This window comes from Littorina saxatilis, linkage group LG11 (genome assembly GCF_037325665.1).
Source record: "Littorina saxatilis isolate snail1 linkage group LG11, US_GU_Lsax_2.0, whole genome shotgun sequence".
In the NCBI taxonomy this organism is placed as follows: Eukaryota; Metazoa; Mollusca; class Gastropoda; order Littorinimorpha; family Littorinidae; genus Littorina; species Littorina saxatilis.
Genome location: NC_090255.1, coordinates 7,509,516 through 7,569,157, shown reverse-complemented (window position 1 = coordinate 7,569,157; position 59,642 = coordinate 7,509,516). Strand labels below are relative to the sequence as shown.

The 59,642-nt window shown below is 41.6% G+C and overlaps 1 protein-coding gene and 3 long non-coding RNA genes across 6 annotated transcripts; 3 read left to right on the top strand and 1 right to left on the bottom strand.

Annotated features, from left to right (window-relative positions):
* The first annotated feature begins 24,642 nt into the window (after positions 1 to 24,642).
* LOC138979660 (uncharacterized) lies at positions 24,643 to 38,039 on the top strand. Of its 2 annotated transcripts, none has more exons than XR_011460080.1 (2): positions 24,643 to 24,678; positions 37,369 to 38,039. It is a non-coding gene; the product is annotated as an uncharacterized lncRNA (long non-coding RNA). The 2 variants fall into 2 exon arrangements; XR_011460079.1 differs by lacking the exon at positions 24,643 to 24,678 and adding an exon at positions 35,400 to 36,553.
* LOC138980682 (uncharacterized) lies at positions 25,982 to 33,872 on the bottom strand. Of its 2 annotated transcripts, XR_011460424.1 has the most exons (6): positions 33,490 to 33,872; positions 32,909 to 33,003; positions 32,161 to 32,223; positions 31,727 to 31,820; positions 29,805 to 29,883; positions 25,982 to 26,207 (listed from the first exon to the last, which is right to left on the bottom strand). It is a non-coding gene; the product is annotated as an uncharacterized lncRNA (long non-coding RNA). The 2 variants fall into 2 exon arrangements; XR_011460423.1 differs by lacking the exon at positions 29,805 to 29,883 and having other exon boundaries at positions 25,990 to 26,207.
* A 209-nt stretch (positions 38,040 to 38,248) lies between the features above and the next one.
* LOC138980654 (GRB10-interacting GYF protein 2-like) lies at positions 38,249 to 43,103 on the top strand. The gene is made up of 2 exons (XM_070353563.1): positions 38,249 to 38,605; positions 39,780 to 43,103. The coding sequence occupies exon 2, from the start codon at positions 41,376 to 41,378 to the stop codon at positions 43,101 to 43,103; it is 1,728 nt and encodes a 575-aa protein (XP_070209664.1). The 5' UTR covers positions 38,249 to 38,605; positions 39,780 to 41,375.
* Positions 43,104 to 49,228: 6,125 nt separating this feature from the next.
* On the top strand, positions 49,229 to 55,035 carry LOC138979659 (uncharacterized). Its single transcript, XR_011460078.1, has 3 exons — positions 49,229 to 49,596; positions 50,514 to 50,678; positions 51,989 to 55,035. It is a non-coding gene; the product is annotated as an uncharacterized lncRNA (long non-coding RNA).
* The last annotated feature ends 4,607 nt before the right edge of the window (positions 55,036 to 59,642 follow it).

Genomic DNA, 59,642 nt, shown 5'->3' with positions numbered 1-59,642 from the left:
CCCCCCCCCCCCCACTCAACCGCCTCTTTCGCTCCGCACCTACAGAGAAACGTCATCATCAACTCACACTCTTTCACGTTGTACGCAGCAGTCTCCGCAGAAGCCTTCGCAGAATCCGCTGAGCTGGCCCGCGTACGGTATACAGTATCGATAGATCATGTACGCAAGGGCTGCCAAAAACACCGTTCCAAGCAGCGCAGCCACCACAATCCACCCTAGGTTCTCCTGCAAGCTATCCGCAGTGTTCGCTTCGGTGGTGCTGACAGTAGCACCTGCTGCTGCTGCTGCTGTTGCTGCTGCTGCTGCTGCTCTTGCTGCTGCAGCTGCGGCTGCTGCTGCTGTTGCTGCTGCTGCTGCCTCCGCTAGCGCTGTTGCGTTGACGGTGGTTGTGGCTGCTGTCGTTGTGGTCGTTGGACAGGACTGGTGATGTTTGAGGAAGGATGAAGGTTACTGAATACTGTTACCGAATGAAGGTTACATGCCGAAATATGGACACAAAACAAGTGCCCAACGTGGTAACTGGTGTGTTTTCTCTGTATTTATACATTTGTTGAGTATGTTTTTAGCTCTCAAGCTCCTAAAAAAACCGCACACACGATTGGTTTCAGCGATACAGTCGAACCTGTATGTAACGACTACCCAAACGGCCGATCAAAAGCAGTCGTTATAGATTAGTGGGTAGCAGGCTAATTTCCCCCTGGACAATTGCCCCCCGGACAATTGCCCCCCGACAACTGCCCCCCGGACAAAGTTTGATGGTATAAGAAATAAACTCCTTAGAACCCTTTCGGATGGTCGTTGTATTTAGCTGGTCGTTATGGACAGGCTTTACTGTAGTTTGTTGTCTAAGTCCCTTCAGCCTATTTGGCTATGTCGTACTTTTTGGCGATGAAGGAAATTGACAGTTATTTTTCTTGTGGGCGAGTGAGGAAATTAACCGTTGATTAGATAGAGACACAATGAAAGCATTACCACATCTTAGAAAAAACAAACACCACTATCAACAATTACAACGATAACCTTTATAAAAGCATTAGCACTACTGGTAGCACTCGTCGTTGTCGACGTCGTCGTTTTTGTCGTGATCATCATCCGCAGCAATGTTATATTCGTGATCGACGTCTTTGTCATTATCATAATTATTACCATGAGCAACTTTGCAAAAACACTTCCACGACGATCACCACCACCACCACGACGACAACCACCGACAACAACAACGAAAACAACAATGACAAAAAACACCACCACCACAACAACAACAACAACAACAACAACAACAACAACACTGATAACAACACCCCCCTCACCCCAAACACCAACAACAACATCAACGACAACAAAAACAACACCAACACAAACACTCCCATAATCTCCATCTCCTCCAACAACAACACTGATAACAACACCCCCAACACCAACAACAACAGCAACGACAACAGAAACAACACCAACACAACACTCCCAAAATCTCCATCTCCTCCAACAACAACACTGATAACAACACCCCAAACACCAACAACAACAGCAACGACAACAGAAACAACACCAACACAACACTCCCATATAATCTCTATCTCCTACAACAACAACAACAACAACAACAACAACAACAACAACAACAACACATCCATCACCACCAACACAAACAACAACACAAACAACAACAACAACAACAACAACAACAACAACAACAACAACAACAACAACAACAACAACAGCCGACTCACCGTGACACTGACTGTGACGGTGGCAGGAGTACGCGAAGACAAAGCTTGAGGAAACTCCCCAGCATCTGTAGCGGTGACTTGCACGCTGTAGGTTGTCCCAGCCGTGATGGCCGACCCGACGAGAATGGCTCCGTTCGGACTTACCGTCAGAGGTCCGTTGCTTCCGCTGTAGGTGAGCACATTATTGCCTGCAAGACACACGTTAACACACGTTAATTAGAGATTAGAGGCATCCTCCTCCTCGTGATTACTGATCAACTCAACGTCTCATATCAACAGAAACAAGACCAACACAAACACGCCTATCTCATACATCTCCTCCAAGAAGAAGAAGAAGAATGTTACGCATTATAGTAACATTGGATTTTATTTCCATGGGTGACACCCTTAAGTCATTTCCTTGCGAGACGGAACGCCGTAAAGAGAGATGACGTCAAAAGCGAGACGTCAAAAAGGAAGAATGACACAGAGAAAAACACGAGGTTGGAATGGTTATGACAGATATCTACGCCTACACCGTATGAAAGATTATTAGATTTACGAATTCATACGATGATTTCTATCAATAAAGACTTGAGATGTTTGTCTTTTGTACTTCGCGTTAAAAGATGTATGGAAGAATTGTTTTATTGAATTGTTTTGAGACACGTGCGAAGGCCTATATTCGTAGCGTAGAGTTTTACTTTGAGTCCATTCACCAAGATCAGTTGATTCTCGTTCCATTTTGGAGAACACTCAAGCTTTTGTTTCGGGAGTTATATTTTTATCACAAACCTGAATTATGCAGGTAAGAAACTGCTAAAGTAGGAAAAAGAGAAGTAATAATATCGTTCTTCATTTCAGAAGTAGAGCGGCACATTTTCATCCTTACGTTCATCTGTTTTGTGTGTTTCAAAGGCGAAGCAGTTGGACGAAATCCAAAATTCCATTGGTTGTAAATAACGGTCAGAATGATTAGATAGATGTTAGGCTCATAAAGCTGATGATAACATGTTGTTTTCACTTTGATCGACAGGTTTAGATGCTGGTTAGATGCTCGTGTAGATGCAAGCCGGAGGTGAATCGGACGCCAACTGAGAGAGAGATGGAACCGTGATAAAGAACTGATATCACCGTTCACCCCATCGCCAAGACATCCAGGGCATCATCATCGTCATTCACTTCATCGTCGAAGACATCAAGGGCATCATCAACATCGTTCGCCACATCATCAAGACATCAAGGACATCATCATCACCGTGGATCTCATCGTCAAGACATTAAAGACATCATCTTCATCACCGACGTCGTGTATAAACACTCCGAGAGCTTTACAGCCGCTCATTCGGCAAGATCAAACTTTAACACCTGATCCTTGACCTGTAGCGCCGAGTACGTCGATGCATGAAGATGAGTAACCAAAATTAAAGCCGTTTTTCACTCATTGTAGTTGTGTTCGTCCAGTTGCTTCCAGTGTTTATTCTTTCTGTCGATACATTTGAGTCTGTCTATCGTTCAATTAAGGTAAAAGGAACCACGCATATCACTAACTATAAAAGCGAACAGCCGCCAAATAATCATACCCTAGACAACATTAACAAAATTCGAGATTCAATCTTGAAAGAGCCGGACACGTGAAAATCCTCCCATCGGATTGTGACAAAGAAGAAGAAGAAGAAGAAGAAGAAGAAGAAGAAGAAGAAGAAGAAGAAGAAGAAGAAGAAGAAGAAGAAGAAGAAGAAGAAGAACAACAACAACAACAACTACAACAACAACAGCAACAGCAACAACAACAACAGAGACAGAGAGACAGACAGAAACAGAGACAAGCTTCAACAGCAACAACAGCAACAACAACAACAACAGAGACAGAGAGACAGACAGAAACAGAGACAAGCTTACCTTGAAAAGTCGAGTCGGCGTCCGTAGCCACGATAGACCCGGCAGAAGTGCCTGGGGCTGTACAGTCCTCCACAGAGAAGGTCTGGGTAGCCACGTCGTTGAAAGTGGGCCGGTTGTCGTTTCTGTCCAGAATGGTCAAGGATACAGTCGTTGTACTGGTATGATCGCCTTCGTCCTTTACCTGATGAGAGAAACAATCGGAAAGTAGACTTAATAGGAGCACTGATCAACTGGTAGTTTAAAAGAAAGAAAGAAAGATAGAAAGAAATAAAGAAATTGGGTCGGTTGTCGATTCTGTCCAGAATGGTCAAGGATACAGTCGTTGTACTGGTATGATCGCCTTCGTCCTTTACCTGATGAGAGAAACAATCGGAAAGTAGACTTAATAGGAGCACTGATCAACTGGTAGTTTAAAAGAAAGAAAAGAAAGATAGAAAGAAATAAAGAAATTGGGTCGGTTGTCGTTTCTGTCCAGAATGGTCAATGATACAGTCGTTGTACTGGTATGATCGCCTTCGTCCTTTACCTGATGAGAGAAACAATCGGAAAGTAGACTTAATAGGAGCACTGATCAACTGGTAGTTTAAAAGAAAGAAAAGAAAGATAGAAAGAAATAAAGAAATTGGGTCGGTTGTCGTTTCTGTCCAGAATGGTCAATGATACAGTCGTTGTACTGGTATGATCGCTTTCGTCATTTTCCTGATGAGAGAAACAATCGGAAAGTAGACTTAAAATGAGCACTGATCAACTGGTAGTTTAAAAGAAAGATAGAAAGAAATAAAGAAATTGGGTCGGTTGTCGTTTCTGTCCAGAATATGGTCAAGGATACAGTCGCTGTACTGGAATGATCGCCTTCGTCCTTTACCTAATGAGAGAAACAATCGGAAAGTAGACTTAAAATGAGCACTGATCAACTGGTAGTTTAAAAGAAAGAAAAGAAAGATAGAAAGAAATAAAGAAATTGGGTCGGTTGTCGTTTCTGTCCAGAATGGTCAATGATACAGTCGTTGTACTGGTATGATCGCTTTCGTCATTTTCCTGATGAGAGAAACAATCGGAAAGTAGACTTACAAGGAGCACTGATCGACTGGCAGTTTAAACACAGAAAGAAAGACAGACAAAAATTGGGCAAGTTGTCGTCCATGTCCATAATGGTCAAGGACACAGTCGTTGAACTGGTATGGCCAACTTCGTCCTTGACCTGATGTGGAAAATGTGTTTGAAAGTAGACTTAAAAGAAGCACTGATCAACTGGCAATTGAAAAAACAGACAGAAACAAAGAATGCAAGAGAGAGAGAGAGAGAGAAAGAGAGAGAGAGAGAGAGAGAGAGAGAGAGAGAGAGAGAGAGAGAGAGAGAGAGAGAGAGAGAGAGAGAGAGAGAGAGAGAGAAAGAAAGTGGACCGGTTGTTCTTTTCCAGAATGGTCACAGTCGTTGAACTGATATGGTCGCCTTCATCTTTCACCTGCATGGGAAACACGTAGTGAAAGACAGAAAGAAAGAAAAACAGAGGAAATAAAGAACAAAATAATAAATCATTAAATGAACATTGAAGTAAGTGTGGCATCCCCCATTAGTATCAGGCCGACGTTGAACGGTTTATCGTCTGTTTACTGGCGGTCTGTCTGTGGTTCAACCCCTCCTTCCAAGGTCACTTTTCAGATGATTTGGGGCATTCTCCAAAACTTGGTACCAATGGAAAGCGTGTTATGCGATAAGCCCCTGATTTCGATTTGATTAATAGATAACGTTTCCTTGGTCGCAAAGAAAGAATTTGGAATAATTAAGCTTACCAGCACAGATTGACTCTTTACGTTCAGTAAATTACAAACATTTAAAATCCAAGCACTTTACCGGCGTAACTTGGAAAGAAGAGGATGTGACATGGAATTTATTTGTTTGTTTGTTTGTTTGCTGAACGCCCAGCCGACCACGAAGGGCCATATCAGGGCGGGACATGGATTTTACACTGACTACAGAATGATAAATTATATAAAAAGACAGGGGAACAAAACAAAAGTATATATTCTTACAGAAAAAAAAAATAATTATGGACATGGACACAGTCGTTGAGCTGGTGTGACCACCTTCGCCTTTCACCTGTGAGGAAAACAAGGGGACATTGTGATTGTTGATGAAATATGAAGTTGAGCTGTATACTTGTGTACTTACTTTTGTTTCAAAAAACGACAAGTCTTGCTTCAAGATATTGTCATGTCTATGTTTGTTTCTTCGTTTTAGATCACTACAATAAGGATATAGCTTGCTGTAGTTTGTAAACATGCTCAGTATATCATATTATTGTATCTATGAATTGTTGAATAAAGCACTCTTTAAACCAAACAAGTGGACACTCGACTTACACTCCAAACAAAACGCTTCACTAGTGACCACTTTTTTGTGACATAGTACACAGTTTTACCAGAAAAAGAGGCACCAATAATAAACATTTTGTTCAAAAATGTTAATTTGAACACCATGGAACAATATGCGTGCAACTATTTTCAGTAGAACTATGTCACAAAGTGTCCAACACTTGAAGTCAACAAATGAAAAAAAATCGAATCAAGTCAAATCAAATCAAATCAAATCAAGTCCGATGACGTTAAATTAAATCAAATCAAATCAAATCAAATCAAACCAAAGCAACTAAACCGATTTTGCTGTTACCACTTTCGTTATTTAACCAAAGCAACCGTAACTTCTACCTTCATACACTCACCTGCTCCACTGCTACCACTACTACTTCTACTACAACTACAGCTACTACTACAACTACTACTGCTACTTCTTCTACAACTACTACTACTACTTATCTTTCTACTACAACTACCTTCATACACTCACCTGCTCCACTGCTACCACTACTACTTCTACTACAACTACTACTAGTACTGCTACTTCTTCTTCTACTACTACTACTACTACTACTTATCTTTCTACTACAACTACCTTCATACACTCACCTGCTCCACTGCTACAACTACTACTTCTACTACAACTACTACTAGTACTGCTACTTCTTCTTCTTCTACTACTACTACTACTACTTATCTTTCTACTACAACTACCTTCATACACTCACCTGCTCCACTGCTACCACTACTACTTCTACTACAACTACAGCTACTACTACAACAACTACTACTACTACTTCTACTACTACTACTACTACTATTACTACTACTACTTATCTTTCTACTACAACTACCTTCATACACTCACCTGCTCCACTGCTACCACTACTACTTCTACTACAACTACAGCTACTACTACAACAACTACTACTACTACTTCTACTACTACTACTACTACTATTACTACTACTACTTATCTTTCTACTACAACTACCTTCATACACTCACCTGCTCCGCTACTACCACACCTACTACTACTACTACTACAACTACTACCTTCATGTTCTCACCTGCACTACAATTGTATCTTTAGTGGCCATTGCGAATCCGTCCACATCATATTCTAGGGTGGAGGTGATTCTACCCGTGGTAGGGTTGATGGCAAACCGACCGAGGGCGTTGTCTCCCACGATGGTGTAGGTGGGGTCATCCCCCACGTCCTCGTCAATGGGTGTCCATTTTGGATCAATGTCAATCTGTATGAAACGAGAAAACAATAACGATGTTGAATTTCTTCTTCTTCTTCTTCTTCTTCTTCTTCTTCTTCTTCTTCTCCTTCTCCTTTTTGGCTCACGTAAGTGTAGCCTATGCGATCGTAACTTTGTCTGTCTGTGCGTTTGTGCGTGTGTGTGTTTGTGCGTGTGTATGTCTGTGGTAGAAACTTTAACATTTCGTCATTTGAAGACGTCACATTATGGCGTAAGAGGGTTAGACGTCACGCGAAGGAATTACTGAAAGTCTCGGTTTTGAGCGGGCCGAGACTAGTTGGAAGGCAAGTTAAGCTAGGATTCCATTCTTACGGCTGCGGTGCGGCTCCGGCTCCGGCGACGGCAACGGCATCCGGCTCTGGCGAGAAAAACGCATCGTCGTGAACCGTATATAACGGCGACGTCGTCCGGATATGTTCTCTTCCCGCCAATGCCGCCATGGCTCCACATTGGTCTCGTCTCATGCAAACTGTCATTCATAATGAAGAACAATTTATGTTAATATTATTAGCGTACCGCCAAATGAAAAAACACCAAAAGAGACGACATCGCTGGTGGGTGCATGCCATTTTGGAGAAAAGACGGCAGTTTGGAACCTATCACCATCTTGTTCAAGAACTGCAACTCGATGGCGAAAGGTTTCAGCAGTATTTTTGTCTCTTTGTGCTCGGAAAGGCTCTGAGAAAAACGCGGGAAAAGAGACACGCCCACAAAATACCAGACGGCGTCCGGCGACGGCAGTCCAGAAAGCTGCATGGAGCTTTCTTGAAAAAACGCACGCACGCCGGGCCGTCGCCGTCGCCGTCGCCGTACCGCACCCGTGTGAATGGGGTCATCCCTTCTTTCATCAATGTTTTTCAAATTGCCGTCGCCGCTGCCGTCGCCGGAGCCGCACCGCAGCCGTAAGAATGGAATCCTAGCTTTATCTTTTTCTTTTCATGTCTTGGCGTCTCAAATCTTATTAGTCAGAAAGCGCATGCACGTAGTCTCGACCAGCGCGTGGTGTGCTTCTTTCTGAGTACTTTACGTCACAAATTGTACTTTACGTACTTGATGATGACGTAAGTTCATTGTATGTGTTCTATTTCGTTGACTGAGCACGGCCGGGACCAGTTGGCGTGAGCGCTGGGATTTCGAGTTTCATTCGACATGTCAATGCATCGCAGTATGAAATAATACAGGTAGGAGGTTAGTTCTTGTACTTTGGATCAACCAAAGTCGATAAATGTATTCTTCACTGGGGTATTGAGTCTGATTTCGTCGTCCATCTTGAATCGAAAAACACTCTTCTCACAAAAAACCCCAACTTCGTTGCGAGCTACGGCGAAGCTTCGCATGTCAAAACTTGAGAAGCGATGCTGGGGTCAAAGTACCACGCCGTAGCTGCGGGTTTTTGGTATTAAGACTTTGCGAAGCTTCGTGTAGTGAGTTTGTGTTACTGTTTGTCTATTTCTTACGTGAGCCTTGAAGGCTTCGCCTCTTGTTCTTCTTCTTCTTCTTCTTCTTCTTCTTCTTCTTCTTCTTCTTCTTCTTCTTCTTCTTCTTCTTCTTCTTCTTCTTCGTTCATGGGCTTAGACTCCCACGTTCACTCATGTTTTTAGCACGAGTGGATTTTTACGTGTATGACCATTTTCACCCCGTCATTTAGGCAGCCATACGCCGCTTTCGGAGGAAGCATGCTGGGTATTTTCGTGTTTCTATAACCCACCGAACTCTGACATGGATTACAGGATATTTTCCGTGCGCACTTGGTCTTGTGCTTGCGTGTACACACGAAGGGGGTTAAGTCACTAGCAGGTCTGCACATAAGTTGACCTGGGAGATCGACACAATCTCCACTCTTAACCCACCAGGCGGCAGCGACCGGGATTCGAACTCACGACCTCCCGATTAGGAGGCCGACGTCTTACCACCACGCCACTGCGCCCGTCTTAATAACGATGTTGAATTTAATTACATTGAACTTTATTTTTTGAGGGTGACAGAATTGAACCATGTTTTTTTTTCATCCGGCCCTCGCCCATCGGGGGTAACTCAATAACAAGAAGAAATAACAGTTTGTTTGTTCGTTCATGGGCTGAAACTCCCACGGCTTTTACGCGTATGACCGTTTTTACCCCGCCATTTAGGCAGCTATACGCCGCTTTCGGAGGAAGCATGCTGGGTATTTTCGTGTTTCTATAACCCACCGAACTCTGACATGGATTACAGGATATTTTCCGTGCGCACTTGGTCTTGTGCTTGCGTGTACCCACGGGGGTGTTCGGACACCGAGGAGAGTCTGCACACAAAGTTGACTCTGAGAAATAAATCTCTCGCCGAACGTGGGGACAGTGAAGTTGACTACCGTACAATTTACACAATGAACATGTCCAACTATCAACAAGACATTGCTCGTGCACCTCGGCCCTGACACTTACATTGCCTTCATAGGTACTCAGCGTGAAGCCTTGGGGGAAAAGCTCGATAGGTTCGTTCACTTCTGTCACTCTGACGTACAAATAGGCCGCGTTGGACGTGCAGAAATCATCAGTACACGTCACTGTCAGATTGGTGTTTCGTGTCTGAGGCTGTTCGTAGTTCAGCTTAGTCTTGACCTTGATGTACCTGACCTTGGACGTTTCAACAGCTGCACAACACAGAGGACAGAAAAATGTCACATGTCATTCTTTTGTTTTTCATGCTTACTTTTGAGTGCCCTGTCTCTGTTTGTTTTTGTTGCCTTGTCATCTTCATGGAATTTATGCGAAAGTGTATATGAGTGTGCATGAGTTGTTAATGCGAAAGAATGTATACGAGTGCTCCTTGTGGTGAGATATGTGCGCGTTATACATTCTCGTATTAGTATTTAAGTTATTGAGACATCCCAGTGCACTAAGGGATTTATAGAGCAAATCGAGAAAATTCATTATTGAACGAAGCGCATAGCGCTGAGTTCAATAATTATTTTCGAGATTTGCTCTATAAATCCCTTAGTGCACTGGGATTGTTTCAATAACGATATTGTCAGTACCCCCAGAGAAAAAAGAAGATTCAAAACGCACATTTTGCAACGCGCATTTGGATAGGCGTAACTGTGTGGTAAGGTTTGTGTCACTGGATCTACTTTTGTGTGGGCTGTCTCAAGTGTGTCGTGCTTTCGTCACACGCAAACTCTTGTTTTAATTTCTGTTGGTAAATTCCAGTGTAGCGTTAAGCTAAAAAGTGATGATCTTTCATAGAGACCTCATTTAAACTCGGAGAAAGGACTGTGCTCTTAGTTATTTGCGATTCGAAACCTTCACCGAGCTTCGACAGATTGACTGTGCAGAGTTTTGCTCCTTGCCAAGGTCGACGGAAAGAACATTTTCAAAATAAATGTGGCATGTTTCTCGTGTGGTATCTTCACTCATCGGGGAGTCTGGTACTAAATATGAACGGTAAGAATGCTCTGAACCCTACACGTATTATATCCCCATCGTTTTATCGTTCACATTTGCCCAACATGTTAATTTGCTGAGCGGGATTTATGTCGACTGCTACTGCACTGAGTCTCATTTCAAAAACAACTTTGCTCGTCACGTTGCACTGAGTCTGCACGCATGAGCCAGGCTGGTAATAAGTCTTATATATGGTAAGAACGTTCTAAACCCTACACGTTTTCGATTCCGATTGTTCTTGCCTTGAAATAATAATTCGGAAAACATTCATTTACTGAACAGATGCAGTCGTATTTCAGTGTAGTCTGCTACGTGCTGATCTAGCTGCTACCGTCTCTGCTGCTACGTTATCGGAATAACACTTGTGTTTTCTGTTAGCTGCTGGGAATTGTATACTAACTCATCATTTGGTAATGTGGACAATAAACTACATGCCACTAACATGGCATAATTATGAGAGGAATCTTCGCAAGTCGAAACTGAAAAATTAGACACAGCGGGTTCTATGTGTAGATCAGTGGCAACTGTGGCACAGGCACATGCAATCTGTCAGAAAAAAACACCATCTTCTGCTTTAATTGAGAAGCAGGAAATTTATGGTCTTAATCATTGGTATTGTGGAGAATATAAGCTACATGTCATTAATTAATTCTGAGGATGAGAGTACACTCTCGCTTAAGCAAAGGGCGGAAGAATACGCTCTGTGGAAAAGTTAGCGCACTCCAAGAGTGCGCTAACAGTTTTAGCGCATCGCCATTAGCCAATCAACTGGTTCACATCAGTCATGTGACACCAGTACTTACTGACAATTATTATTATTATTATTATTATCATTATTATTATATAGATTAAAAACAAAGAAACAAGAAAGGTAAATTGTTGGAACGTTTGCTATTGATAAAACAATACGTTACAGTCACAGATATTTCGACCCAGCGGTCTTTTAAGTGCAGAGACACAAACAAATATCAATTAAACAAAAGAAGACTAGATCGCAAAAGGGTGCTTTTTTGTTGAGTCACTTGAGAAAAAGTGACTCTATGTAATCGGTCAGTGTTAGTCTGTCCGGCCGGCCGGCCGTCCGGCCGGCCGGCCGGCCGTCCGGCCGGCCGTCCGTAGACACCACCTTAACGTTGGACTTTTCTCGGAAACTATCAAAGCGATCGGGCTCATATTTTGTTTAGTCGTGACCTCCAATGACCTCTACACTTTAACGATGGTTTCGTTGACCTTTCACCTTTTTCAAGGTCACAGGTCAGCGTCAAAGGAAAAATTAGACATACACCACCTTAACGTTGGACTTTTCTCGGAAACTATCAAAGCGATCGGGCTCATATTTTGTTTAGTCGTGACCTCCAATGACCTCTACACTTTAACGATGGTTTCGTTGACCTTTGACCTTTTTCAAGGTCACAGGTCAGCGTCAAAGGAAAAATTAGACATTTTATATCTTTGACAAAGTTCATCGGATGTGATTGAAACTTTGTAGGATTATTCTTTACATCAAAGTATTTACATCTGTAGCCTTTTACGAACGTTATCAGAAAAACAAGGGAGATAACTAGCCTTTTCTGTTCGGCAACACACAACTTAACGTTGGGCTTTTCTCGGAAACTATAAAAGTGACCGGGCTCAAATTTTATGTGAACGTGACTCATTGTGTTGTGAATAGCAATTTCTTCCTGTCCATCTGATGCCTCATATAATATTCAGAACTGCGAAAGTGACTCGATCGAGCGTTTGCTCTTCTTGTTTGTTTGTTTGTTTGCTTAACGCCCAGCCGACCACGAAGGGCCATATCAGGGCGGTGCTGCTTTGACATATAACGTGCGCCACACACAAGACAGAAGTCGCAGCACAGGCTTCATGTCTCACCCAGTCACATTATTCTGACACCGGACCAACCAGTCCTAGCACTAACCCATATAGCCAGACGCCAGGCGGAGCAGCCACTAAATTGCCAATTTTAAAGTCTTAGGTATGACCCGGGGGTTCGAACCCACGACCTCCCGATCACGGGGCGGACGCCTTACCACTAGGCGAACCGTGCCGGTCTGCAAAAGGGTGCAGCTGCTTGGTCATATAGTTTGTCATACAGATAACCACATTTAAATAAGTTATACTGGTGAAAACATCACTCAGAAACTCTAAGTGTGCTCGGTCTTTGAAGCCACAGTTAGATTGGTAAACTTAACAAAACATTATACTGGAAAATATCTTAGAAGAAGACAAAACATATACTCTCTAGTTCGCTCTTTCATTTTAGCGTTCGCAAATAATCTATGATAACTACAACAGAAAATGATCTACTCATTGTACACATGCTTCGATGTTTCATATGTGAACACATCCGTTTAGACTTAGATTAGGTGAAGAAAATAACTGAAAACATAAACGTGCACACAATTTAGTTGAAAGTACTGGAGTGAATCTGACGAAATTTCGAACGGCTGACGGTAGTTGTAATATAAAGCTTAATATCAGGTGTGTACAGAAATAAAATAAATACATAACAGTGATAACCGATAGCGTCTTACTAATCAACGAATTAGTTATCCTAAAAACAAAACAAGAGACGAAGCCTTCAAGGCTCCCGGCCGTAAGAAAACGGCAAACATTTACACAAACGCATTCACTCCGTCACACATGCACACATACAGTAAGCATAGGTGACACGGTGCAAGAGTGGGAGACACTAGATCTAGATCTGTCTGTCTGTAGCCTACTTACGGGGACACGACTGCCAGATCGACACCGCGCTTTCGACAGCGCTTCCTCGCGCACACACTGGAAACGCGCTGTGCAGATCAACCTGTAGGAAATCTCCTTTGGTATCTTCTTTATCTATGTTTCTGGGGCTACGAAACCGAACAATGTGAAATCGTCTTCCCCGAATCGGCGAACTGCAGCTGGGTGAGAACTGTATCTATACCACAATCCTTCACGCGATCTGACTTAACCTTGACCCCTGACCTGGTCTACATACCACACACGACACAAACCAGTCACCTGTTTTTACCCCCCCCCCAAAAAAAAACCAAAAAAAACAAAAAAAAACAACACCACCCGTTGTTTTTTTGGATACACACTTTAACTATATACGTGCCGACGAAATGTTGATCATTGAATCAATACTTTGAAGCTGTTGCTTGGATAATAAATTAGTATTTCGGTGTTCAGTCAAATGTTAAAGTTTCTATCACACACATACACACGCACAGACAGACACAAGTTAGCATCGCATAGGCTACACTTACGTGAGCCAATGACTGCGAATGAGACAAACAATGGAAAAAAATCTGTTCTCACCCACAAATCAAGAAAGGTAGGTTGTTGGAACGTTTGTTATTGACAAAACAATACATTCACAGATATTTCGACCCAACGGTCTTTTAAGTGAACAGACAAACAACATATTCACACAAAACTTATCTTGATAGTTCTATCAGTTTACGTCCACTCGTCAGGAAGCCGAGCGAATTCTTCCTGAAAATTCGTGTCTACAACCCTTAACCGGGAAAAGTAAAGCATACACATCCTTAAAAAGTACTAAAGCGAGTCTATGGGATTTGAGAACTGTTGACAGGATTTGCAAGTTCCTGAAATAAGCTTTACCACTGCCATCACTGATGATGTTAAATGCATAAGCTTTATCGACAAAACACAGCATTACTCACAGTCAAGTTCAAAATACTGGAGTGATTCTGTGGGGCTTGCGAATAGTAGGCATTTGATGTTATCATCGTCCGTGACAGTGAAAGTTCCTAACGTAGTACCCACTGCGGTGTCTTCTGGGACATCCCTGTTGAAGCTGATACCTGTGATGGAAGGCTGCTGGTTGGCCCCTTAATAAAAAAAAATAATAACAAAATGATGAAATGATGAAATAGAAAACAAATAAACAAAATACATTTAATTAAAATCAATCAATCAATAAACAAATAACTAACTAAATAAATACATTAATAATTCAATCAATCAATCAATAAATCAATCAACAATTAAATCAATAAATGAATCAATGAATAACTCAACCATGTAATCAATTCATCCGATCCAACCGTGACTCAATCTAGCAGGAAATCAGTATATCCACACAAAAAACATTTAGTCAAATAAATGAATAAAAAAATTATTTAAATAGTTAAGTGAATACATAAAATAAATAGGTTTATAAATAATTGCTCAAGAAATAAAGTATGCAATATAGAAATTCGTCGCGATATAACCTTCGAGGTTGAAAACGACGTTAAACACCAAATAAAGAAAGAAAGAATGCAATATAGAAATACATTATCAAAATGAATTAATGAATACAGAAATGAATAAATCAAGGCATTCATATGCACATTCAAATAAATAGGTGGAATTAATAAGTCAATCAACATTACTAATAGAAAGCCCTTATTTTGAAATCAATGTAGTTAATAACTGTTAAACCAACTTGTAAAATCATGTTTAATTCATTGTTAAATCGTTCTTACACCAATTATTTCAATTATTTCTAAAACCAATTTTTTCAATTTATTTTCAAACTATTTATTTTCAAACTCATCTTTTAAATCAATTTACGAAAAAATCAGGTTAAAACAAATATTGTTGATTATTGTCAAACTAAAGTTTGGCCGTTATTTTGCCACTTTATGTATGTCTGCCTGTCTGCCTGCCTGCCTGCCTGTCTGTCTGTCTGTCTGTTTGTCTGTCTGTCTGTTTGTCTGTATGTCTGTATGTCTGTCTGTTTGTCTGTATGTCTGCCTAACTGCCTGTTTATATGTCTGCCTGTCTGTCTGCTTGTTTGTCTGTCTGTCAGACTGTCTGTCTTATCGTGTTTGCAATTTACCACTCAACGTGGCCTGAATAGAGACGGGTCCCACTGCATCATTGTACGGGTCCTTGCATGTCACATCAAATGTGATGTAACTTCGGCAAAAAGAGCTCAGATCTGCTTGAGCACGAATGATCCCACTGGCTGCAACAGAGATCATGGATGAATACGTTGTTGCTTTGTATATGATATACTAGATGATTACCCGCTTCGCCGGGTACCGGCTTCGCCGGGAAGAAGTAGAGCCGAATACCAGGCTGCGCACGAAGGAAAGGAGATAAACGCGCAAAACACTGGAAACCTTCTAAAAAATAGTAACGTGCAGTAACGTAGTAACGGGAATATGGATTGAGGCCACACGGAGGAAGGGAGATAATCGCGGCTGAAAACACTGGAGAAGATAAGGAAGAGTTACTGGTAGTGGATCCCGACAAAAAAACACAAAATCGGTTCAGCGCGCACGGCGCTGCGCGCTGAGAGCACGTGTTGAAATATCTCATCGATGAGGTTGTGTCCGGGGTGTAGCTGAATACGGTGTCCAAATTTGAAAAAGATCCACCGAGAACTTTGGCCGTGCATCGCGAACAGACAGACAGACACTAGTCGTATATATATATAGACTAGAGGAATACCCGGCTTCGCCGGGGTGAATCGCGAGACAGAGACAGACAGCGTGGCTGTTCACCACAATCACCTTTGAAGGCGAAGTCCTGTCAAACGGGATTGAGAATTTTAGAGCTTATTTCTTAGCCCTATATTATCTGTTGTGGCTTCTCAAACGCCAGAACATACAGACAGACAAAAGCCGCTAGACCCCATCACAAACAGAACTCTATAATCCACAGGTGTTGCCCACACACACACAAACACACACACACACAGAGAAGCCGTATATATATATACTAGAGGAATACCCGGCTTCGCCGGGGTGAATCGCGAGACAGAGACAGACAGCGTGGCGGTTCATCACAATCACCTCTGCAGGCGAAGTCCTGTCAAACGGGATTGAGAATTTTAGAGCTTATTTCTTAGCCCTATATTATCTGTTGTGGCTTCTCAAATGCCAGAACATACAGACAGACAAAAGCCGCTAGACCCCATCACAAACAGAACTCTACAATCCACAGGTTTTTGCCCACACACACACACACAAACACACACACAGAGAAGCCGTATATATATATATATGTATATCTATATCTATAAATATATAGAGATAGGTGAGAGTGTATTTTTCGCGTGGCTATAAATTGATTCGACCTTTTCACTTTGACAGTAAGAACAACTTACGGGTGCAAGGGAAGCGTTCTGGACAGCCCAGTGACATTCTAAAACTAGTAACTCAGAAACGGGAATTTGGGGTGAACGGCGCGAGACAGAGACAGACAGCGTGGCGGTTCACCACAATCACCTTTGAAGGCGAAATCCTGTCAAACGGGATTGAGAATATTAGAGCTTATTTCTTAGCCCTATATTATCTGCTGTGGCTTCTCACATGCCAGAACATACAGACAGACGTGCTAGACAAAAGCCGCTAGACCACATCACAAACAGAACTCTACAATACACAGGTTTTTGCCCACACACACACACAAACACACACACACACACAGAGAAGCCGTATATATATATATGCATATCTGTATCTATAAATATATAGAGATAGGTGAGAGTGTATTTTTCGCGTGGCTATAAATTGATTCGACCTTTTCACTTTGACAGTAAGAACAACTTACGGGTGCAAGGGAAGCGTTGTGGACAGCGCAGTGGACAGCGCAGTGACATTCTAAAAATAGTAATAGTAACTTACAAACGGGAAAGCCACACGAAGGAAGGGAGATAAACGCCAAACACTGGAGAAGATAAGGAAGAGTTACTTATAATGGTGAAATGAACACAAAAACCAAAATCAGTTCAGCGCTGCGCGCTGAGAGCACGTGTTGAAATATCTCATCGATGATATTGTGTCCGGGGTGTAGCTGAATACGGTGTCCAAATTTGAAAAAGATCCACCGAGAACTTTGGCGTTGTGATGTGGTGTAGCGGCTATGGTGTGTCGGTATGGGGGCCCGGGTAGCTGAGGTGGAACCAAAATAGCTGAGGTGGAACCAAAATCGGTTCAGCGCTGCGCGCTGAGAGCACGTGTTGAAATATCTCATCGATGAGGTTGTGTCCGGGGTCTCTCTGAATAAGCCCACCAAATTTGAAGCAGATCCATCGAGAACTTTGGCCGTGCATGGCGAATACACAAATACACAAATACACAGATACACAGACACACACACAGACACAAGTCGTATATATATATAGATATGTATATCTATATCTATAAATATATAGAGATAGGTGACAGTGTATTTTTCGCGTGGCTATAAATTGATTCGACCTTTTCACTTTGACAGTAAGAACAACTTACGGGTGCAAGGGAAGCGTTCTGGACAGCGCAGTGACATTCTAAAAATAGTAACGTGGAAACGGGAATATGGATTGAAGCCACACGAAGGAAGGGAGATAAACGCAAAACACTGGAGAAGATAAGGAAGAGTTACTGGGAATGGTGAAATGAACACAAAAACCAAAATCGGTTCAGCGCTGCGCGCAGAGAGCACTTGTTGAAATATCTCATCGATGATATTGTGTCCGGGGTGTAGCTGAATACGGTGTCCAAATTTGAAAAAGATCCACCGAGAACTTTGGCTTTGGTGTGTCGGTATGGGGGCCCGGGTAGCTCAGGTGGAACCAAAATCGGTTCAGTGCTGCGCGCTGAGAGCACGTGTTGAAATATCTCATCGATGAGGTTGTGTCCGGGGTCTCTCTGAATAAGCCCACCAAATTTGAAGCAGATCCATCGAGAACTTTGGCCGTGCATTGCGCACAGACAGACACACAGACACTAGTCGTATATATATATATATATATAGATATCACCACACATTCGTCATCTTGAGTAGGACAGTGAATACACAAACAGTAAGGGTAAATATTGGCAACGATGGCGTATTGCTGGTAGGAATTATTGCTATATTATTCCCCCCTCTGATTCTTTCTCTCTGTAAACGTGTAGGGCTAGTTATTTTTCGGTGACTTACCCAACAACCAAAATCACTTACCCAATAACGGGCCTGAATCCTCGATAGCTCACAGGTTGATGAGCTAGACTTCGAGGGAACTACTTTAGCGATTGAAACGTTCCGAACGCTCTAATGCACGAAATATACATCTCTAGACCAAACAATACAAACATACTGCATTTAAACTAGAAACTCGCTTTGGATCTCTTATGAGTGCAAGCAAACTTTCAAGGCAAGTAACTCTCGTACTCTGTCTAGCGATAAGAGTAGTTCCCTTTCCAAATTTTCTGAACTGAGTTGCTTGGACAAAAGACTGCAATCCGACGGTTAGTTTTCGACAATATTGTATTTTAGAAACAGATCACACGCAACCAAGTGCACACATCTCATCAGAACATACAGCAGTTTCATACACTAGTTTGCCCCAGAAAACTGCACTTCAATACAGTTTTTAACGTTGGAACACGGGCGCAAAAGTTCGTCTGCTAGTACAGTCCCATTCGAAGAAAGAATATTTCCTAATCGATACAAAAATATGAACAGAACACACACTATCTGCTTTACCGCCACAGCAAAATAACAACATAAATGTGTACTTGACTTGAGTCCAAAACAGGGAAACTGACAAGAAGTGATAAAGGCACAGTAAGCCTCCCGTAAACCATCACAGTTACGGTCAGGCTTTTACACACAGTACAAACACCCTTTCATTTAAACACTTACCTATTGAGAACATCCTAGGTGCCCTCCGTAAAGAGCGAACAATTTTCAAAGAATTTATTTTTGCGTGGTTTATCTTACCCATGAGCCATTGTGAACCCGTGTGATCCAGTTTCCCTTTTTCACAATGTAGTAGTTAGTCATTTGAATGCGACTCGATGTGAGCTTATCTACAATAGCACGTTTTTATGCACGAAACAAACGGCTGTCGTTCACAAGAACTCTAGCGATGGCTTTTGAGTTTGACTGTTGAGAGGAACGGCGATATATATATATATATGCATAAACCGTCGTCTGCTACGACCCTTGCGTGACCCTGCTTCCGGGCTTTTCTTTTTTCAAACTTTCACAACTTCGAATTGTACTGATCTTGTCTTGATGAAAAAAGAATTCTTTCATGATTTAAGAATGTTTTTGTAACAAGCTGTCAATTTATTATTTAGATTTTAAAAGTTAGGTCTAGCGCAAAAACGCACCACGGTCCAAAAACATTCTGATAATCATCGATCCACGGCTATGGCCAGTTTACATCGATAGAATGAGACCCGAAGGAAAGTAACTCATTTTTGGCCTGAGTTCAGGATGGGTCCAAAAAGTGTTCGAGACAATCTGCAAAATTAATTCTTTAACAATTGCTCGCTCTTTACGTAGGGCACCTAGGATGTTCCCGTTTGGTGAGCGTTCAAATCGAAGGGTGTTTGTACTGTGTGTAAAAGCCTGACAGTATCTGTGATGGTTTACGGGAGGCTTACTGTCCGGGCGTGATTTCCGGTATTGAATATTCATAACAGCCGTCCAGCACCAAAACGCGGCGCCATTGTTGTAGAGGACCAAGTCCACGAAAATAAATTCTTTGAAAATGTCTCACGCTCGACAGAAAGCAGCCAGGATGTTCCCGTTCGGTGAGCGTTTAAATGGAAGTATGCTTTTACTGTATGTAGACGCTCGGGGAGCTCTGTGATGGTTTACGGCTTACTGTGCCTTTAACAGAATTGAATAATTTTCCCTGAACTATACAACCGCGCATTATTCAATCGCCTGCGGAGGTAGACTGGTTGAGTGAATAGGATTCGATCAAACTTTCGCACAAAAACTCCTCTTTTCTTTGAATAACTGAAGAAAGGAGGAATAAAGAGGTTACATACCTCGTCTCAGTAATTATCAAAAATAATGGTCGAAGTTTGCGGATCATGAAAAATGCGAGCTTCAGCGAGCTTTTTCATGACCGCGAAATGAGACCATTATTTTTGATAATCACTGAGACTCGGCATGTAACCTCTACTTATCCCCCCCTCTGCTTCTTTCTCTCTGTAAACTTGTAGGGCTAGTTATTTTTCGGTAACTTACCCAACAACCAAAATCACTTACCCAACGGGCCTGAATCCTCGATAGCTCATGGGTAGAGACTGTACACATTGTGGATCTACTTTTTGCGACTCAAAAGTTCAGAACACTCTAATGTACAAAATATACATTTCTGGAGCAAAAAATACAACCATATCGCATTTAAACCAGCAATTACAGGCTTGAACACATGAATCTCAATATAAAATCCATGAGTTTGGTTGTTTTCTGAATTCAGATCTGCCGTGCACAATCGTTTATCGCTAGCAAGATTCCAAGGAAAAGTAACTCTCATACTTTGTCTAGCGACACGAGTAGTTCCCCTTCCAGATTTCGGCTGTATCGACAAGACTGCAATCCGACGGTCAGTTTTCAACAATATTTCATTTTATAAACAGATCACACGCAATCAATTGCAAACATTTAATCAACTTAAAGAACATGCAGCGGTTTCATACACTATTTTGCCCCAGAAAACTAAACTTCATACAGTTTTTAACGTTGGAACACGGGTGTAAAACTTCGTCTGCTAGTCACATTCGAGGAAAGAACATTTCCTGAGCGATACCAAAACATGAACAGAACACACACTATCTGCCTTTACCGCCACAGCAGAATGACAACATAACTGTGTACTTGATTTTAGTTCAAAACATGGAAACTGACAAGAAGTGTTAACAAAATTGAATGATTTGCACGGAACTATACAACCGCGCATTAATCGATCGCCTGCGCAGGTACACTGGTTGGGTGAATATGATTCGATCAAACTTTCGCACAAAAACTCCTCTTTTCTTTGAATAACTGAAGAAAGGAGGGACAAAGAGGTTACATACCTCGTCTCAGTGATTATCAAAAATAATGGTCTCAGTTCGCGGTCATGAAAAAGCTCGCTGAAGCTCGCATTTTTCATGATCCGCTAACTTCGACCATTATTTTTGATAATCACTGAGACTCGGCATGTAACCTCTACGTAATCTCTTTCTTTTCTCTCTCTGACTCTGTCTCTGACTCTCTCTGTCTCCATGCCTGTCTGTATACATGCATGTGTCAATCTGTATTTGTCTCTGCCTCTGTCTGTCTCTGTCTGTCTGTCTGTCTCTCTCTCTCTCCCTCTCTCTCTCTCTCTCTGCCATTACAAGATTTGTCGGTGTCCATTCGAAGTCACCAAAGCGTATAGTTTACGGTGAAACAGGACGTTATCCTCTGTTTGTGGTAACGCACATAAAGTGTATGAAGTTTTGGCTTCGATTAACTCAGATGGATGGCAACAGGTACCCCAAGAAAGTGTATAATATGCTATAGTCTATACAAAGCCAGAATTACACGACATGGGCTCGTAACGTTCGTAATGTTTTGTACAAGTATGGATTTGGTGAAGTGTGGGAAGCACAAGGTGTTGGTGATATTCCCACATTTGTAAGATCTCTCTCGCTCTACCTCTCTCTACCTCTCTCTCTACCTCACTCTCTCTCTCTACCTCTCTCTCTCTCTCTCTCTCTCTCTCTCTCTCTCTCTCTCTCTCTCTCCATAATACTCACAGTCAATTTGAAAGATATTTGTTGTTATGGGGTCCGTGTTTAATGTGTACTGCAGCGTGTCCTGGTCAGGATCAGTACAACCAGCATCGTATATTTCTCCCCCGGCTTTGATATTTTGTGTACCGGTCACTGGGGTCGTCAGTACTGGACACGATAAAACAAGTTAATACTCGTTCGGAAAGAGATACATTTACACTTTTATTTTGAAGCTATGCAATACATCTATACATTGATCATTAAGGCATATGCAAATGAAACAAGTCGCGTAAGGCGAAATTACTACATTTAGTCAAGCTGTGGAACTCACAGAATGAAACTGAACGTAGTCCGCCGCTAGTGCAAAAGGCAGTGAAAGTGACGAGCCTGTTTGGCGCGGTAGCGGTTGCGCTGTGCTTCATAGCACGCTTTACTGTACCTCTCTTCGTTTTAAGTTTCTGAGCGTGTTTTTAATCCAAACATATCATATCTATATGTTTTTGGAATCAGGAACCGACAAGGAATAAGATGAAATTGTTTTTAAATCGATTTCGGAAATTTAATTTTGATCATAATTTTTATATTTTTAATTTTCAGAGCTTGTTTTTAATCCAAATATAATATATTTATATGTTTTTGGAATCAGAACACGATAAAGAATAAGATGAACGTAAATTTGGATCGTTTTATATATATATATATTTTTTTTTAACAATTTTCAGAGTTTTAATGACCGAAGTCATAAATTAATTTTTAAGCCACCAAGCTGAAATGCAATACCGAAGTCCAGCCTTCGTCGAAGATTGCTTGGCCAAAATTTCAATCAATTTGATTGAAAAATGAGGGTGTGACAGTCCCGCCTCAACTTTTACAAAAAGCCGGATATGACGTCATCAAAGACATTTATCGAAAAAAAGAAAAAAACATCCGGGGATATCATTCCCAGGAACTCTCATGTAAAATTTCATAAAGATTGGTCCAGTAGTTTAGTCTGAATCGCTCTACACACACACACGCACAGACAGACAGACAGACAGACAGACAGACACACACACACACACACACACATACACCACACCCTCGTCTCGATTCCCCCCTCTACGTTAAAACATTTAGTCAAAACTTGACTAAATGTAAAAAGGCATTTAACGAAATAATCACTTTTGTTTAGAAATACGTAATGCTACATTATACCAACCCACACCCATCACACAAACACACACACATATATACGCACACACACTCTCAACCACACACACCACACACACACACACACACACAGACACAGACAGACACACACACACACACACACACACACACACACGCACCCCCCGTCACACATACACACATTCACACACTCGGACACACGGACATAAACACAGACGCACACACACATATACACACACACACACACACACACACACACACACACACACACACACACAGCCACCAACAACAGCCCTTCCTCATCCCCACCCCCATCCCAATCACATGTAAAACATTTTCTCCATTTTTGTTCTTTTCCATTTCTCACCTGATCCAAATATGTCAAACGCAGGAGGCAAGTTTGGTCTGAGACGAACGAAAACAGTGTAAGAGTTCATCGCTCTTTCCCCCGTCACATCTTCACAGGAAAACTGCAGGCGGTACTCATTCTGTGTACTGTATCGAAATGTTCCCCGTGGCAAGAAGCGGACGCAGAACCTGTTAGCTGTGGATAAGACATTAGATGGTATAGATCATTTCTGGTGTGGGAGTTGTGGGGTGGGGGTGGGGGTGAGTGTGTGTGTGTGTGTGTGTGTGTGTGTATGTGTGTGTGTGTGTGTGTGTGTGTGTGTGTGTGAGTGATTTAAATAAATTATATTGACAAAACTCACCAGTATTTGTTGAAAATTAATTCATCTAAACATTCCCAATTTGCTTGCAAAGCTCATAGGCTCTACATTTTGGGCATATGCCCACGTGGAGAGATGATCTTCCACAATGCAAAAGTCAGGCCAAAACGGTGATTACGCATCGGATTGTTTATTCGAGAAGTACTGTGCTTTTAGATTATAGGGTACGACAATATATTATTCAGAGTACTGTTCATAATTGTGGCAAATTATGCGACTTAGGACACTGTTGACGGAAGTTTCTTATTTGAGAAACCCGGGGTCAAAGTTGGAGCCAAATATATGAAAACTTTACTGTGCCCTGTGACTCCAACTTGATGTTTAAATATTTCAGGGAGTAGAAGTGATACTCGATATATTTTGCAACCTGGGCAAATTGATAAAGTCACTACTTTGCTTTTTTCATTACATTATAAGGCTGTTCTTAACCAGACGAACCTTTGGTTCGCCGAACTAAGGTTCGTGAACCATGGTTTGTGTCTTAACTGGGTGAACTTGTTCGACAAACTCAAGGTCTAGTTCGTCCAGTTAAGACACGAAACCTGGATCGCCGACAAACGAGGGGAGCTCACTCCGAGTCGACAATAAAAGCAAGTAAGTTATTCCCCTTCCAAAAATGGCTGCCTCCATGACGAAATCACCGATTGAGTGGTAACTTCGTGCTGGTTGTCGATTTGGGTCTCTCCTTCCCACTTGATCATGGTGCACGAAGCCTGGTAATCTTGAACTTTAGTGTGTTAAATTCATAGCTCAGAATCGAGTGGCATACTTTACTTATTTTAGATCCAAGTACCTGTAATCAAGCCCAAGAACATTTATCATGAAATTAATTGACGGATTAAGCTAATTTGGTTGTTTGATCGGCGAAAATGGCGTACGTTGTCAACCAAGGGACTTCAATTACACGACAAAGTTGCCTCCCCTGTCCGCTGACACGGATAATTCCTTCTTTGACGCATGTAATTTGTAAACAAAATGCATTCGTACCAGAGTACGCTATGATTCGTACAGTTCATCGGAGTTCATTCCGTGACTTCAAAGGGATCTAAAAGACTTGTTATGATCACAAGTGCAGGTTCTCCAAATTTGGAGGCTTGAATGCCCCTGAATTATGAGCTATAAATTTAACACATTAAAGTTCAAGATTACCCGAAACCTTCTATGCCATTTACCCTCCTGGGTTGAAGGTTTTTAATTGATTCGAGAAAATAACGTGATTGGTATGGGCTGATCATTGTGTCTCTACCGTGGAACCGGGGTTCTATTGGAAATGCTACCAAAAAAAACTTGCCTGTGAAAAGGGAAAGACGGTGACCAAAAATAAATGATGATAGCGATATTTCTAATTGTGGATCAGCAGAGTCGAGAAGCATACATATGATGTTTACCAAAGTGTGTGTGCGTGTCTGTCTGTCCACGTGTGTGTTTGAGCTCTTTTCGGTACAGAATGAGTTTGGGGATTGAGTGAAGAGGGAGACCTAAAAAAAAAAACTACTCGGGATTTTGGTTCTTTTTATCACAATTCATTTTTAATTTTGAAGTTATATCAGAAATGTTTTATTTGCACTGATACACTGGAATCCCTTGTGGGTGTATTGCTTCAAGGGTCTACGAGTTGTACTACTGAACCAAAATCATCCTGTTTCTTTCCGTTTTGAGCAATTCAATTGGTCTTGGTTTTTGAAATAGTTTTTTTAACATTTGATTCCTCTTCATTCTTCTCAGAAAAAAGCTTTCATTGCGATAAACAAAACTTTACTGGATAGACGTTTTCTTGGAGAACGTCTGTATTAGCAAACATTTAAAGTAGAAGGACGATATGGAACGTACGATAAAAGCATATATATATATATGTGCTTTACCTTTCTGTCTCATCATTTATAAATGTTGCCCTTCAATCACACACACACACACATTTTTGATCCAGCTCCAACCATACTTTGTAAGGCTTTATTCAGGGTTGTCTCTTGTTCTTAAACATCCGATTTCTAAGCACACGTCTATGCTGAGAATATGAACATCAACCGATTTCTAAGCACACGTCTGTGCTGAGAATATGAACATCAATGTCAGCCGCCTTTTTATTATGAAATAATGTTCATTTGTGTTCCAAACACTTCCGAAGAAAACTTGTTGGTGTGTCTTCAGTCGCCCTGACATCATCACAACTCGACCCTGTCCTGCAAAAATACAATTATATATACAGGGTGACACCCAAACATTCAACCCAAACAAATGCTTATTTCTTTTACATCTGTTGACCGAATTAGTTATCTTTCTTTTTTTTCTCTTTTTTGTTTGGTCCCTGTCCTGTCCTGACCTGTCTTGTCATGCCTTGTCTTGTCTTGTCATCCCTCTATTGGCCTACTGGCAACCTTTTCCTAACTTGTCTTGTCTTGCCATGTCTTGTCTTGTCTTGTCTTGTCATCCCTCTATTGGCCTTGCTGGCAACCTTTTCCTAACTTGTCTTGTCTTGTCTTCTCTCGTTTTGTCTTGTCTTATCTTGCCATGCCCTGTCTTGTCTTGTAATGTATTGTCTTTTCTTTTTTTTAAATTCTTTTTTTATATACATAAAGACAAGTTTACAAATATACAATGGCCCGTGTATACAATAAACATACATTTAGCATACATTTGGGTAAAGGTTTGCGAACAGGTAAGGGGTGTAAGAGAGAGAGAGAGAGAGAGAGAGAGAGAGAGAGAGAGAGAGAGAGAGAGAGAGAGAGAGAGAGAGAGAGAGAGAGAGAGAGAGAGAGAGAGAGAGAGAGAGAGAGATGGTGGTGGTCTAGGTTACATTACAAAGGTCAACACAGTTGCAAGTTCATAGGTTAAAGGCTGCCCTTTTCGTAGCGTTCATTAATTAATTCATATTGTTTACATGTGCCAATAATGTTATAAAACTGTACCTAAGGGGATATAATAACGATTGGCTGTAGCTTTCGAACACAGAAAAAATTATTTCAGTTTTGCAAAGTGGTGTTGATAGTTTCGAATGTAAACAGAACAGTCTCAAAGTGAAAGTGGATGTTTTCCGGAAATTGCGAAGTTAACAAGAATACAGAAAAGCGCGCTTTCCTGCTTAGCACAATACGCTACCGCGCTAATCTGGCGTGTCAATATCACTACGTTTTGCACGTGGAAGGTGAGCGATTTCCTTCACGCGGGGATTGACGAAACTGTACTGTCTGTGTTGACGGTCTAAAAATAGCCCAAGTCCTGGGGAACTGTTGCTAAACATAGCAATACACTGTATACAGAATTAATTATTTCTCGTAATTGGTAAGGACTTCAAACCTAAAACTTTGCAGGAAGCTTAATTTATACATCCCCGCAACGATGGGAAAAGCCCTGAAAGGAATTAAAATTATTAGATAGGACTTTGTCAGCCTTTAAATGGAGGGGTACTTTGGAATACTTTTGAGAGAAGATTAAAACATCGGACCATGGAACCTACAAACATGATTAAACTTTGTGGAATGGTGCTGAAGAAAGTGAAGTTCATGCACAAGAACCATGAAGAAAGTGAAGTTCATGCACAAGAACCATGAAGATAGTCACTGAACTCAAATGACTGGAGAAATGACCTCTTCATTGTAGAGTCACACTTGCGCAAAACTCATTCATAAAATGAACGTAAGTCGTTATGGGGATGCCCTGCTCCGGTCTGTTATTGCTTTATACAAGTCACTAATTGTCTAAGGTTGTGTATGGTACACAACGTTCTTCAAATAACCCCAATTCCCAAGGATAACAATCTTGTTGGCTTAAATCGTTAGTTAGTCAACCGCTCCATTTAAAACCTTGAACTGTTGAGTCCATCCCCGAATTCGGATTCTTTTTTTTTTTGAAAGTGCACATAAGTCAGACCATTTCAACTGCAAACTTGCAACTGTTGGGCCCAGTCATCCCTGAGCTGGCAATAATGTACACCAAATATGAAGTACACGAAATTCACTAAACTCTCTTTTAGACAACACAGTTGGCCATCCCGCATGCATCACACAGATATGGGGAGGAGAAAACTGGGTCTGCAACCATTAAATAAATTACTTCCTGTGTGACCGTTTTTACCCTGCCATTCAGGCAGCATACGCTGATTTCAGGGGGGCTTGCTGGGTATTTTTCGTGTTTGTATAACCCATCGAACTCTGACATGGATTACAGGATCTTTTCCGTGCGCACCTAGTCTTGTGCTTGCGTGTATACACGTAGGAGGATGAGGCAATAACAGTTTAACAAATAACAGTTTAACAAATAGATTGCTTGAGTACAATGTTGTTCGAACAGCTGTACATCTCCTTTTAAGAAATGTCGATATAAACGATGTAAATTGTTCAGTCTGTGACATTCCGACCTTTTGTGGAAAAAAAGTTAAATCAGTAAAAGAAATTCGAAAGATTCTGGTAGGAAAACAATACAGCCCACCCTGTTCAGACGGATTTTGGAGAAGAAAATTAGGATTTGAAATTGACGAAAAGAATTGGAACTTAGCAGCCACTGTCACTAGTGAAGTTCGATTACGTGTACTGCATTGGAAAATATTGCAAAACATTTATCCAACTAATATTTTATTGTGTAAAATGAACGTGAAGGCTGATAAAAATTGTACATATTGTAAGGATGAACTTGATGTATTGGAGCATTTTTTCTTTGAATGCCCAACAGTGCTCAGGTTTTGGAAATATATTGAAATGTACATTTTAGTAAACATTGGCGAAAGAATTAGGTTGAATGTTACAGATGTGCTTTTTGGTATAAAAAGTAACAGCAAAAATATGAAGAAGATTAATCACATTATTTTAATCGCAAAGATGTGTGTAAGCATTAAAAAAACAAAACCGATTCACGATTAACACTGGAAATTATTTTTGGAAATCATGTTGTTTTGAGATTTCGTTAGTCTGAAGTTTTATTAATTAAAAACAAATTATTGTTTATTTTCTTTGATATAAGGTAAAGACAGCCATACATTATGATGATTATGTTTTGTAAAAAGATCAATATATGATGACATATGATCATTTTGATGCTACACATGTTGACACGTATATTTTTTTCACGTATGACTATTTTTAGTCCTTTTGTATAATGTAAAAGTTTTTCTGAACCGCATGTAAATGACAGAGTATGTGTGCAAACAGAAAATACAGTTACCATGTTTGTTAAAAAATAAAAAATAAAAATAAAAAAAAAACCTTTCTTTTGGACAACACAGTTGGCCATCCCGCATGCATCACACAGATATGGGGAGGAGAAAACTGGGTCTGCAACCAATAAATAAATTACTTCCTGTATGACCGTTTTTACCCCGCCATTCAGGCAGTGTACGCTGATTTCAGGGGAGGCTTGCTGGGTATTTTTCGTGTTTGTATAACCCATCGAACTCTGACATGGATTACAGGATCTTTTCCGTGCGCACCTAGTCTTGTGCTTGCGTGTATACACGTAGGAGGTTGAGGCAATAACAGTTCTGCACATAAATTGTCCTGGGAGATCAAAAAAATCTCCACCCTTAACCCACCAGGAGGCTGAAGCCTGGATTTGAACTCACGAACTTCCTATTAGGAGGCCGATGTCTTATCCATTACGCCACTGCGCCCGTCTAAATAAAGTACAAAATACACACACAGACGCGCGCACGCCCACACACCCACACATAGAACAAGTCTGCATTGCAAAAATGATGATGAATAGCGTGCATTATGCTGAAGAAGACAAATACGTCTGATTTTTTTGCATTTGAACAAATGATGCAAACAAAGCTTCATAGTTCATACCTTGTTCATTGTCTGTTCTGCACCATGGGCTGGCGTATATCTTTAAATTAGCTCATTGTAGATATCCTTGCGGTAAAAACTGCAAGAGATCAAAATCAGATAACACCATGAAATGCTACCACATGCAGTTCTAAGCAAAACACAAGAACGAACAGACTTCTTTTTTATGTTAGCCAGTCTTAAAAATTTCATGACATTTCCACGAACAGCTTCAATACGAAAGTATGCCCTGGGATTTGTTATCATTGTGGGCATAGAGAACGGAAAAGAAATAATAGCTTAGAATCTATTGGCTGTTGTGTTGGTTTGCTGCAATTGAATAGATAAAAACCATGCATCCTTAACACTTTCTACCCCACCTATGTTGACAAAGGCTTTTTTTAGCGGAGACCAGCTGTGCTGCAGCAGGACACTCAGAATTGTAGTGACTGTGTAGTAACTGTGTAGCAACACGCTGGAATGCTGGCGTTAGATGGACGTTACAGGAAGCGACTGAAGCTAAAAGTCTGAGCGGATATATCCGTACTGGTCAGATAGAGCCATTGAGTGGATACGGATATATTCGTACCTGGGAGACAAAGAGTTAAAATGCACAGTCCTTCCCATGCAAACGATTCGGCTCACTCTGACCTGGCAAGGCTTTTACATACAATACGACCACCCCTGACATACGGCTCACTCTGACCTGGCGAGGCTGTTACATAGAATAAGACCACCCCTGACATACGGCACATACCAAATATCTACAAGTGCTTTGTGTGAACAGTAAAAAAAATTGTTTTCCTTTTTGCGAATTCATTTTATTAAACACAAAAAAACACAATTCATCAAATTCCAGCTGAGCAGAACGGCTTTCACAATTATGACTGGGCCTTTAAAGGTATGTTCCTCACCATATTACCCAGCATATCAGACACCACATGTTTGACTAGGTTTTTACATGGGAACAACAAGACTATACAGGATGGTAAAAAAACCTCCCTATTTTCTTTTTAATCACATTTTTGACTGCGAAAAAAAAAGAGATCAAAAAGGAAATAGGGCGCTTTTTTTTGCATACCCGTTTTTACGTCCAGCTTCTTTTGGTGGAGATTCAAGTTACAGACAAATGTGAAATTCATTACCCACTATGCACTGCCACAGAACACAACCAGGTTATTAATGTGCGGTACAGTGTATAATTATGTTCAAATAAAAGGATGCCCTTCTTTTGTTTAATTGGAGCATCTATGATGTCTGACATTTTGGTTCTAACGGTAAGGAACGTATGTTTAGGCTCTAATAAGGACAGTTTGTCTTGTCAAAAGCCTCATGCATATTCCTTCCTCCCCATGCAAGACTTTCTTTTATTTGAATATCTGCCTTTAGTACAAAAATCAAATAAAAAGGTCGCACTCTGCATAGCGACAAAAATCGCAATTTTACCAAGAAAACCTCACACTCTTTATGGGGAGAAAGACCCTGACTGTTGCAGTATGTTATGCATTTGAAAACATCTGAAATTGTGTACTTGAATGAGCGGTTTTGCTGCTAGCATTGGTCACCTCCCTTGGCCCAAGGGGGAGAAGCGTCTTACCCCCCTGGCGCGAGCACAAGAGGACACGGGTAAAAAATCGCTTCTTTGCGATGTGTAAATCGGTACTTTTCTATTTTATTTCTGCAGCTTAGATAAATGCGCTATGTGTAAAAGATGGGTAGCATATGATTCGGACATACCTGGACACCACAAATTTAAAAAACAATGAAGACTATGCGCAGTTACCTAAGCTGCAGAATAAAATAGAAAAGTACCGATTTACACATCGCAAAGAAGCGATTTTTCACCCGTGTCCTCTAGCGCTTGCGCCAGGGGAGGTAAGCAGGGCTAGCAGCAAAAGCGCTCATTCTACAGTTTGATCAGTTCTGTGTGTTTAAAAAGTTACCTTGATCATTCTGACATGCTCTTGCTCAAATCACATCCCAGACAATATTGTAGACTCCATTGATAGACGCTGTGGTGCATGGGAGAACTGCATTCTGAGGAAACAAAAAAAATATACACTGAGGAAGAACAGTCACAACAACATTTGCAGCAGCAACAGGCTATATAATTGTATTTAAAGAACACTTAAATAAGGTAAAATGAAAATCAGTGTTGTGTCAGTAAATTTGATTTGGGGGAGATGGAAGGATTGGGGTGGGGGTTTAGAGGCGGCGATAGAAGGATAGCTGGGAACCGGGGAAGGTGGGGTGGCTAACACAGTTTGATCATGTAATGACTGGTACAATGTTTAATTTATCTAAAAAGGCAGCAACTCTGTAATGCATTATGTGAACCAACTTCTCCATAAACTAAATAAAGATCAGTAAATGTTACCTCTTTCATTCTGGAATCTTTTTGGCCCCATCACAGCTCAGACGCAGACTCAATGGACAGATACTGTAATGATGAAAAAAACACCAGCATTTTAAGGGAGAACAAGAATTATGCAGAGAAGAAAAACAGTAATGAGTAAGAACAACAGCAGCAGCAGCAGCAGACTCAATACTCTTACTCTACATACCACTCTCACTGAATGTCTGATTCAGTAATTAAATCCCAGTGAAGTGCAAGTGATCCAAATTACTGATGTAAAAACAGAGAGAGAGAGAGAGAAAGAGCGAGAGAGAGAGAGAAACAGAGACAGAGAGAGAGAGAGACAGAGAGAGAGACAGAGACAGAGAGAGACAGAGACAGAGAGAGAGACAGACAGACACAGACAGACAGACAGACAGGCAGAGACAATGTGAATGTGTGTAAGTGTGTGTGTGTGTGTGTGTGTGTGTGTGTGTGTACATGGGAAATGCAGTGCCATTGAAAACAAACACTTGCTTCATTTAGATATCAACAGTTATACAACATAAGAGGCACTAGAAAAGTTGTACATGAAAATAAATGTTGCTCTTGCTGATGGAAAAAGAGCAGGGGGAGAGGGTCGATGTTGCTGGCACTTGCAGATAATATGCACTAACATCCTCCAGCTGTTTTTCTCGGTGTACTGTAACCCTGTAATGTTTAAGCAGAAATGTTTGTGGGTCACGTTATGCTTCTGCTTTTATATCAGTTTGAGTATTTGCAATATTACCTGGATCATTGCGGCATCCTCTTGATCACATCACATTTGAGACTTTGACCTATATAGACTCCATGGGCAGACGCTGAAGTTATTACAAGGGCATTCTGAATAATGACAATACAAATGCAGAGATGTAGAACTTTACATTACACTTACAGAAGCAACAACCAGAGAGCTGATTTATACAGGGAGAGAGAGAGAGAGAAAGAGAAGAAAAAGTAAAAGAAAAAAGAGAGCATAGAAAGAGAGAGGGGGTGGGGGATGGGGCAAAGGGAGTGTGTAATGTGACGTGAGGAAGGGGAAGAGCAATGGAAAATGAAACTCTCCGTACTTTTAATTTATATTAACAGTTATGGAACTATTTGAGCACTCCCCATAACCACAAACAAGGTACAGACGGCAACATAAATATGTTGCAGGGAAGGGTGGGGGTAGTTGGACTGGAGAGTGTTGACTGTTGTTATGGGTTTAAGGTGGTGCTGGGGCAGAGTGTGTATGTAACTTGATAATAATAAGCATGATCAGTTAGAGCTAACAACTATCTTGATCTTCACAGATATAAATTGCACAATGATTTCACCAGCATGTACCTTTATTTTTGCCCTTGAGTTAGGTAGAAGACAATGTTGAGTGGTGAACGCAAGTTGTATTGATCACTGGTCATCCTGCGGTCCGGGCCATTGATCTGCACATTGCACCAGCACAAACAAACACAATGTTATGATCTCAATCAGCCTGCATGGTCAATCATGAATCTAAGAACACAAACACTGTCCAGATCTAATTGGAAACGAGATCATTACTTGGGAAATTCAATGAAAATCTAGCAGTCAACGAAGCAGATAGATCTGTCCTTGCGATTGTTGTTGCAAGCAGATAAATGTGTGAACTTCCTTATCTCAACGTTATCATTCAACATATTGATATTTTGCCTGATGGATGTTGTGCCGATGAGATAAACAAACAATCAAAATCAAAGTCGCAAACTTTTGAAGAAAAAAATCAAACAGAAAGAATCCAGTGCTGTGCTGATTTCGACAAAATCAATGCATTTAGATGCCGAAGTCATTCCTGCTTTTATTCATATCATTCTAGATGATCCTAATGCACAACAATACGAAAACGAGCTAAGCGAAATGAGTAACACTGCCTCACCTACACTAACAATGCTGCAGAAGCGAAGGTCGTCTACGACTTGAGATTTCGAAGTCGAACAGCGGCGTTTCTTTACTCTCAGCGGTTGTCTTGCTCGGAAAAGTGAAAAGCTTAACTTGAAATCGCACGGAAGTCACCATTCTACCTTTTCGTTCGGGCGTTGTTTTTATAAAATCTCAGAAAATGTAATTTTGACTTGGGTGATTTCGTCCGCCATTGAGATTCAGTTTTTCAATAATTTGTCTTCCTCTTTGGCAAAGGTTCGGCCCGATCTTCAAGGTTTCCAAGACATGACTTGCACACCTTTTCCAACCCCGAACCTAGTTCGCCGAACCCCCCAAACCTAGAACAGCCTTTAGACCCGTTTTGGGAAGACTTGTGAAAATTACTGAATTCCGCGCAACCGTTTTCATTCCATGCGATAAAATGTCCAGTGAGGGCAACTTCCGTAGAAATATGGCCCGATGATCGAAATAGGGCAGCTATCTCTTCCTTTTCGTTGACAGTGAATTCACACGCACACACACACACACACACACACACACACACACACACACACACACACACACATACACACACACACACACATACACACACACACACTCACACACACACACACACACACATAACCTCCACTATCCACCCTAACCAACACACTTTCACACACACACACACACACACACACACACACACACACACACACACACAGACACAGCTCTACCACCACACACCCCCACACGCACACCCAACCACCACCACCACTCACACACACTCATCCAAACCCCAACCCACCCCCACCCCAAAACACACTCACCCACCCCCCTACCCCGCCTCACTCAGTGTCACACACACTAACCTCCAGTTGCATCAGTACAGGAGTCAGGGTAGACCTGAAAGCAATTTGCACAGGGGGCAGTACTGGGGCTGACGCTGTCTAGAGACACGATGACGTCAGCATTGTCATCGGGGTCAGTGCATTCCAGGCTTGCAAGTACTGTTTCGACGTTTGTAAACTCGTACAGTTCTACCACGGGATCGAGGCCGCTTTGTGTGAAGTTAGGCTGCAAAGAAACAAAGTTTGAACGTCAGCTCTCATTGCAGTGTTCTAGATGAGGGAACGTGTAGCACAGACCTGTACGCGTACATGTAGATAATTATTACGTCACCCCGTTACTCACTTGTTTTTACCAATGTTCCAAATCATACGTTGTTTTGCTTCCACCAAGGCGTGTAGATCTTGGCAAACGCGTGACGTAAAAACTAGATTACCCGCTATTACGAGCTAGTCGTGTGACAGAGAGTTTTCTTGCACACTCGACTGCTGCTGTTTCATTCCGGCTGCGATTACCCAGCCAGCATGATTCTGCGTGACGCATGCGTTATTTCTGCGTTTTTCATGCGGGGATGCGTACGGCCTCGTGACACCTTCGCTTCGCGCGCGTTACTTTTCGCCAACTTTTACGCAGATTGTCGCATTCGAAACGACTTCACCACGCAGTGTTTAGCACGCATGGATTCAATGAAAAGGTAATTGCAATTTTTGTTTTTCCTAATTTTATACCGTGGGTTTATGCATTTACTTCATGAAATAATTTATTATATTTTATGTTATTAAAAAATATTTACTTTTAAATTTTGGTTATGAATAGTTATTCTTCTTCAAAAACTTCTTTTTTTTTGTTTTTGAAAAAAAATTGCATAAAAACTTTCAATCCGTTATTTTTCAGTTTATCTTAAGACAGTTTCGGTTAAAAAAAAATGCATTTAAAAGTTTAATAAAAATATTTTTATTTTATGTAATGGTTTTCCCATTTAATTTTTATTTAATCATTTTGTTATTACCAACATTTATTTGCTTAATTGTTATCCTGATTATTTTTATCTTAAAATAAATATGATTATTTTAATTTGTATTATCATTATAATTGTTTTAGCATGTAATATAATTATTGTAATGGGGATTTGGTATTGTTGTAGGAATCAGCTTTCCACAAAATAATGTCGTGGAAAAATCTAGGCAAAGCATAATAAAAATATTATATGAACAGAAAAGATAACTGAAATCTATATGAACACCCATAACAAAACGATAAAAACATTTAAAAAATTCAGATTAAACAAAAAAATGTAAACTAAAGTAACTTTGAAACTAATTATCTACTCAAAATAAAGGCTGATGTTAATGGTTACATAAAATTTGTTCTCAGCATATTTTCATTTTATTTTATTTTGCTTTGGAAGAAAATCTCTATGAAAGTTCAATTTCAGGGGAGACAGTTACCTTGACTGAAAAGAGCAATTTATTGAAGTTATTTCCCTTGTCTGTCAGAAAATCAGACAATCTCCAACTTCCTGTTGGCAAGAAGTCTGTCAAATCCACATTGTATCGGCGTTTTTTTGCTTTTTCTTCATATTGACTTGTATTTTTGACTTGCTTATTGGATGCAAGGTAATCTTATCCTTCTCTCTGAAATGAAGATTGACTTCTTTCAAGAATAGGTAAGTTGATCAACTGAAGGAAAGATTTGGGAATTTGAATTTTTGATAGCTCGCGGCTTCGGCTTCCGAGTTTGATGGCAGAGAGAATTTCTCACACTTTCGATTTTTTTTTTCGCCTAGAAGAACACTGTTCTATTCATTCATGTTTGTTTTGTCTGAAAGATGGATGAATGAACTAACTTTTCCAAAAACATAAAGTTGATTGATGCAGTGGTTTGTTTTTAAGGAGTTGTGGAAGAGTGAAAATACCATCCGAATCCCGATTCGCGGGTCGCTCACGGCACCATAAAAACTGAATTTTCGTTTATCATTTTATGTCTCATTGTCTGTTTCTTGGTGAACTTTGGTTGGTTCCTAATCTGGTCGAGTCATTGCGGCAGCAGTTGTCAGGAGCTTTAGTAGTAATACTAATAGGCTCTTCATATATCTGTTTTTTTTTTATTTGTATCTTTTTATTTTTCCACAGATGTTCAACTTTCAGTTCCGCATACTGACATAGACTCATAGTCATAGTGGAATATTCTGTGTCTGAGTCTCGGAAAAGAGAAAAATTACCCTTGTTCCCGAGGCATGCATAGACTAGAGAGGCAGGCAGAGGCTGTGTCAGCGTGTGCAGTGATAAAGTTGAAAAACAGATTTTTTTGAAATAAAAATAAAAAATACATCACAGAGAAAATAAATATACTAATTTAGTGAAATTGAGATGCTTATATTTAATAATTAATATTCCAGTTTTGATGTTTGCATGTTACTGTTACTGTTAGGTTTGGGAATCAATGTGATCCTATTTAACTTCCAAGTATTTATTTTTTCAGAAAGCTTTGACTTGAGTATGACGGTGCTCACTGCTTGTTTGAACTGAAGGTGAAGAAAGCTGAGATGGACAGTGACCTTAACACCGCCACCGATGCCAGTAACGCAGACTGTCGTTCCGTCCCGGCAAGGTGAAGATGAACAGGTATGGCTCGATAGCAATGAGTGTCTCATTCAGAGTCATTGATAGTGACACTGACAGCGTCTTTTTGTTCTGTGACTTTGGCTTATTTTGTGTTTTATTCTTTTACTTTTAGTTATAACCAGATGTGTCAAACAAATTCAGCTGATCTCTTTTACTGTTTTAGTGAAACAAATGTATTGTTTCCAGCAAAGGGAAAAAAAATCGGGTGGGGGCGGTTGGTCGATTTTATTTTTATATTTAAATTTTTATTTTATTTTAATAGTTTTATTGATGTTTGTTTTTAATTAACACAGGCATCTCATTGATGAGAAAGTGTGAACTGTGTCCGCGGGATGCCAGAGAAGAGTAACTTTTCATCCAAAGTCTGCAAAATTGAATTTAAAATTTAACCTTTTTGATGAATATTTTTGAATGAATACAAAAAGTTCTAGTGTTTGGAGGAAAAGTTAAGGTCAGTTCAACTTTAAACAAGGATTTTTAGTGTGTGTTTGTTCTTCTGTCTAAAAAAAAAAAAAAAAAAAAAATCTGCTTGAAGTAAATACACACAAAAATTTTCATCTCCAACTGCTGAGTCCCTACATCTTTTTACCCCATCAAATGCCACTCTGTATGCCCCTTTAAAAATTGATTGCAATATATATATTCCTCATCTTCTCCTGTGTCACGCGCAAAATGTTCCCATCAATAAATGTCACTAGTGTGTGTCCCATACAAGTGGTGTGAGACCTTATTTTTTTTCTGGATTATTCTTTCCCTTGCTCTTCAGTCCGTGGGCACGTGGTTGTAGGGGGGATGTCTGCTTTTCAGCTATTATGATTGGTCAGTGGAAGTGACGTCGCGCATGACGCCGGTGGCTAGCAGGCATGCGTGACTAGCTTGCAGACTGGGGATTGACGACGCACAGGAAGGGTAGCTAGCACAGGTTTATTGCAAGCCAAGTTTCCTTAACTTTTGTTCCTGAGAGGATAAAGCTGAACGGCTGTGGTTTTTGTTTAAATCCGCCGTGCCGGGCTGCGTGGATATCTTTTGTTCCCCTGCTTGTGTTCAAGGAAGCGCCGCTAAGATTTTCCCCTTCATTTCTCACAGGTTGTTTGGTGAGTAGTGTGTCAGTCTGGGTGTCGCCAATTTGACTTCTCTAGTAGCCGGAATGTGTGTATGAATGAACAGTAAGTCTGAAACCCATTTTGTTGCTCTTCGTTTTTCGTTTTGTTAAGCTTTCATTTGGGGTGGTGGGGAGGTATCATTTTCACCCCATGTTTTTCCGTGGTTGAGTGGTGTATGAGTGAACTCTAGGCTTTTTATGTCGAAATTTCTAATTCTCAAAATGGCGACTTTCTAGCCAATATGGAGAATTGATAAACACTTAAATTAAGGGAGACATGTATTCCCTAGCATATTCTCTAATAAGTTCAGAATTTGACATAGAGAATTTTTGGATGAACTTGGATTTTAAATGACCAGTGTAATGGTGGTCCCATGTCAATATGAACAGATTGTTGTGCTATGTCACAAGATGTACAAGTCCCATGTTTCAAGCATACTCATGTAATAATGTCCTAGTATTTTGTCGGAAAACCTTGTGGAGTGAGTTTCATGAATTGGGGGTTGAGAAATTGTAAATTTGTCATGAAACTGGATTTTTGGTATTTCTTGTGTAAAACAAAATGGCGGATTTGTGGGAATAGTGGTTGCCCTTGGAGGGAGTTGATTATTTGCCCTTGTCAGAAATCGAAAGTTATTTCCCCTGGCCAATATGGCCGCTGCCCTGTTTACCCAAAACATAAACTTTTTGTGAAAGTGTGTTTGACTTGAGAAATTTTTGCACATTGCTTTCCCAAGTTAACTTTTATAAATTGAACTTATGATTTTAGGGTTTTATATTTCATGGAGAGGTCAACCGGAAGTAACCTTCAGCCATTTTGAAACTTTGTTGACATTGTTTTGAAAAACTGTGTACTTGGATACCAGTTTGTTTTCATGTAGGTTTTTGGAACTTTTTCAGTGTTTTGGAGTTTAATTCAGACTCTGATAATTTTCTGGAACTTTTTGCTATAAAGTTAATAGTCAGTTGGACTTTGAAAATTTTAGGGGAAAGTTTTCCAAATATTTTATACATGATAAGAACAAAGTGGAACTTAGTTTTTAGGAGTGATGCTTTGTCACCATAAAAGGCTAAGGTTAACATTGACTTGGGAGAACGTTGTGCAATTAAGAAACGTTCTGGTTTTAAGATAGTTAGACTTGAACATAAGTTATTATGTTGCGCAGAACCTGCCTACCTGCCTATCTGCCTATCTACCTACCTACTTATCCTGGTACCTACTACCCTGGTGCCTGCCGTTCTGCTGGGTGGTGATGATGATGTGCGTACCTAGCCAGTCCCTGGCTGGGGTTACCCGGTTCCCTGCAACCCTGGGATGCAGTGTTCAGGAGGAGAAGTGGTATCGTTTTCATTGAGTTTTGGGAACATTGACTTTTTGGGGATTACATGAACAATACGGTGTTCCCCCTCTACACGAACAGTCCGTTGTTCTCCGCTTGATAGCGTGTTTATGTTCCGCCGATAGCATTCTCCGTCGAACCACAGTAACCCTTTATTGCATAATTTCCGTGAATGTTCACCGGGTTAATATTCATGCGCGACTGTACCAGAGACTGTGCATTATCATGATTGATTTGTGACATTGATGAACCGTGGGATCAAACGTTCTGTTAATGAATTGAAATCACAGAGACATTGGGTGATCACTGCGTTTGAATGTTGACAACACCCCCTCATGTATTGAAAATTAACCTAGACAAAAGGGTTCTTGGATTTTTGAGTGTGCCCAGAGATATTTTGTGGTGAATTGATGTTTGTGTCAAGCTAATGAGGTGTTGTGTGATTTTGGGTGAACTATTAGTGCAAGCAGGACCTCACATCGATGGATCATCACTTGTGATTATCTATTTATTGGTCGTTCTGGTTTGAGAAACAAGCGCGGTAATTGTGTTAATAACTTATTGGCTTCAATTTTTGATTAGTTAGTTAATGTGATTGAATTAGTGATTTAGTTTTAGATTCAATTAGCTTTTGTTGGTTAACCCCTTAAGTTTGAGAGAGAGTGTGCTTGTTGTCTTGTATTGTGTATTTATGTGAATAAATTTATTCTTCCTCTTTAATTCAAAAACTATACCGGTCTTGTCTTGCCTTTCATTTTTAATCTCACATTTCTTTTTCTTTTATTTTGTACCACGCGAGTAGCGCGTGACAATTTGGTGGCAGCGGTGGGATTCGAAATTGGTTAGGTTTTCTCATGGTTTGTGTTAGGGACGTGTTGTCTGTGTTAGTGTGAATGAACTGGTATTAGAGTGGGAGGTTGGAGGGTGCCTGGGACTCTGAGTCTAGGGTAGGCTACTGGAGAGTTAGTTTACACCCAGCTGACACACCTTTCTTGCCAGGGCCCGGTAGAGGAAGGGACTCCAGGGGGCGTCTTTCACCTCACTACTAGTACTAGTATAAGCTGTTTAGATTTTCTTTTGGGTCTAGTTTGTTTAACCCCAATAACATTTTTCTTCTGTAGTGTTACTCCATTGACCAATCGTTTCGTGTATATGTAACCGAGTGGTGGATTACCTAAGGATACAGTGTCATGGGTTTATAGTCTGTGGCAGTGTATTGAGGTATTAGTCTGAGATTTTCCATAACAACTGATTTGGCAGTTCCGGTTTTGAATTTCCATCTGAGATAAAAATGTGTTTTTCCTTGTTGCGGTGGTTGTTGGTTTAATTGCTGTCATTATTCCTGATCGCTGTTGCGGACATTCCTTGGTTTTGACAGTGACTTTGTTTGGGTTTTCCGGGAACCGTGCTGTTTGGTTTTGAATGTGGAAGTGTAGCCACGACCCTGGGTTGCTACGTTCCGGAACGACTTATCAGAAGCCGGCCGACAAGGACCAAGAGCACATGTCGACGTCATTAGAGAGGGAATCGCCGCGTGGAGTGGTCGTATCTCCTTCGGATCTGAGGACACCATCTTCTGGACGAGGGAGAATTCTTCAAGAGCTGTCCAAGAGCGCAGAGAGGGCGAAGAAGGACGCGACGAGGAAGAAGGCTGTCGCAGGCGCGACCATGGACTCTTCCGTGGAGGACCAGCTGTGGGCTAAGTACCAGGAACATGGTACTTCGTTTGGACTGTCCGGTTCTGCGTTGCTGACCTATGTGACTCAGCAAGTGCAGACGGAGTTGCAGCGACTGAGGGAGAAAGAGGAGCGGGAACGAGAAAGTGATCGCCGCGAGAGACTGCGTCAGGAGGATATCGAGCGACAAAATGAGATCCGACGGCAAGAGAGAGAAGACCGACAGAGAGAGTTTGATCGCCAGGAGGCCTTGAGAAGAGATGAGATAAGAAGGTTGGAGGATGCACGTGAGCAGGAAACAGCCGTGCTCCGAGGGCTAGTGGAATCCAACAAGAGCAAGGACGACTACAAGGTTATCCTGAAGAAGTGGGACGAATCACAGGATATCGACTTCTTTTTGCTCAATTTTGAGCGGGTCGCCGTTTCTCATGGATGGAAACAGGACCGTTGGGCCGTCAGGATTGCAGACCAGCTCACGGGACGGGCTCAACAAGCTTATTTGCGACTGACGCCGGAGGAAGCAGGCCAATATGAGACCATTAAGAAGACGTTATTGGAGGAATACAGGAAGACACCAGATAATTACCGAAGAACGTTCCGGGAATTGAAGAAGATGTCAGATGAGTCGTTCAAGCAGTTCGTCAAGCGGCAGAGACTATATTTCGAACGATGGATCAGCACATCGGAGATCGCCAGGACCTACGAAGCCATTTGTGATCTCATTCTGCTGGAACAGTTCTTAGCCAACCTCACGGGGGAATTGGCGACGCACGTACGAGAGAAAAAACCCCAGACAGCTGTGGAGGCGGCCGACATCGCGTTCCAGCATGTGGAAGCGCGTCGGGAAGCTCGTATTGATATGGGCCAACCGGGTCTTTCGGGCGCCAAGTCCAGCGATAAGGGACGATCGAGTTTCAAGGGTCAAGGTGGACGTAACTATCAACGCTCTAACCGAGACAAAAGTGAGGCGGACAAGACATCGTCGAAGCCGGATAATGCTTCATCTGGACAAGACCGTGCCTCAGGTGGCAAGGATGAGAAACTGAAGGGATCGGGGACATCTCCCGACACGAGCCAAACCTCAACAAGACCTTCAGGATGGAAGCCGACCTGTCATAAGTGTCACAAACAGGGACATTACAAGAGGGAGTGTCCCGCCAGGTTTGACGCAATCCAGACGATGGAGAAACAACCTGAGGACCTTTGGTCTGAGATGACTCCACTCTGCGAGAAATGCGAGAGGATACCATTTGAGAGGAATTGCAAAGTGCGGGTCAATGGGAAGGTCTGTTGGGCGATGAGAGACACTGGAGCGGATGACATCTGCGTAAAACCCGAGTTAGTCAATCCGGAGGACTACACAGGAGCAACTGAAAAGGTGGTGCTTGCCGTGTTGAAGATTTCTGGTGACTACCCCAAAGCCCTCATCGACATGTACTCGGCCTTTGTGAGTACAATGCATCGTCATCGGTGACATGGGCCCAGACATCTTCGTCGGCGAGAATGCCATCCGCGCAGATGGAGTAGTGGAGAAGATTCCCGTCTACCCCAAGAGGAGCCTTCTGGTTGTCACGAGAGGACAAGCTAAGGAGCAAGCGAAGACTCCGAAACCTACACCTGTGACACAAGTTGAAGGACTCGACGTGTCCGCTGAGGAGCTTAAGAAGCTGCAGAAGGAGGATGCAACTTTGAACCGTGCAAGAGAAGCAGCGGAACAGAAGACGACACAAGGAAAGAACAAGAATGTATCATTCAAGGTCACCAAAGGAGTGTTGAAGAGAGTGTTTATTGATGCGCAAGGTGAGCATACCCAAGTCTGCGTGCCCCAGAAGTTACGAGCGGCGGTGATGCAGTGTGCACATGATACCCCAATGAGTGGTCATCTGGCGGCTAAAAAAAACACAGGAAAGGATTTGGAGCACGTTCTATTGGCCGGGATTGTGCATCGACGTGCGGCGTTACTGCAAGTCCTGTGAGAGGTGCCAGAAGATCACGCCGAGAGGGAAAGTGGCCAAAGTTCCGTTAGGGAAGATGCCGATTCCAGGCAATCCCTTTGACAAAGTGGCCATCGACATCGTTGGGCCGATCAAGCCAGCATCTGCAGCGGGTCACCGGTACATACTCGTCATGGTGGACTTTGCTACAAGGTACCCTGAGGCAGTGCCATTGCGCGGGATCACATCAGAGCAGGTGGCGGAAGCCATGTGGAATATGTGGTCGAGGCTGGGCATCCCCAAAGAAGTTTTAACAGACCGAGGAACGCAATTCACCGGAGAATGCATGGCTGAAGTCTACCGATTGCTGGGATTGAAGGGGCAGTTTACGACCCCATACCATGCGCAGTGCAATGGGCTGGTGGAGCGTTTCAACGGGACGTTGAAGAGCATGCTGCGCAAGATGGCTGCAGAGGAGCCCAAGTACTGGGACAGATACATTTCAGCATTGCTGTTTGCCTACCGAGAGGTTCCACAGGAAAGCACCGGATTCTCACCGTTTGAGCTTCTATACGGGAGGACAGTACGCGGACCGATGGCTGTGCTGAAGGACCTGTGGACAGGTGGAGAGGATGCAGCTGAAACTAGGGAGGTCTCACAGTATGTTCTCCAGCTACGAAACCGCATTGAGGATACCTGCAAGTTGGCGCAGGAACAGTTGGAGAAGGAGAGCGTCAGATACAAGAAACACTTTGACAGGAAAACCAGGAACCGCACGTTCAAGGTTGGTGACAAAGTACTACTCCTGCGTCCGCACAAACAGAACAAGCTGGAGATGACGTGGAAGGGTCCATATGTGGTGGACGAACGAGTGGGGAAAACTGACTACAGGATCGTCATTCGAGGGAAGAAGAAGTTGTACCACGCCAACATGTTAAAACAGTTTCATGAGCGTGGAAACATGGCCGCTGCAGTTGCAGTGATTAACCAGAACGACGACGAGGAGGAATGGGCAGAGGTGAGGACGACTAAGGAGGAGATCCCATTGATACCCTTGAAGGCAGAGGAATCCAAGGAAGACATACACCTGGACTCTGAGACGCCTGAGCTACATGAGGGCATCAAGAAGTTGGTCGACGCCAAGTCCAGGATCATGACGGATCTACCTCTCAGGACTAACCTGATCATGTGCGAGATTAAGATGGAGCACGACAAACCGATTCGCACGAAGCAATACCCTTTGCCATTCCAGAGACGAGAGGCCGTCGCCAAGGAGGTGGAAGCCATGCTCAAGTTAGGAGTGATTTCACCATCGACATCCCCCTACAGCTCACCGATCGTGTTGGTGGTGAAACCCGACGGGAAGTACCGGTTCTGTGTCGACTACAGAGCCGTAAACCGGGTGATGCACTTCGACGCTGAACCTATCCCAGACGTGGATTACCTGTTCTCAAAAGTATCGCAGGCCAAGTATTTCTCCAAGATCGATCTCTGTAAGGGGTACTGGCAGATACCTATGGCTGAGAGCGATAAGGCCAAAACAGCTTTCACGACACCACAGGGATGCTTCCAGTGGAACGTCATGCCGTTTGGATTGAAAACCGCAGGGGCGGTGTTCACGAGGATGATGAGGCAGTTGATTCAGCCACTGGGGATGACAGAGATTGAAAACTTTATCGATGACATTCTGGTTTCAACGGAGACCAAGGAAAGACATCTGGAGTGTCTCAAGGCATTGCTGGAGAGATTGGACAAGGCCAATCTTGCGGCCCGTCCTTCCAAATGTTTCCTGGGATACCAGCACATTGAGTACTTGGGACACCACATCGGGTTTGGGAAGATCCAACCTGTGGAGGACAAACTGGCAAAGATCCGGGATGCAGCTCCGCCCCAGACCAAGAAGCAGGTGCGCTCGTTCTTGGGTCTCGCGGGATATTATCGGAGATTTGTACCAGGGTTTGCTGAGATGGCAAAACCTCTGACGGACGCCACCAAGAAGCATCAGCCGAATCAAGTTGAGTGGGACGACAGCAAGAAGGAGGCGTTTGACAGACTCAAGGGGAGGTTAACGTCGCAACCCGTGTGTGTTCTGCCAGACTTGAACAAGCCCTTCGTACTGCGTACCGATGCTTCCGACTACGGACTCGGGGTGCTGTTGATGCAAGATCAGGGAGATGGACTGCGCATTGTGGCTTGTGCAAGCAAGAAGCTCAACAAGGCAGAAACGAATTACTCCACCATCGAGAAGGAATGTTATGCCATCGTGTGGGGGGTATCCCGATTCAGTCCGTATCTCCACTCCAAGCCGTTCGTGGTGCAGAGCGACCACCAGCCACTTGAGTTCCTCCAGGGGATGAAGGCAACGAATCGCAGGTTGATGAGATGGGCGTTGCGGCTGCAACCCTATGCCATCACCATTCAAGCCATTCCCGGAGCCGAGAATGTGGGAGCAGATTTCTTGAGTCGAACTGAGGAATGCTATGCTGACATTTAGTTGTTGTGCACTCTTTGCTTGGACGTTTATGAGGTTGCTGTAAACTGACTACTGACTATGTAGTTTAAGCTTAAGAGGGGCATATTGTCACGCGCAAAATGTTCCCACAATAAATGTCACTAGTGTGTGTCCCATACAAGTGGTGTGAGACCTTATTTCTTCTGGATTATTCTTTCCCTTCTCTTCAGTCCGTGGGCACGTGGTTGTAGGGGGATGTCTGCTTTTCAGCTATTATGATTGGTCAGTGGAAGTGACGTCGCGCATGACGCCGGTGGCTAGCAGGCATGCGTGACTAGCTTGCAGACTGGGGATGGACGACGCACAGGAAGGGTAGCTAGCACAGGTTTATTGCAAGCCAAGTTTCCTTAACTTTTGTTCCTGAGAGGATAAAGCTGAACGGCTGTGGTTTTTGTTTAAATCCGCCGTGCCGGGCTGCGTGGATATCTTTTGTTCCCCTGCTTGTGTTCAAGGAAGCGCCGCTAAGATTTTCCCCTTCATTTCTCACAGGTTGTTTGGTGAGTAGTGTGTCAGTCTGGGTGTCGCCAATTTGACTTCTCTAGTAGCCGGAATGTGTGTATGAATGAACAGTAAGTCTGAAACCCATTTTGTTGCTCTTCGTTTTTCGTTTTGTTAAGCTTTCATTTGGGGTGGTGGGGAGGTATCATTTTCACCCCATGTTTTTCCGTGGTTGAGTGGTGTATGAGTGAACTCTAGGCTTTTTATGTCGAAATTTCTAATTCTCAAAATGGCGACTTTCTAGCCAATATGGAGAATTGATAAACACTTAAATTAAGGGAGACATGTATTCCCTAGCATATTCTCTAATAAGTTCAGAATTTGACATAGAGAATTTTTGGATGAACTTGGATTTTAAATGACCAGTGTAATGGTGGTCCCATGTCAATATGAACAGATTGTTGTGCTATGTCACAAGATGTACAAGTCCCATGTTTCAAGCATACTCATGTAATAATGTCCTAGTATTTTGTCGGAAAACCTTGTGGAGTGAGTTTCATGAATTGGGGGTTGAGAAATTGTAAATTTGTCATGAAACTGGATTTTTGGTATTTCTTGTGTAAAACAAAATGGCGGATTTGTGGGAATAGTGGTTGCCCTTGGAGGGAGTTGATTATTTGCCCTTGTCAGAAATCGAAAGTTATTTCCCCTGGCCAATATGGCCGCTGCCCTGTTTACCCAAAACATAAACTTTTTGTGAAAGTGTGTTTGACTTGAGAAATTTTTGCACATTGCTTTCCCAAGTTAACTTTTATAAATTGAACTTATGATTTTAGGGTTTTATATTTCATGGAGAGGTCAACCGGAAGTAACCTTCAGCCATTTTGAAACTTTGTTGACATTGTTTTGAAAAACTGTGTACTTGGATACCAGTTTGTTTTCATGTAGGTTTTTGGAACTTTTTCAGTGTTTTGGAGTTTAATTCAGACTCTGATAATTTTCTGGAACTTTTTGCTATAAAGTTAATAGTCAGTTGGACTTTGAAAATTTTAGGGGAAAGTTTTCCAAATATTTTATACATGATAAGAACAAAGTGGAACTTAGTTTTTAGGAGTGATGCTTTGTCACCATAAAAGGCTAAGGTTAACATTGACTTGGGAGAACGTTGTGCAATTAAGAAACGTTCTGGTTTTAAGATAGTTAGACTTGAACATAAGTTATTATGTTGCGCAGAACCTGCCTATCTGCCTATCTACCCACCTACTTATCCTGGTACCTACTACCCTGGTGCCTGCCGTTCTGCTGGGTGGTGATGATGATGTGCGTACCTAGCCAGTCCCTGGCTGGGGTTACCCGGTTCCCTGCAACCCTGGGATGCAGTGTTCAGGAGGAGAAGTGGTATCGTTTTCATTGAGTTTTGGGAACATTGACTTTTTGGGGATTACATGAACAATACGGTGTTCCCCTCTACACGAACAATCCGTTGTTCTCCGCTTGATAGCGTGTTTATGTTCCGCCGATAGCATTCTCCGTCGAACCACGGTAACCCTTTATTGCATAATTTCCGTGAATGTTCACCGGGTTAATATTCATGCGCGACTGTACCAGAGACTGTGCAATATCATGATTGATTTGTGACATTGATGAACCGTGGGATCAAACGTTCTGTTAATGAATTGAAATCACAGAGACATTGGGTGATTACTGCGCTTGAGTGTTAATAACACCCCCTCATGTATTGAAAACTAACCTAGACAAAAGGGTTCTTGGATTTTTGAGTGTGCCCAGAGATATTTTGTGGTGAATTGATGTTTGTGTCAAGCTAATGAGGTGTTGTGTGATTTTGGGTGAATTATTAGTGCAAGCAGGACCTCACATCGATGGATCATCACTTGTGATTATCTATTTATTGGTCGTTCTGGTTTGAGAAACAAGCGCGGAAATTGTGTTAATAACTTATTGGCTTCAATTTTTGATTAGTTAGTTAATGTGATTGAATTAGTGATTTAGTTTTAGATTCAATTAGGTTTTGTTGGTTAACCCCTTAAGTTTGAGAGAGAGTGTGCTTGTTGTCTTGTATTGTGTAATTATGTGAATAAAGTTATTCTTCCTCTTTAATTCAAATCCCGCAGTGGGGCACTGCGGTTATGAAATTAAAGGCCCCTCCTGTTTTTGGAACCGCAGGAGCTTTCTAGTTTGCTGTTAGGTAGATTTTTGGTTCCTCTTTCCTGTCATGCTCTCTTTTTCTTCATGAATTCTTTTCTTTTTTTCTGCCTTCTTGCTCATTCACCTGTATTTTTTCCAAAAATCTCTTCTGTTGCCGCTTGTCTCGCGATTCATGTATAGTTTAATCTGTTAGTGTTCTGATGTAAGTCCAGCAGTAGATAGGTTAAGCCTATTTTAACATACTGGAAACTGGTAATCTTCCAGTAGGTATTAATTTAGTTTTACTAAAGCCTGCTGGGACACAAGTAATGGGTTAGTGCATTTGTAAACAGGAATCGCTTGACAAGTGGCCCCCTTCATCCCCCCCTTCCTCGTCCTGATATGGCTCTGCGTAGTCGGCTGGACGTTAAGCAACAAATAAACAAACAAATCTTTAATTCAAAAACTATACCGGTCTTGTCTTGCCTTTCATTTTTAATCTCACATTTCTTTTTCTTTTATTTTGTACCACGCGAGTAGCGCGTGACATCCTGAATTCAATAATATAGAGATGTCACGTTTACTTTGAACATTTGCTCAGCTCAGATTGTTTTTTAGTGCTGATGGTTTCTTTTCAGGCCGACAGATTGTCTAAAATATGTATTGCTTCATGTAAATGACTTTTTGTTCTTCTTTTCTTCCATTCAGCGGACACAAGACTACGAGCAGAGCAGAGCGGCAAGATAAACATCAGTTCTTGCTGCTGGAGAAGGTTCTACAGGAGCAGATGGACCTGATGCGACTAATTTAGTAATTGGTTGCCAAAGAATCATGGTGGAGCCAGAGCCTGTGCTACTGTTCGATGGAGTCATCTTTTTACTGTTGAGTGTGGAAGATGTTGAAGGCACATGATGGATCTGTCGAAGGAGTGATCACTGGTAGGTGGCTTTGAATGCTATTGTTGAAGCAGACCAGTCATGCCTGTGCTATTTTCCCCAGATAACTGTAGCAAGATCTTGTGAGAGTGACATGTTATTGTTAGACGCTCTTTAGGCTTTAAATGTTACCTTGAGTGTGTGCTTTTTGGAGGATGCCAGATGTCATCACGGTTCACGGGTGTATCTTAACTGTTCATCAGTTCTCAGTCATGACCAGTTTCCCATTATCCTGGGAATTCATGCAAGGTTTATGCGTATTGGTCACATTTGTGAATTTAACCAACACATTTTGATGATAAAACTATGCTTATGGGTACGCACAATGATGGGCCTCTTTTTCTCATGTGGGGTGCGGAAAATGCATGCACCACTTTGTTTTCTGTGATCATTGCATCTGTGAGAAATAATGCAAATATTGCTCTGTGGCCAGAGCTGCCATCTGCTAGGTATTCAGGGATGTAACAGAAATTGCTACGCTGTTTCCTCAAGTTCAAAATTGCAAGTGCTACACTCAAGCAAATAATCACAAACATGCAACAGTGCCTTCTTGTGAGTTCTGATTCTCACTTTGTGTAGGCATCGGATTATTATGGGTCAGAAAAAAATTGTCCACACTGAATAGTATCACGGTTGACGCTCTCTTCTAACTATGTTTGTGCTTTCCAAATGAAGGTTTGTGAGATAGTATTGAATGATTGATGCAGGTCACCTGAGGTGTGTGATTACATTTTATGACAATGCTACACTCAATCACCATTTGCTCTTCTGAAAACTTTTTTTTTTAAAGCAAGTGCGATTATTGATTTTTTGCTCCAGGTGACAGTATGATGCTTCCAGATTGAATTGTTTGTATGTGAAGAAGAGCTGTCTGAATATTTGATTTTTGGAATTCAGTTGGCTTGTTTTGTTTGTTTCAGATCCATGACCATGAGCTCGGTGTGGTTGGTGGACATGAACTAAAGACGACTACTGATGCTGTGATGACGAAGGTGTTCCATAGGCTACACGGTTGCTGACAGGGGGCTCTGGGGGAGGGCAGGGAAAGAGACCATGGTGTACGCTGCGACTAAAAGCCATCGACAGTGAGTTGTTTTTCATAATTTGTAAAATCATCCTGGTCCTTTTAGGAAGAAGATAAAATCCATGTCTACAAAACAACAAGTTATTTCTGTCTCAAATTTTGTTCTTTGGAATCAATTTTAAATTTGCCATGTTTCACATGTGAATGATAGTTGTCAAAGCTTTTACGCTTAACATTAAATTGCTAGAAGCCAAGTTCCTGAGCTCATTTGTCAGTGTCATGGATTTTCGACTACATACGAAATAAGGATGTTAGCAAACGGTATGATGTCGTCACATATGCGTCTGCACGTCACAGTACATGTATTATGAATTTCCGAAGGCCCCCAAAGAAAAAGTCATAGTAAAGGTAACTTTAACCACTTATGACGGGTATACCAGTCATGCGCTTGTGCAGCCGCAGCGCCTTAGGACGGGTAAACCCGTCTTCTCCGTTCCGGGATTTTCCAGAAATGCTACGTCACTGCTGACACACAAATAGCAGCCAATGGTTTGGTAGGATACCTCATTCTCATGAATAAACATAAATGGTGACGCGGTTTTGCGTTTGAAGGCTATTTTCGGCCTTGTTGACAGGGTATGGGAGAGAAATCTCGACTCGTCAAAATGGCTAACGGTGACTGTCGACCGGGCCCTAGTAGGGAAAAACAAAGCCGGACTGACGCTACAGGCGGTGCAAATGATTATGGATACTGACAGGGGAAGGGGGAGATCTTCTTTCGGACAATTCGTTGGAAACAGGTAGATGACAGTGATTATAATCCTTTCTTGGAGCGAGCAAAACAGCCACCTGTGTTTGATCCACAGGCACCGGAAGATGCGCCGGGCTTATTTTTCAAAAGTTCATATTTAAACATCATTATAAGCCAAACTAATTATCATTTCCATGATTAGACACTAAAAACAGATTCTTGGTTCAATTTCCTTTAAAAACAACATAGGTTTTACTTACCTACCTACTGCCAGTTTGAAGCTAGATTTTTTTGTGAATTATTACACCCCAAACTCCAATATTCCCTGGCAGTCAGGAATGCACATACCCAAGTTTTGATTGGCAGCGAAAGGGTTAAAACAAATATTAGGGTAGGTATTTTTTTGTACTTCTCTTCTACAAGGATTACAATGTGTTGTAATTTCCTAACTCAAGTATAGTTGGTGTGTTGTAAAAGCGTATGGTGTGTATGCAAGTTTGTGTGTCTGTATGATTTTTAGCAAGTTTACAGGCGTCAGGAAATAAACTTGAGACTTTTCTCAAATCAGTGATAGTTGTTTGATGATCTAAGTTCATGTTATTTTTTGTTTTGTCATGCAGAGGCTGTTCCGTGAAGCTGTACGGGTGCCACAGGTCAAGACCTTGAAGACGGCCGTTCAAGACTGGTTTTTGGAAGCCTGTGATAAAAGAAAGAGACAACAGGCCATGGAAGAGCCTTCATGATTTGGTTTGCAGTAATTGAACTTTGTAATCTCTGTAGGCTTATTTACAATGCTAGTTGCAAAAATTTGATGAATGTAAGATTTGACTCGCCTGAGAAATTGCTAGTGAGTAATTGTATTTCACAGTTCAGGTCTGTGTGGCTGATGGGTAATGTACAGAAGAGTCTGGGGTTTTGTTGGACATTATTTAAGCTAAGCTTTAAACTTCACACTCTTCTACAGATGATGTTCAGACATGATGTACCCTTTTAGGTTGTGTCAGAAAGACAGAAGACTAAACTGGAAGTGCTCAACTACCATTACTATCAGTGGAGACGCATGGATGCATTTGAACTTTTCTTGTGGGTATCCCATACTAAAAATATAGAATACATGATTCTGGAAAAGCTGTTCAAGGGCACTTACACACTATATTCGATTTTTAATACACGACTCAAACCTTCAGGCTAAATTAAAATGAATAAAATACAAGTATAAAGAGTTCAGAAAAGAAGAAAACAAAAAGTGAACAAATAGAAAGAAAAGGTTTTAACAATTCCTTGTCATTTATGGGAGTCGAACGCAAACAACCTAGGCAGCTTGAAGGAGACAATGCATGATGCGGGTTTTTGTTGTTCTTTATTATTTTTTGGAGTTGAGTTGAGAATTTAGAAGCGAGACTAGAATTAATATACTTTTTTTTGTTGTTGCTGTTAAAACCGTTATGATTGGATTTCTATAGATGTAAGTCTTGGTGCACCTGATAAAAATTTAGCCCTTGAATGCAGGCAGTGTAAGGTAAATGAAGCAAAGTTCTCTCCGAAACAGCAAAAAAAATGCATTTCAATTATATTGATCCTCGCCACCTTATTTTGTTTGCTGAGCAGCTGGCCGCTGGAGACTTGTCTATCATTTTGTGAGTAAGCTGCGTGTTTTACATCCATTTTGAGATGGCAAACCTATGTTTTACGCAGTCTGATAAGTTTTTTTTAATTTATGAGTTTTATGTCATGTTTTTTTTTTAATTTATGAGTTTATGTCATGTTGGTGTGCTTATACATATCAGTGGAGAAGGGGCATTGAATAAGTGTTTCTTTTTGATATCATTGTTCTGAATTTTGACTATTAGCTGGCATTTTACCTTTTGTTTCATTATTGTAGTTGTTACTTTTGTGTAGTGAAACTTGATAACTCACTGCTGCCCATGTCTAGGTTGTGTCAATTGTTTTTTCTTCACTGAACGTACCACTGATTATCAATGATGACATCAGGGTTTTGTTCTGTTTTTTCTCTGGCATTTGAATTTGCTTCAAATCATTGTGAACTTTTTTTTCCATGCAAAGTTACTGGTATATGTGAATATGTTAACACACTTCAAATCAAAACCTGAAATGTCTCCTTTTTAAAAGTAATTTTTTTAATTTCTTTTATTTAAATGGTACACATTCATATGATTGTCTCCCTTTTTTTTCCTTTTTTTTTTTTTTTCCCTTTTTTTTTCTCTCTCCTTCTCTTATTTTGTTTTTTTCTTTCTTATTCTTCGGTTTGTTCTTCCTTTTATCTTCTTATCCTCTTTCTCTTGCTTGTTCCTTGTCCCAGTATGCTTTCACGCCGCCCCATCTAATTATTTTGTGCTCCATCCACATCTGAATTTCGTTCAGCTGCCTTGTCCGAAATGTGTGTGGGGCACATATGTATGTTTAATGTCAATGTTCATGTTTCAAGTTCCTTGCTTTGTGAATTGCATACCAATGTTTTATGCAGTCGTGATAGATTCTAAATGTATGTGTTATCCTAGTTTGGTGTACATTGACTGGATTTCGATCCCTGGAGAATGGGCATTAACTAAGTGTTTGTTTGTGATATCATTAGTAATCTGAAGTTCAACTATTAGCTGGCTTGTAGAACTTTTTTTCTCTTTTTGTTGCTGTTCTGTATTCAAACATGTTGATACAACTCACTGCTGCCTATGCCTAGGCTGTGCCAATTATTTATTTATTTGTTTACATCAATGTGATATAGTGACGAGTGTACATCAAAATTCTCTCTTATAAGTTATACTGGATTCTTCACTGCATGTACTACGGCGTATCGATGATGACTATCAGGGTTTTGTTCTATTTATTCTTTGTTCTGCCAATTTGAATTCTGCTTTGAATAGTATTTTGATCATTTTTGTTTCCGTGCTGCTGGTATGTCAAAATGCAGTGAAATTAAAACCTGGAAGTCACAATGGCAATAAGCGAGATTCAAATCTCTCCTTTGTTTTAATCAATTTATTTGACTGCATTTTTGAGTCACTTGAGAAAATGTGACTCTATGTAATCGGTCAGTGTTAGTCTGTCCGGCCGGCCGGCCGGCCGGCCGGCCGGCCGTAGACACCACCTTAACGTTGGACTTTTCTCGGAAACTATCAAAGCGATCGGGCTCATATTTTGTTTAGTCGTGACCTCCAATGACCTCTACACTTTAACGATGGTTTCGTTGACCTTTGACCTTTTTCAAGGTCACAGGTCAGCGTCAAAGGAAAAATTAGACATTTTATATCTTTGACAAAGTTCATCGGATGTGATTGAAACTTTGTAGGATTATTCTTTACATCAAAGTATTTACATCTGTAGCCTTTTACGAACGTTATCAGAAAAACAAGGGAGATAACTAGCCTTTTCTGTTCGGCAACACACAACTTAACGTTGGGCTTTTCTCGGAAACTATAAAAGTGACCGGGCTCAAATTTTATGTGAACGTGACTCATTGTGTTGTGAATAGCAATTTCTTCCTGTCCATCTGATGCCTCATATAATATTCAGAACTGCGAAAGTGACTCGATCGAGCGTTTGCTCTTCTTGTTGTTTTAGAACTTGTACATAATTATGATCATCTCTGTTATCGAACCTGCACGCTTGACCTTTGTCTTTCTGGATCAATACAATGTTGTGCACTGCCCATTATTTGTTTGTGAGTGCGTAAAGCGGTTGTGTGGTCTGCGTAAAATTGTGTAGGTCAATCGTGACATCTGCGTGGAGAGTGCGTCAAATGCGTGAGAATGCGTAAAGCAATTGTGACATCTGCGTGGAGAGTGCGTCAAATGCGTGAGAATGCGTACAGCAATTGTGACATCTGCGTGAAGAGAGCGTAAAAAGCGCGTAATGCCTGAGAATGCGTCAATAATTCGTGACATCTGCGTGGAGAGTGCGTAAGATGATCAGGACATCTGCGTCAAGAGCGCGTTAAATGCGTAAAGCAATCGTGTCGTCTGCGTGGAGAGCGCGTTAATAGCGTGAGAATGCGTAAAGCAATCGTGACGTCTGCGTGGAGAGTGCGAATTTGTCTTGGTGTCAAATAAGCGTGCGCTGGAGGTGCGTATGGTCTGCGTAATCTGAGGGAAAACGAGTGTGTCACGCATGTATTTCGCTTTGCAAAATCGCGCGCGTTACGCATGCGTCCAGTGCAGTTGTTACGCAGAGTTTGGCGACTGCGACACGCATTCGCTGCGCAAAATTTTGCTGGCTGGGTATGTCTCACAGCTTCAACAGAGGAGAGAACAAACATGTTTTGCGTACTCACGCTTGATAAACCTAAACACAGGAGCAGCCATTGTGGAGAGATCTACTTTTTGACGAAAGTGACCGAACAACTATAAATGACGTCTCGGTATATGTGAATGACGTCACAGTCATCGTCACAGTCTGTATCTTTTGAAGCATCGCAATCTTCATGACGTCTTTCTGTGTCTGCATCCGCGAAATGTTTGTTCTTTCCGGGATCTTTGTCATCTATGTCTGAACTCTGTCCTTGTAGTGTCAGCGAGCCACTTTCCAAGGGCAGCTAAATTCGCGTATGGAAACAGTACTGTCGTCTGGGATGCCGTTTTCAGTATTCTGAGCGTTGAAGAATTTGTAAAGAGAAGAAACGATAACAGCAGGAGAAATAAAAGTCGTGTGTGCATTTTAGGGTTTTTGGGGGGACGATTTCGAGTTTGAATCCGTTCTTGCACATGCTCCAAAGCGTGTAACATACAATCTTGCACACGTTTGCTTTAGTAGTGGCAAAGAAGGAAAGCGTGTGACATTTGATGTTGTTACCCTTCCACAACTAGATTTGATGATGTTACCCTTCCACAACTAGATGTGATGATGTTACTCTTCCACAACTAGATTTGATGATGTTACCCTTCCACAACTAGATTTGATGATGTTACCCTTCCAAAACTAGATTTAATGATGTCACACGCTTTCCTTCTTTGCCACTACTAAAGCAAACGTGTGCAAGAGTGTATGTTACACGCTTTGGAGCATGTGCAAGAACGGATTCAAACTCGAAATCGTCCCTCTAAAAGCCCCAAAATGCACACACGACTTTTATTTCTCCTGCTGTTATCGTTTCTTCTCTTTACAAATTCTTCAACGCTGAGAATACTGAAAACAGCATCCCAGACGACAGTACTGTTTCCATAAGCGAATTTAGCTGCCCTTGGAAAGTGGCTCGCTCGGGAGGCCTGTTGGTCTGACACAATTAATTATTGTGTCAGACTAACAGGCCTCCTGAGCGAGCCACTTTAGGACATAGTTCAGACATAGATGACAAAGATCCCGGAAAGAACAAACATTTCGCGGATGCAGACACAGAAAGACGTCATGAAGATTGCGATGCTTCAAAAGATACAGACTGTGACGATGACTGTGACGTCATTCACATATACCGAGACGTCATTTATAGTTGTTCGGTCACTTTCGTCAAAAAGTAGATCTCTCCACAATGGCTGCTCTTGTGTTTAGGTTTATCAAGCGTGAGTACGCAAAACGTGTTTGTTCTTTCCTCTGTTGAAGCTGTGAGACATAATCGCCATTACGAGCTAGTCGTGTGACAGAGAGTTTTCTTGCACACTCGACTGCTGCTGTTTCAAAGCCGTCGTGAAACATCTACAGTCTCGTGTGCAAGAAAACTCTCTGTCACACGACTAGCTCGTAATAGCGGGTAATGTTACCCTTCCACAACAAGATTTGATGATGTTACCCTTCCACAACTAGATTTGATGATGTTATCCTTCCACAACTAGATTTGATGATGTTACCCTTCCACAACTACATTTGATGATGTTACCCTTCCACAACTAGATTTGATGATGTTACCCTTCCACAACTAGATTTGATGATGTTACCCTTCCACAACTAGATTTGATGATGTTACCCTTCCACAACTAGATTTGATGATGTTACCCTTCCAAAACTAGATTTGATGATGTTACCCTTCCACAACTAGATTTGATGATGTTACCCTTCCACAACTAGATTTGATGATGTTACCCTTCCACAACTAGATTTGATGATGTTACCCTTCCACAACTAGATTTGATGATGTTACCCTTCCACAACTAGATTTGATGATGTTACCCTTCCACAACTAGATTTGATGATGTTACCCTTCCACAACTAGATTTGATGATGTTACCCTTCCACAACTAGATTTGATGATGTTACCCTTCCACAACTAGATTTGATGATGTTACCCTTCCACAACTAGATTTGATGATGTTACCCTTCCACAACTAGATTTGATGATGTTACCCTTCCACAACTAGATTTGATGATGTTACCCTTCCAAAACTAGATTTGATGATGTTACCCTTCCACAACTAGATTTGATGATGTTACCCTTCCACAACTAGATTTGATGATGTTACCCTTCCACAACTAGATTTGATGATGTTACCCTTCCACAACTAGATTTGATGATGTTACCCTTCCACAACTAGATTTGATGATGTTACCCTTCCACGTCCCTGCAGACGTGCAGAACAGTTCCACATCTAGATCTGTCTGTTGTGTGACACGGCAACGTACTGGTCCGACAACGTTAAAAGAATGGATACAGGTGAGCTTTCCTGACCTTCTGTCGACGGCCCCCAACAGAAGGGTTTCTGCCTCCTCAGCCCCCCCCCCCCCCCCCCCCCCCCACTGTCCACTTAAAATACCAGTGGGTCTAAGTGTTCTTCTTCAGCGTTCCAGAAGTGTTCTGGTGACGTGTGAGCTCGTTTGCCCATTTGGGTTCCCCGACACTATACTCTGAGAGCATAGTCAGCTTCACTCCGCTTTCGTTGAGTAGGCATGCTGGGAATTTTCGTGTTTCCATAACCCACCGAACTCTGACATGGATCACAGGATCTTTTCCGTGCGCACTTGGTCTTGTGCTTGCGTGTACACACGAAGGGGGTTCAGTCCCTAGCAGGCCTGCACATCAGTTGACCTGGGAGATTGGAAAAATATCCACTCTTTACCCACCAGGCGGCAGCGACCGGGATCTCACGACCTCCAGATTAGGAGACCGACGTCAAGAAAACAAAGAAGAAGAAAGTCATCTTTTACACATGAAACAAAATCTACTTACGACACCGAAGACAGCTTGGTTAAAAACCAAGATAAGTAGAACCACAAGGAACATTTCGTTGGACCTGTCTGTTCTTTCCACCACTTGCTTGTATCTCTAGCTCAAGTCAATTTATTTTGTCAGATCACAAATCAAAATTGTTTGATCTCTTATTCAAGTACATTTCTCTTGTCAGATCACAAATCGGAATGGTCTAAACTCTTCTTCGAGTAGATTTCTCTTGCCAGATCACAACTTAGAACGGTCTTAGCTCTTCTTTGAATAAGTTTCACTGGTCAGATTACATAGTTATCATAATCGGTTTGAACTCTTTCGATTCATCTAGTCAGATATCAAATCAGAATTGAGTTGACTTTTCTTCGAGTAAATGTCGCCATCTTGAATCACACTCGTTGCAATAACATCCGGGCGCTGGAAAGATTCCCAAACACGACACGCAGATCAATACAAATCGAACGCCTGGAGACGAGTGACTGTCTCAATCTGAGAGATCTGTCATATGTTTAGGTTAAAAATGAAATACATTTCACTCGCGGTGATTCCTCTGTCTAGCCCGAAGTAATCTTGTTTCAATGGACGGGTAGAATAAAGTTAAACGCGCGAAGCGGCGTGAATAGATACTTTTCTTCAATTTTGGCACACGGGTGAAGAAGCTTTATCTTGCCGTTAGGACACCACCAAAGATCGGAGAATGCATTGACAAAGCTACCTTTATAAAATCGGCTGAGATATCATTATTTGCATGGACAAAGATGTCTTGTCATGGTCTTCTCTGTGAGGATCTCTCTCACAATTGTGGGTAGAAAATGGTATTGTGATTATTTTCATGATCATTTTGAATTTCAGTGTGGCGTGTTTTTGTCATGGAGGTGAATACTTATCATACGTTCTGACTTCTGTTTGAGAAAAAGTTCTTTTGAAATAGGTCATTGACGCATGGCAAGTACAAAAACATGACCTAGACATTTTTTTAGGTTGCTTTTGACGCCATTCTGACGTATCAATTGCAAATAAAACGGTGATCTAAACGAACAAATGAAGCTAGCTTATATATATATATATACACAAGGAATATAATTATATTGATCGATGAATAAATAATTTAAAAAAAGCAATGTATGAAAAGATAAATACAATACATAATTGGATAAATAAAACAATAGATA

Coding starts and splice junctions, on each gene's coding strand:
- LOC138980654 (XM_070353563.1), top strand. CDS start 41,376: ATGTGGAAGTGTAGCCACGACCCTGGGTTGCTACGTTCCGGAACGACT.